At 40.7% G+C, this 71569-nt stretch overlaps 3 protein-coding genes, 1 long non-coding RNA gene and 1 pseudogene across 4 annotated transcripts in view; 3 read left to right on the top strand and 2 right to left on the bottom strand.

Annotated features, from left to right (window-relative positions):
* Positions 1–5733, top strand: part of LOC134481076 (uncharacterized) — an 18727-nt gene extending 12994 nt beyond the window's left edge. The window contains exon 2 of the long non-coding RNA XR_010056292.1: positions 5333–5733. This is a non-coding gene — a long non-coding RNA (uncharacterized LOC134481076). The remainder of the gene's footprint in view (positions 1–5332) is intronic.
* Positions 3726–3826, top strand: LOC120095712 (U6 spliceosomal RNA; annotated as a pseudogene).
* Positions 3889–14894, bottom strand: Csta (cystatin A). The gene is made up of 3 exons (NM_001105876.1): positions 14794–14894; positions 6874–6975; positions 3889–4088 (listed from the first exon to the last, which is right to left on the bottom strand). Exons 1-3 carry the CDS (start codon positions 14857–14859, stop codon positions 3963–3965), a joined length of 294 nt encoding a protein of 97 aa, NP_001099346.1. The 5' UTR covers positions 14860–14894; the 3' UTR covers positions 3889–3962.
* A 4580-nt stretch (positions 14895–19474) lies between these two features.
* On the top strand, positions 19475–26694 carry Stfa3l1 (stefin A3-like 1). Its single transcript, NM_001009177.1, has 3 exons — positions 19475–19600; positions 25541–25642; positions 26584–26694. Exons 1-3 carry the CDS (start codon positions 19475–19477, stop codon positions 26692–26694), a joined length of 339 nt encoding a protein of 112 aa, NP_001009177.1.
* A 15262-nt stretch (positions 26695–41956) lies between these two features.
* Positions 41957–46972, bottom strand: Stfa2l3 (stefin A2-like 3). The gene is made up of 3 exons (NM_001408865.1): positions 46810–46972; positions 43614–43715; positions 41957–42263 (listed from the first exon to the last, which is right to left on the bottom strand). Exons 1-3 carry the CDS (start codon positions 46891–46893, stop codon positions 42138–42140), a joined length of 312 nt encoding a protein of 103 aa, NP_001395794.1. The 5' UTR covers positions 46894–46972; the 3' UTR covers positions 41957–42137.
* Positions 46973–71569: the final 24597 nt, after the last annotated feature.

The following is a 71569-nucleotide window of genomic DNA, read 5'->3' as shown; positions in this document are numbered from 1 at the left end:
GGGCCAAATGGGGATGAAGAGAAGAAGGAGACCAAGCAAGATTCTGTTGTCAAGGTCTCGTTTATTGGGGTGAACGTTACAGCTTTTAAGGCTTTCAGGTAGGGGGAGTGTCCTTTGTGAAACACGAAAGATGGAGGGGCAAGGGTATAGGCAGTGATAGCTGGAGGCAAAGAGGTCAGGTGGTAGACGATGAGGTCAGGCGGTGAAGACACCGGGTGTTGACTCAGGAGATAACTGGTATCTGCTGGAGCTGAGGCATCCCTTGAATGTTACCTTCCTGTGCCGTAAATTCATGGGAGAGGCTTTTGTCCAACAATCTTAAGACTTATGGCAGTCATCTTAGGGGTGAATATCTGTGGCCAAACAGCCCAGAGTCACACCTAGCCACTTTGAGCCATGCAGTCAAAAAGCGGCCAGGCCCAAATCCAATACGGCTCCCTACACACAATTGTCACAAATAATTTAAAATACTTTGGAGCGACTCTACCCAAACAAGTGAAAGGTCTGTATGTCAAGAACTTCAAGCCACTGAAGAAAGAAATTGAAGAAGATCTCAGAAGATGGAAAGACTGCCCATGCTCATGGATTGGCAGGATTGATATAGTAAAAATGGCCATCTTGCCGATAGCAGTTCAGAGATTCAATGCAATCCCTATCAAAATCCCAAGTCAATTCTTCACAAAGTTAGAAAGAGTAATTTGGAAATTCATTTGAAATAACAAAAAAATCCAGGATAGGGAAAACTATCCTCAACAATAAAAGAACTTCTGGGGGAATCACCATCTCTAACCTCAAGATGTATTATAGAGCAATAGTGATAAAAATATGATATTGGTACTGAAAGATAAAAGTTTTAAAGTTGCCCCCCTAGACACAAAGTTTAGAGAAAAAAAAAAAACCAACCAGATTAGGCCCCAGAATTGTATGTTCCAAAAAGTCTCTCCTAGGGTGATAGAATGGATAATTACATTGGCCAGCTCAACAGCTTTCTCCCAGAAACTAGCTGACCATAAATCTTAGAGAACAATCTTGAGAAGCAGGAAACAACTTCTCCTAGGGACTAGCAGACCATGAAGTTAAACAATCTGAGAAGTAGGAGACAGCTTCTCCTAGGAAACAATCTTGGGGGACAGAGAGTTCTTCCTTGTGATTTTTCACTGTTATTCTATACACTTTCCAATGACGCCATCCCTGCCCCCTCAGGTTGTGGTTTCTCCCTTTAAATACCTCTTCTCCCAGCCTCTCGGGGTCGAACTCCACTGCCCCTGCGTGGGATATGAGTCTCAACCCCAGTGCACTGGTTGCTATCGATAAACCTCATGTGATTACAACAAGGACGGTCTTGTGTGAGTTCTTGGGGGGTCGTGTCATCCCGAGACTTGAGTGAGGGTCTCCCCACTCCGGGGGTTTTTAGTACAGAGTCAGGCAGGTAGATCAATGGAATAGAATTGAAGACCCAGAAATGAACCCACACACCTATGGTCACTTGATCTTTGACAAAGAAGCTAGAACCATCCAGTGGAAAAAAGACTGGTGGTCAGCAAATGGTGCTGGTTCAACTGTAGGTCAGCATGTAGAAGAATGCAGATAGATCCATTCTTATCTCCTTGTACAAAGCTCAAGTCCAAGTGGATTAAGGACCTTCATAAAAAACAAAAAACAAACAAACAGATACACTGAAACTAATAGAAGAGTAAGTGGGTAAGAGCCTCCAACACATGGGCATAGGGGAAGATTTCCTGAACAAAACACCAATGGTTTATGCTCTAAGATCAAGAATCAACAAATGGGACCTCATAAAATTATAAAGCTTCTGCAAAGCAAAGGACAGTATCAGAAGGACAAAATGGCAGCCAACAGATTGAGAAAAGATCTTTACCAATCCTACATCCCATAGAGGTCTAATATCCAAAGTATACAAAGAACTCAAGAAGTTAGACTCCAGAGAGCCAAATAACCTTATTTTTAAAAAATGGTGTATAGAGCTAAATAGAGAATTCTCAACTGAGGAAAATCGAATGGCTGAGAAGCACTTAAAGAAATATTCAACATCCTTAGTCATCAAATGCAAATCAAAACAACTTTGAGATTCCGCCTCACACCAATCAGAATGGCTAAGTTAAAAAAACTCAGGTGATGGCAGATGCTGGCAAGGATATGGTGAAAGAGGAACACTCCTATTTTGTTGGTGGGATTGCAAGGTGGTACAACCACTCTGGAAATCCCCAGATGGGCAGTCTCTGAATGGCTTTTTCTTCAGTCTCTGCTCTGAACTTTGTCTTCGTATCTCCTCCTATGAATATTTTTGTTTCTCCTTCTAAGAAGGACTGAAGCATCTGAACTTTGGTCATCCTTCTTTTTGAACTTCATGCAGTCTTTGGATTGTATCTTGGGTAGTCTTGGGTAGCTTTTGGGCTAATATCCACTTGTCAGTGAGTGCATACCATGTGTGTAGTTTTTTTTTTTTTTTTTTTTGTGATTGGGTTACCTCAGTCAGGATGATATTTTCTAGTGAAAGAATAAAAAATGCAGCTAAGAAGTCAGAAGTTTAAAAAAGCCCCAAATACCTCAAATTCCAGACCCTGCCCTCTACCTGTACTAGCCGACCATAAAGTTAGATTAAAATCTTAGAGAATAATCTTGAGAAACAGGGAGCTCCTCCTTGTGATTTTTCACTGGTATTCTCGACACTTTCCAATGATGCTATCCCTGCCCCCTTGGGTTGTGGTTTCTCCCTTTAAATACCCTTTCTCCCAGCCTCTCGGGGTCGAACTCCACTGTCCCTGCGTGGGATATGAGTCTCGACCCCAGTGCACTGGTTCCTATCAATAAACCTCATGTTTATTACAGCAAGGACGGTCTCACGTGAGTTCTTGGGGGATTGCATCATCCCGAGACTTGAGTGAGGGTCTCCCCACTCCGGGGCTCTTTCATTAGTTCCATCCTTTTGCCTATGAAATTTTATGAAATCATTGTTTTTAATAGCTGAGCATACTTTGTTGTGTAGATGTACCACATTTTCTGTATCCATTTTTCTGTTGAGGGACATATGGATTCTTTCCAGCTTCTGGCTATTATAAATAAGGCTGCTATGAGCATAGTGGAGCACGTGTCTTTGTTATATATTGGAGCATCTTTTGGGTATATGCCCAGGAGAGATATAGCTGGGTCCTCAGGTAGTACTGTATCTAATTTTCTGAGAAACCTCCAGACTGATTTCCAGAGTAGTTATTCCAGCTTGCAATCTCACCAACAATGGAGGAGTGTTCCTCCTTCTCTACATCCTTGCCAGCATGTGCTGACAACTGAGTTTTTGATCTTAGCCATTCTGAATGGTGAGAGACGGAATCTCAGGGTTGTTTTGATTTGCATTTCCCTGATGACTAAGGATATTGAACATTTCTTTAGGTGCTTCTCACCCATTCGATATTCCTCAGTTGAGAATTCTTTGTTTAGCTCTGTACCCCATTTTTTAAAAGGGTTATTTGATTCTCTGGGGTCTAACTTCTTGAGTTCTTTGTATATATTGGACAAATTTAATTTTCAAATATGAAGGCAGAGTTAACATTCTGGGCAACTGAAGGGATCAAGGAGTGTGTTTCCCTGACAGTCACCAAAGCACCTACAGCAAGGATAGGGTGGTACAAACCTTTATCCAATTGCAATGAAGGTATAGGTTTTATCACTTACTGCAGAGTTTCTACTCTGAACCACGAACACTGTGCTCTCCTTGGCAGCAGGTCAATTTAACATTGGAAGGATACAGAGGTTACCATGGCCCTTGCTCAATGATGACATGCAAATTCATGAAACATTCCATATTTAAGAACAATGGTCTAGGAAGTAAGGTCAACACAATACTGAGTAATGAGGGAGGAAAACAGTTATTTGAAGAAAGTTTCTTTATTGATGGCCATATCTGTTTACAGTGAGAGGAATCAGGTCACTTTAGAATTTGCTGTTTAGAAGTAGGCCAGTTCATCATTCTTGGTTTTGTTAGTCTGGTAACCAGTCAGTTTCAAATCACTGTTTTCAGAAAGACCCTTGAATACTTTTATGTGGGTGAAACAATCATGTCCCACATCCATCTGAAAGATATAAAAGAAGAAAGAAAGAAAGAAAGAAAGAAGGAAGGAAGGAAGGGAAATTATTCACATGGATCTCCATTGTATGACAAATTTTCTTTCTTGTTAAGATTTAACATGCTAAGGTCTCCTGAAACAACACTTCTGGCCCAGGCCAAGACCCGTGAATTGAACTTCTATCAACTTGTACGTTAAGAAAAAGAGCAGCTAACAGTGTGGCAGAAAACATATTTCCTAGATGTATTTTGAATACCTTTTAGAAAAAGATTTTATTCAATTTATCTGTACTTAAGTGCATCACATGCATGCAATACCTAACGGCATCAGAAGAGGGTGTCAAATCCCTCCAAACTGCAGTCAGAAATAATTGTGAGCTTCTACATGAGTGCTGAGGCTCAAACCCAGGTCCTCTGCAGGAGCCTGTATGCCTACGCACTAATCCATTTCCCCATCTGGGTTTTGTTTATTGTACTTTTCATTAAAACCTTGGCAAAATTACATCCCATTTTATTTTCTTGATGCCTGGAATAAGAACAGAGGGTAGCCTATATCTTTGGTGATTCTGTTTTCTGACCTCTAAGCTGAGTTTTGTTTTATGGATTTTTTTTTTTTTTTTGGTGAGGATTAGGTAAAGAGGGGTGTGGCTTGCTTGTAAAACAGTACTTGGCATATCCTAAGCCCACCTTAGGTTATTATCCTCACTATTCAGAGTAGGGGATTATTAGGCCTAGGGGAGGAGATCCTGGGATCATATTGATTTAGAACAGGTGTGAACAGGTTGAACAAGCAGAACAATGGAACAAGGGTCAATCCCAGGACAACCTAACACGGAAGCCTATGGTCCTCTACTGCTCTCTCAGTGGGGGTTCAAGATAGACAGAACACTCTACTAGTAACAAATGAAATCTAGAGAGTGGCTGAGAGCAATGGGGTTAGCAGCCAACCTGCAGGAGGGAAGGAGGGAACTAAGGCTCAATAGCAGAATAGAGGGTGAGGGTGAGAGCCAGAGGTGGGGGTTGGGGGTTGGGCTAGGGCTTGGGAGCACTCAATCACATTGAAATAGTGTGGTCAGAGGAAGAAATTCCCAAGATCATTTTCTGATGACATTTTTAAAAAGAAATATGTGAGGGAGTTAATATGACATGTTCATATTTGGATAATCAGTTATTAAAATGATCCCAATTTTGGTAAAAAATTTCCTATCTTTCAATATAATCATTTTTTTTCTGAATTTTTTTTTTTGTCAGATGTGAAGAAAGATCACGGAAGGAAGCAATCCCTTCTGAGGACACAGCTGGGGTTCACTCACACGTTTCTTCCGGCCTGGAACACACCAGGAACTCCAATTTGTTTGGACTGAGTTGGTCTAGTCCTAATATACAACCCAGCATTGAGAGTAGCTCATGTCGAGCTGGCTAGCTCTGCTCCTGTCATTAAAAAAACCAACCAACCAACCAACCAACCAACCAACCAACCAACCAACCAAACAAACAAACAAATTAAAACATATAGCTTAAGTTTTAAAAAGAGAAACAAATGTAACTGTGCCTTGATACAATGACAAAGCAGGGCTGGTAAAGGGGCTTGACTGTTCTCTTTTGAGTCAGGATTGACACTGTTTAATAAAAAGAGATAAATACAGCTCCTATTTATTATCCACAGTTGAGTTTTTGAATTGGTTCCCTTGACATTGGTTCACAAGAACATCAAAATGTTTTTTTCATTAGAACCTAATCAGGAAACCATTTAATTTAATTTTTGATATAAAATTTCTTTTAAATTAAAAAAAAAGTGTGTGTATGGGTATGTGTCTGTGTATGGCTATGCACACCTAGGATCAGGTGCCCTTGGAGACCAGAGGTATCAGCTGGAGTTATAAGTGGTTGTGAGCCACCTGATGTGGGTGCCGGACACTGGGTTTCTGCACAACTGCACTCACTCTTAACAGTTCCTAAAATGTATTTTATAAAATATTATGTCTTTATACTGTATTTGGAGTGCCATCAGTTGGACCTGCTTGAATTGTAAAGAGAATTATTTGGGGACTGGAGAGATGGCTCAGCAGTTAAGAGCACTGACTGCTATTCCAGAGGTCCTGAGTTCAAATCCCAGAAACCACATGGTGGCTCACAATCATCTGTAATGAGATCTGATGCCCTCTTCTGGTGTGTCTGAAATACACACATACATGTACTTACATATATGAAATTTAAAAAAATTAAAAAAAAAAGAGTATTGACTGCTCTTCCAGAGGTCCTGAGTTCAATTCCCAGCAGCCACATGCTATTTATAATGGGACCTGTCGCTCCCTTCTGGCATGAAGGCATACATGTAGACGGAACACTCATATGCATAAAAATAATAAAAAGGATTATTTAAATTATATTAATAACTACTCATTTAAAGGATTAAATTGACTTGAATTATTCTTTCAGCTAATGATTGAAGTCCTTTTTAGGTGCATTTCATTTGACACACAGAATTAAGAAGTTATAAGGTGGAAAATATTCTAAGGCACTAGCCAATTCCCATACCCTAAAATGTTCGCCTCCACATCCACCTGACAGAATAAACAACCATGGCTGCAAACCAATGTCTGACCTATGTTACACCGTCTTTTTTCTACAGGGTTTTGCATTCATGAGGAAAAAAAGGTAAACATTCTGCCATCCAATAGATTTGGGAGTCTTCCACTTGCAAGTGTCTTAATTAAAGACCAGTGCCAGAAGCTAGAGTTGGGGCAACAGGAAACAATTGCATCAGTGCTTGAGGGAGGTCTGGGTCTAACCTTAATGAAGTAATTGATTCCAGCGACAACTTGAGTTTTATACTCAACGGCTTCGAATTTTTCATATTTTTTGTTGGTTTGCTCTTCAAGCTGTGCTTTGACCTAATGAGGAGAAAGAAAGAGATGGTGTTAGGGCTGTGTTGACTCAGTTTACATGAGTCACAAATCTGGGGACCTTGTCTTGCTGAGAGTGCTCAGAGATGATGACGAGTCTTGGCTGGCAGCTCAAGCCTCTAATCCTAGAACATGAAAGACTGAGGCAGAAGAATGTCATTCAACAGCAGCTTGAGCTATATAGAAAGTTCTAGGCTACTTGGGACTAAAAATTAAGATCCAAACTAAACTAAAAGTGTTGCAATTTCTTTTTTCCCAATAGAAAAATCTTTACACAGGTTAAAAAGTCAAATTATATTGCATGAGGCTGAATAATATCGTCGCTGCAGTATTACAAAATAGTCATAGTTTAAGGCCAACCCAGTAGCTAAGCAGGTAAAGTCCCTTGCTGTAGGATGATGTCATTATGCAGATGAAGGCAGATACAAGATAGAGCGAGGCCTGTCATTGGACGAGATGGAAGGATGGGCGGGAGAAAAGTTTTAGAGAGGAGGAGGAGACTGGAGCAAGGGAGGGAGAAACAGCTGAGAGAACATTGAAGCTGATGTTAAGATTCCTCTCTGCACATTTACAAGTTGTTATGAATATTCTTAAGGGATGAATGTGTACAGGGCTTTGTATATCTAGGTGGGCAATTATATCTTATCAATTGGATGAGAGGTTATTGTGCTGTGTGTTCTTTCATGTGGTGATTTAATTGAATTCAAGAGAGTGTGGGGTGGTTGGAGACGTTGGGCCGCCACGGAATTAAGATGTGTATGTCTGGCACGGTGGCAACCCACCTTGGGAACTAGATGGGTAGAGAGATTGTTGCCAGGCTCAGAGAGTAGCCATTGGTAGTGTGAGATGGGATAGAGCAAAGCGGGTGAGAGGCTTTGCTGACTGAGATGAAGACATCTAACAGATGTCTTGGGGCACTGGGGTGCTGGATCAAGTGAGGGGTAAAAGATACCTCCTTTATTTTAATTTTATTGCAACAACTTGCCACTAAGAAAGTGTGACAACCTGAATTCCATCACTGGGACTCACATGGTAAAAGGAGAGAATGCATTCTTGAACACACACACACACACACACACACACACACACACACACACACACACACACCCATGGCAGGGCACGGAAGCTTACATGCTCGCATTGCTGAAAGGAGTTAGTCTCACATTCAGTGTGTAAACCTTTCCTGAATGTTATGTATCCACCCTTTCTTCAGGTGCTCAGCTAGACCCTATATGCTAGGATCCGTTATGATCACTAGGCTCAATTTCTGCTAATAGCCAGGCTCCCAGGTTTCCACCAGGGCTGAGAATGGAGAATAGCTCACATCTCAGGATGGAGGATATTGAGTGTAAGGAGGAGGTTGGGGTCTAGCTGTTAGTCATACAGATCCATCAGGTCCCCTGCTCTCTTGACTCAGCCCTCAGAATTTCTGGTGTTGCCAATGCCAGCCATTAATAATCTAATACAGCTGTATTAGAGCTGCTGTTTGAATCTCCTGTGTGAGCTTGGTCGTGTCTTCCACAGCTCAGCCTCGATCTAGACGTCTCTCAGTTTCATCTTCTTACCTCCATTCATAGCCTTCAGGTAGTGTCTACTGATTTCCTGTTGCCTTTCCCATGGGTGTATTTCCCACAATTCTTTCCTACTCCTAGAAGGAAAACCAATTCTGTCTTCAGTATATCTTTGAGGACTCAATATATCCTCTCCATTGGCAAGTTGATGCACTGCTCTCTGATGAAGCATTTGGGTGCTTCTAGCTTCAGTCAGGCCCCCCAGAGAACCCAGAATTTTTTCTAGACCCTCTGAATTCCTCCCCTCAGTGGGGAGATGTTTTTAATCCTTCTTTGCTGGTGCCTCCGTTGACTGTTAAAACTGTTTTCAAATGTGTCTGCAGACTGAGTTCTCAGATTCTGTTAAGTTCCAACAGGCACCACTTATTTGCCCCCAAAGCCTTCAGAATAGGTGGGATGGCAACAGTTGCTTTTTGAATTGGAAAATGAATCTTCAGGTCAGGGAAAAAGGACAGGAAGTGAGAGGGAAAAGACTGGACTGGCAGGAGGCAGGGTGCAGGAGAGGATCCATGGACAGCTGTCCAGAGAGAAGCTGAGCGGGAAGAGGGGTATATCTTAGGCTCTCGCCTCCTGATGCTTTTGAGTGGCCAAAGGAAGGATGCCAGTACTGGGTACCCACTGAGCCAGAAAAGCCTGATCTCTACACTAATCCCCAAACTGATTTATTAAGCATCATTTTACAAGGAAGGAACTTGAAAATCATTGATCATTGTCAGAGCAATTTAAAAACCTTTGTATGATAATAAGTTTCTGAGGTATGATCCTTCGGGTTTTTAGCCTTGGTAATTTTTTAATTTTGTTTTATTTTTCATGTTAATTATGAGTCTGTGTGTGTGTATGCGCACACGTGCATGTAGGTACGCATGGGGTCCAGAAGAGGGCACCAGATCTTCTGCAGCTAGAGTTACAGGCAGTTTTGAGCTGTCTGGCATAGCTCCTGGGAACTGAACTTGGGTCCTCTCAGTATTCATGCACCCTTAACTGCTGAGCCATCTCTTTAGTCTGTCTTTTTTTTTTTTTTAAAGCCATACTGTAAGTGCTGATTTCCATCTCTCCTATTAATAGATCCAAGTTGCATTTTCTTTTTTCTTCTTTTTTTAAATTTGTTTTTTGTTTTGTAGACTTATTTATTTTATGTATGTGAGTACACTGTAGCTGTCTTCACACACCAGAAGAGAGCATCAGATCTCATTACAGATGGTTGTGAGCCACCATGTGGTTGCTGGGATTTGAATTCAGGACCTCTGGAAGAGCAGTCAGTGCTCTTAACCACTAAGCCATCTCTCTAGCCCCAAGTTGCATTTTCTCCATCATACTTGTGTATGTCCAGAATTTTCTGGGGGAGAACTTATTTCAAATGCTTTGTTTTGTATCCTTACAAGCACTTGTACCTGCCTTGTGTCTGGTTCATTGAGGAAGATGCAGCCTCTCTCCCCTGTGTAGTAAGACTGATTTGTGTCCTTTCATCTTGGCGCTGAGTGAATCACCAGGAAGGGTACCAGAAGGTACACGAAGGCATTCATGGAGCCTGGTGTGACAGACAGGACTTGTGTTGTACCCAGTTGCTACTGTCCTTGCAGTGTCTGATGGTGACTGGAGACTACGCCTTTGTTACTTTGTCCTCCCTCAGAGAAAGAGGCACCTGATAAATACATTTACTCCAGAGTTGTTCCGGCTTTTCCAATTGCTGCAAATCTTGCTGAGTTGCTAGTTTTCTAGGATCTGAAGAATGGAGCCATGGAAGCATCAACACCAATGCACTTCCCCAACCTGCAATCATTCATCGGAGCAGAATGGATAGAAGGTACTGGGTGCAAGGTAGATAGACATTATTTAAGGAAATTTCCAGTAAGAAAAGAGAATTCAGAGGGCAGTATGAAAAAAAATGGTAAGGCTAGTGGGACATGTCTTGTGGACACTTGTCAACTGATATGTTTAGAAGGGAATAGAAAGAAGAACACACAGGACACAAGAAAATGAAGTCACTAGACTATGAGCAGAGGGAAAGAGAGCAGCGTAGGACTGAAGGAAATAGTTAGACCTGAAGCAATATGATAAGTTAGGGTGTTCCCTTGTCAGATTCCAGCAATTGTCTAAGCAGAGTAAGAACCTGTGGGGGAGACCTCGGAAGGCAGGGTGGGGGTGGGAGACAAGGGTAGAAGGTATAGACCTCTGGAAAACCAACAGCAAACAGAACTAAAGGGATGCTGTGCTGTCCCCGAGGTCCTGCTGGGACATGGATATTCTTGCAGCACACTGGAACTGTCTGTGGTTCTGTGACCCCCCAGGGCAGAAGTGGAGGAGGAGGGAGGGCAGAGGGAGTGATCTCTAATTGAAGATTGGAATGTAATGGATCACCGGATCACAGGAATCAGAGTGGAGGAGTACAGAAACACATCCATGCTGGACAGGTGACCAAGAGGATCTAGGCATGCTCTGATAAGACTGGAGGGTATGTGCCTTGAGTTTCTGGCATGACTGAGTGGCTTGTTCTCCACGGATGGGACAACAGAATTGACTGACCAGAAAGCTCAGGTTGGAGAGAAAGAAACATAAATCTGTAGATGAGGTCAATGGGAGCCATGACTTGCTAAAGCCCAGGGTGTGCCCAGCTGCACTGAAGTATTTGTGTGGTGTCCTGGCCAATGAAGCTCGTGCTTAGCATGTTCTTCAGGGGTGGTGCTCATCCACAGGTTTCTGAGGTGAAGATGAGCTTGTGCAGTGTGCACATACATTTGCATGTGTAACCACAGCCTGTGCTTCTAAAAATAATCCTTAAAATAACATTTCCTTCCTTCCAATAAACATACTTGGAATTCTCACCCGGTGGCCACTTACATAGACGATAAAAGAGCAACCAGCTGCAATCTGGAGTTGTTATTGCAAGAAGCTGTTCCATTGGCAGGCCACTGGACATGGTTTGGTTTTTCATAGGTGGGAATGTGCGTGCCTCTTTACTTTATGACAATCTTACTTCCCAGTTTACTTTGTAAATTTTCCTGAGGGCAGAGACCATTTGATGTCCTCCTTCCCTGCTAAGCGCCTCAGTGATGTCTAAAAAAGTCAACATTATTTTTTTCTTCTTATTTTTTTCAAGACAGGCTTTCTTTGTATGGCATTGGCTGTTGTACTAGAATTCACTTTGTAGACCAGGCTGGCCTTGGACTCAGAGATCTGCCTGCCTCTGCCTCTGCCTCTTGAGTGCTGCGATTAAAGCTGTGACCACTGCCTGGCAATCATAAACTTCATCATGTGGGTTCAGGCACTGAGACACCTTGACTCCTGATAACCAGTGACTTCTGAAGGACAGACTTTAGAAATACTTGTCTCCTAAAGTCCTAAAGATCTTACATCCTCCCAATCCCAAAGCCTCTGCCTGCCATTCTGTGGGTTTGATACTCAATTCCCAGGGCATGAAAGTTCCACTTCTCTGTGGTCCTTTCCTTCTCTATCTGGGGACCATTCCAAATGCTCCCTTCCTTCCTCCCTGGTGGGGGTCTGCTAACACTCACCAGTTTCTCTTCTAAGACCACATAACAGTGGATTTTTGAAAATAAAAAATGTATCTTAAAATATTAAGGAATAAAAGTACAAAGTAAATGACAGGTAGTGGAGATTTTCTCCGGGCTCCATCAGGTTAATCCCCCATCTAGGGATACAATAACCCCCTCTGGCCTGACACTGTGTGGAGACACAACAGACCAGAATCTTAGAGGCATAGAATGAGTTTCCTGACTTAACCAGGACTTTCCTTAGTGTCTGCACTATGGTTCTCTGTGATTGGGAAAATGCTTCCTAAAAATACAGTTTACTGTCTGTTTCTCCACCTCGATACACTTTAGTGGGAATTGTCCCCTCAGGCTGTCTTCTGCAAGACATCTGGGAGCTGAGCCACCACCCTGTACCTGCTCACCTGACAGTAAAGGGGTTGGCAGTGCCTAATGTCCTATTTGGTCTTAAACCTATGATCATGAAAAAGTGCTTAATTAAGTTTTATTTTAATTTTCCCTAGATTTCTTGATTTCCTCTACATTATTTGCTCTGGGGGACTGAAGGCCATTTCTTTCAGTCCTTTATGTACCTTCTACAGTTTGTATCCTGATGCTCGATACCTTGGAGAGACTCAGGAATTGTCTCTGTGTTATGGTTCTTGACTATGCATCTCACATGGCGATTTAAGCTGAAGGATCTCACTTCTACAGAGACAGGAAGTTTGCTGCATTCCTGCAGAGCTCCCAGTGTGCTGAGACTGTGCACTGGGAAAGGACAGGTTAGTTTCTAATCTGGGTGACTCTTGAGCATCTTGAGTCTTGGGTCCATCATCTAAACGTAGGCTTGATTGCATCCTTGCCTGCCTGGGGGCTTTGAAGATCAGCTGAGAGGTGGGACAGAAATCAAGGCTTTCAAAACAGCAAAGCTCCTTCCCCGTGAGGTGACTTTGTTAATATCTATGTCTCTTTCTGCTTCTCTGAAGCTGCAAGAAGACAATTCTAAATTAATTTTATTACTGAGGATGTGGTCTACAGATGGTGTAATTATCAAGATAAGCCCTTCCGGTAGCTTCTTAACTTAAAAATTATATGACCAAACTACATTTTATGCATGTATGAAATTCTCAGAGAACTAATGAGAATAACATATTCAAAAATGTCCTAACCAGCAGGATGACACACTTCTGTAGTCCCAGATACTTGGGAGGCTGGAAGCAAAAGGATTACTTAAACCTGTGAGGTTTGGACCACTCTGAGAAATAGCAAGATCCGTGTTTCAAAACAACAGTTATTCTAGATAACCAGAAGATCAACTATTAAGAATCACTAAAATCTTTTAATTTCAAATGAAGTATTTCCCTGTCTATCTCCCCAGAGCCCTGGCTCCTGGAACATCTCAGCAGGATTTTTTATTTGAGTCAACATAAAAATCAACTGTTACTCATTATGTATTTGTTTTCAAAATAATTTTTATGCATGTTATTTTAGTTAGCCTTTTAGCTTCCTTCTTACAGGTGACATGGAAACGTTTTCCTTGGCATCCTATATAAGGCCCCATCTCCCCCAAGCCTTCTGGGATGAGAGATATTTCAGGTCCGACACGAAAGTAAAGTCACGGATAGGAGTGCCCACACTCCCAGAGACCTTGGAAGCTCTCTTCAGTCAGATCAGTATTTTATCTAGAGCGACAGGTGACTCATGTGCAAATTTAAGGTTGACAATACCAACTTGATGTGAGTATTCTAATGAAGGTATAAAGATTTAATATGCCTCAAAATAAAATGCTCCAAATATTTATTGAAATAAATCTATGAATGAGAACTATTTAGCCTTAAATATTTAGTCACTGAATTTTAGGCCTGTGACCCATCTAGAATGTTCAGTGTCCTAAGCATAAAGGCTCCCATCTGTTCTACTCACATAAAATGTGATGGCGCCTAGCGTGGTGGCACATGGCTGCAATCCCAGAACGTGAGAAGTTGAGGCAGCAGGCATACCTTGAGTTTGAGGTTACCCTGAGTTACCTGCAGGTTAGACCATCTAACAAGACCATATCTCAAACACACAAACACACATGTACACAAGGAAACAAACACACACACACAAACAAATAAACAAATACCAAACCAAACTGATCTTGTCTGCCAGGAAGACTTGGCTTAAGAGAAGAAAACAATGTGATGTAAGAAAATAAGGTGACACATTCCAAACCTACCTCCGTAATTTGCATACGTTTTACCTTTGTAAAATAAGTAACATGATTCATCTTTCTATGTAGATGATAGTCAAGCAACATGTATGAACTTGCTAGAAACACTGAGTTCCAGTTTGACTGTGATGGTTTGGTGGGTACAGCATCCTGGAATCAGGTCGGCGATTCTTAACAACTTTAGGAGCCTCCATATGTCAGCTTCAACTAGTGCAACTGGAAAATTCCATCAGTAATAAGAGCTCCTGGGATCAGACATGTGAGGCATAGAGACGATCCAGGGTGAATTCACCTTCAACTACTCAGAAACTGAGGCTGCAGCAAAGAGTGTGGCTTGGCCGATTTTATGCTTGGGGTTTTAAAATTTCTCTGCAAGGCTTAATGTTCCACTTTTAGGTGCTATAAAAGTCTGAACAAAATCTGTATTTCTGGTTTCTGAGATATCCCACACTCATAAGGTAGGGCAAAATTATGAATCAAATTCTGGAAATTTGTTGTGTGGATCAAGTGTTTTTCCTGAAGTCCATCGACTCACCTCGTTAGCAATCTCCTGGATTTCTGGGGTAGCAGGTCTGGCCGGTGTCAAGCCTCCAGGCATCATCTTGGTGAGTTACTTCTTTGCTGGGCAGGATGCTGAGAAGAAATGATCTGGCATGCAGGGAGACTTAGGATTTTAAAGGTATCCACAAGCTCCTCCTATGTAATGTATAATCACCACAGAATCTGAGGGAATGGGGAAGTGAGCGTGGCCTCAGGCAAGTCTTACTGAGAGGAAATGCTGAGTGGAGTTGGAGGGATGAGGTGGTGGACATGATCAAAGAGGTGTGCCCAGGACTCAGGAATGGTGAACATGGCTCCTCCCTGCACTCTCTGTGCCAAGAAGGTCATCCTGTTGTGTCAGAAGAGGAAGGACATGTAGAACATGAGTTTTTAAATATGTTAAACCTTGAAAACTTTTTTAAAGACAATACCTAATAATGTCAAGGCTGGTTGCTTCGGATCCACCTAACTTTACAAAGATAATAAAATTGTCTACAGTGAATTTTTACTTGCAGTTTCTAAAATGTTTATCCCCAAACACGAAGAATAAAACCACAAACACCTTCATCTCTTTTGCTACTGTTGACTTTCTTCTTTTTGGTTATCCTTTGATGTTCTTGTTTCGTTTTGTTTCAGACATGTTTTTCTGTGAAACAGCTCCTATCTCTCCTGGAACTCACTCTGTAGACCAAACTCTGGCCTCAAACTCACAGACATCTGCCTTCCTCTGCCTCCCAAGTGCTGGGATTAAAGATATAGCTTGTGTTCTTCTGTAGAAATCCTAGAAATCAAGATAATTATGAAATACACATATCTAAAAATAATCAAAGACCTTCTTACCAGGGGGCTGAGACCCTGTCAAAAAAAAAATCTGCTAAATCACCTTTTGTTAGATGTACAGAACCCAGAGTGTCTGGGAATCTTTATATGACACCAGATTCTTAGACTTCTTTAAGAAAATTCTGTGCATCAACTGAACAGGCTGTAGATTTCTGTGAGGTTTGATTTATAGGAAAAAAAATATGGCCGTCTACAAAGAAGGAAAGGGAATTTGGCTTGAGAGTCCACTGACTGTTGGTATGTTCTGATGCTTTGGAGAAGAAGGAAACAAACCCATGTGCCCCGAATGATGCAGACACATTGCACGCTTCCTTTTCTGCTCTGTGCTTTCCCCTACACAACCTCTTTGTACCCTATGAGTTGACTAAGATGGATCTTTGCAGATGACAGTCCCCCTCTGCTGTCATGTCCCCAAGCAGTGCTCCCTGGGTAAACCTGGACTCCTCCCTACCAGCTGTCATCTCATGAACATTGACCTTTAAGCACTGAGAGATCAGGACTTCAGTAACCATTGGAACTTTGGCTCATGATTCCAGGGTACATTTGTCCAGGTGGAGGAAGTAGGTGACAGGCAACTGGTCTCTTGTGTCTGGTGTCAGGAGGCAGAGAAGGACAAGTGGTGGCTCTCAGCTCATTTCCTCATTTTTGTTCAGCCTCGGACCATGGTATGATGCCACATACATAGGAAATGGGTCTTTCCACCTTAAATGACCCAATATTGAATGTGTTTCAGTGAGGTAGATATTTGTATCCAAAGACATTCTAACTGTATCACACCAAGTTGGAATGATTAATAATCATGATGGTGAACCAGAGTTCGAAGGAATGAATGCATTGGAAACAGACCTATTCTACTATGAGGCACAGGCTTGACTTGAACTCCCTATTTACCCTCTCTTGATTTTGAAGTCATGATCCTCTTGAACCTGCCTCTTAAATTCTGGAATTATAAACATGTGCCTCTGTGCCCAATGCTAAGATCAGTCAATTTTAAATGGCTCACTCTTGAAAATTTCTTGCTGATGTTCAGAATCAATAAATGACACTTTAAGGTTAGGGATGTAGCTCAATGTTAGGGCTCTTTGCCAAGCTTGCTTAAGGCACTAGGTTCAATCCCTAGTGCCACCAAGAAAAAATATTCTTTCCCAAAGCAGATCATAAAACCCTTGAAGACAGCCATAAAACCTAGATTCTGTGTTCAAAACTTCACCTGCCCTTTTATGTAGGAAATGTTCCTGAGCAGGAAGTTTAGCCAGTCTTGCCTGGCAGTAGGTCAGACAATCTCATTCTAGGAGGGATTCTGCCTAGTACCATAGAGACGGACCTCCTCCCAGATAGACCAAGAATCTGAGCAGACCAGCCTTGCTGGTTCTCCCACCCAGTCTTTCAGCAGTAGGCCATAAACCTCTCTGTCCAATCACCTCTGCAATAAGCTGTCTATTTCAGGCCAAATGAAAACATTAAAAATAGGCAGCTGCTGTTCTTTGTTATTTAGGACTCAATTTCCAAAGTGTCCTGTGTCATTTAAAACTTGGATTACATAGACCTGCCCCACTTTTTTTTTTCCTGTGCTATCTGTTGTTATAGGAGTGTGAACCTTAGAAAGAAGAGGATGAGTCTTACCCTCTTGCAGGCCTCTACATGACATTCATTTTCATGATTCATTTTGAAATATGCTTCTTTGACACACCCTTCTTTTAAAATAACTTTTCTTATTTTGAGACAGTGTTTCAGTAAGAAGCTCTGGCTGGTGTGGGATTCACTATGTAGATCAGGGTAACCTTGAGCACACAGAACTCCACATGCCTCTGTCTCTAACATCCTGGGATTAAAGGTGAGCAGGCTGACAACCTTAGAATGTTGGCATGGTTTGACTATTCTCGGCCCAGTGAGTGGCACTATTTGGAGGTGTGGCCTTGTTGGAGTAGGTGTGTCACTCTGGGCACCGGCTTTAAGAACCTTATCCTAGCTGCCTGGAAATAAGTCTTCTATCAGCTTTCAGATGAAGATGTAGAACTCTCAGTTCCTCCTGTACCATGCCTGTCTGGATGCTGCCATGCTCCCACCTTGATGATAATGGACTGAAATGCCAAATCTGTAAGCCAGCCCCAAATATGTGTGGTATATGAGTTGACATGATCATGGTGTCTGCTTACAGCAGTAAAACCCTAAGACAAATGTCAATATCTAGTTCTTTGTAGTTGTCCATACGATAAACACAAGTTCCGAAAGAGCCAAGGCATTTTTTTTTTAAAGAAAGGTGTGTCAAAGAAACATATTTCAAAATTTCACTCAGTGTAAAATGAATCATGACAATGAATGTCATGTAGGGGCATACAAGAGGGTAGGACTCATTCTCTTCTTTCTAATGGTCTTATGTTCTTATGACAACATGCAGCACAGAAAATAAAAAGGTGGAGCAGGTCTGTGTAATCAAAGTTTTAAAGGACACAGGACACTTTGGAAATTGAGTCCTAAATACCCAAGAACAGTTGTCCATCATTAATGTTTTTATTTTTTTAATATTTATTTATTCATTATATATGAGTACACTGTCACTGTCTTCAGACACACCAGAGAGGGCATCAGATCCCATTACAGATGGTTGTGAGCCACCATGTGGTTGCTGGGATTTGAACTCAGGACCTCTGGAAGAGCAGTCGGTGCTCTTAACTGCTGAGCCATCTCTCCAGCCCCCTAATGTTTTTATTTGACCCAAAATGGACAGCTAACTACAGATGTGACTGGACAGGAGGTTTATGGCCTACCTCTGAAAGACTGGGTAGGAGAAACAGCAAGGCTGGTCTGCTCAGATTCTTGGTCTATCTGTGAGGAGGTCCATGGGCAGAACTTCTCTTAGAATGAAGATTGCATGACCAACTATCAGGCAAGGCAGGTTAAACAACTTGCTCAGGGTCATGACCTATACAAAAGTGCACGGGAAGTTTTGAACAGGTTTCTAGGTTTTATGGGAGTCTTCAAGGGAAGGGTTCTATGACTTGCCTTCAGTAATAATATTTTCTTGGTCATACAAAGGTTTGACCTAGTGCCTTGAACAAGGTTGGCAAAGAGTTCCACCACTTAGCTACATCACCAAGTCATTTTCTGGGTCTGAACATCATCAAGCCTTTAAAGTTAGCATATATTAGCACTAGGCACGGAGGCACATGTCTATAATCCCAGAATTTGAGAGACAGACTCAAGATTTGAGAGACAGATTCATGAGTTCAAGATCAAGGTGGACTACTTGAAGAGTTCAAGGGGAGTCTGCGTGTGCTACATAGAAGCAATGTTCTCTCTCCAGTGAAATGAATTAGTAGAACGCTGGTTGAATATCACGTTGGTTAATTCTGTCGACTTGACAGGATTTTGTTAGAAAGGCCTTGGATATAAACTCTGCAACTCACTAAGAATGTTCCACAGCAAAGTTCTCTTTCCTTCTTTTAGGAAGGCCGTATTTCTTTTCTGTGTCAAACCTCATAGAAATCTACAAAGCTGACAGAGTGAGGCTGTGTCAGTTGATGTACAGGATTGAAAGCAGAAGCCTAAGATTCCGATGCTATACAAAGACTACCAGACACTGGGTCCTATAATCTAAAGAAAAGTGAATTAGCAGGTTTTATTTTCCATTGCTGTTGTTTATTAAAGACAGAGTCTTATCCCCCTGGGATAAAGGATTTTGTCTGTTTATAGATATGTGTATTTCACGTGTATCATGATTTCTAGGATTGTTTACAGAAGAACACAATAAAATAATTGACATCTATGTCTCTGTCACTCAGAACTGAACCTGTCTTCACCACTTTTCTCTGGTGGAATATATCCAGTGGGCAGAGATGGGTGAGCAGCAAGCCTCTGTCTCTTTGCTGTGCCAATTCCCTGTTACCTCTAGCATTCCCCTCTTGACAACAGTAATTCTTCTAAGAGTAGTCTTACCTTTTAAATGGTTGGGCTGTTACCTGGTAAGTTACCTACTGACTGTCATCCCATCACTTAGGAAGCAGAGGCAGAAGGATCAGACATTCAAGGCCATGCCCGGAATCCCAGGGCTCTGCAGGTAGAGGCAGAAGAGTAAGAAGTTCAAGGTTCATAATGAGTTCCAGGACAGCCTGGATACAGAGTGAGTCCCAGGCTAGGCTGGGCTATATGCAAGTCCTTCTCAAAGAGAGAGAGAGAGAGAGAGAGAGAGAGAGAGAGAGAGAGAGATTTTATTTAATATTTAACCCCAAATCCGGGTTTTTTTCCTAAGATTGACTGATTGATTGATTGATTGATTTATTATAAGTACACTATAGCTGACTTCAGACACACCAGAAGAGGGCATCAGATCTCAATACAGATGTGGTTGCTGGGATTTGAACTCAGGACCTCTGGAAGAGCAGTCAGTGCTCTTAACCTGACCGTTAATCATGTATTAACCTGATAGAAACTCAATGTTTCTATCAGGTTAATACATCCTGTTTAACTATCATCTAAATAATAAAAATGTATTATGTTATGTCTTTTACAAAGGAGAAATGAGTGCAAATTATGGAGGTAGGTTTGCAGTCTGTCACCTTTTTTCTTACATATTGTTTTCCTCTCTGAATCCAAATCATCCTGGAGGACAAAAATCAGTTTGGTTTGTTGTCTGTCTGTCTGTTTGTTTGTAGGTATGTTTCACACATAGATTTGCTATGTGGTCTATCTTGCAGGTCACTCAGGCTAGCTTCGAACTAAGGCAGTCACACTTGCTTACTTTCCCCACCTCATTTACCCCCCAACTCCACTCAGCCTCTCTTTTTAGGAATGCAGTAAGACTTGCCTGAGGCCACACTCAGTCCCTGAGATATTGTGGAGATAATACATTATAGAGGAGGAGTTCACAGATACCTTTAAAACTCAAATTTTAAGTGCTGAGATTATAGCCATGTGCCACCAATGTAGGCCCATCCGATTTTGTGTGAGTAGAACAGATGGGAGCCTTCATGCTCAGGACACTGAACATTCTAGGGCGGGGTCACAGGCCTAAAATTCAGTGACTAAATAGTGAAGGCTAAATAGTTCTCACTCATAGGTTTATTTCAATAAATAACTTGGAGCATATTATTTTGAGGAATATGAAATCTTTATACCTTCATTAAAATCCTCATATCAAGTTGATCTTCTCAACCTTAAATGTGCACAGCAGTCACCTGTGGCTCTACATAAAATGCAGATCTGACTGAAGAGGGCTAGACCGGCCTGGGTGTCTCCATTTCTTCCGAGGTCTCTGGAAGACCCTGTAGGATCAGATATCAGGCATCCTAGAAGGCTTGGAGGATCTAGGGCCTTACATAGGATGACAAGGAAAAGTCCTCCACTTCACTGTCATAAGAAAGAGCTAAAGGGGCTAACTGAAATACGGGCCATAAAGAATTTTTCAAAAACAAGTAAGCACAGATGAGGCATAGTTGATGTTTATATTGACTGGAATAAAAAAAAAATCCATGGACATATTCCAGGACCCATGGCTATACAGGGGCAGATAGAAAAATACAGTTATTTGAAATAAAGAAATTACTGTAGATTTTCATGATCTTTAAATAGTTGATAATCTAATTATCTAGAATAACTGTTCTTTTGAAATTGCTATTTCTCCAAGTGGTCCAAACCTCTCGGATTAAGATAAACCTTTTGCTTCTAGTCTCCCAAGGAAGAAGGACTATCAAGTGTGTCGCCCTGCTGGCTCGAATAATTTTTGAACATGATATTCTCATTAGTTTTTTGAGGATTTCATACATACATAAAACATACATTGATCATACACATTTTAAGTTAGGAAGCTATTGGAAGGGCTTATCTTGCTAAGGACACCATCTATGAACCGCATCTTCAATAATAGAATGAATTTAGAAATGTTTTCTTGCAGCTCCAGAGAAGCAGAATGAGACACAGATGTTAACAAGACCACTTCACTCGCTAAAGAGCTTTGCTATTTTAAAAGCCTTGATTTCTGTCCCACCTCTCAGTTGATCTGTAAAGCCCGATGCAGGCAAGGATGAAATCCAGCCTATGTTTAGATGATGGACCCAAGACTCAAGATGCTCAAGAGTCACCCAGAAAAGAAACTACCCTGTCCTTTCCCACTGTACAGCTTCAGTCCCCTGGGGAGCCTTGCAGGTATCAGGGGGAGGGGATACAGCAAACTTGCCTACTCTGTAGAAGCCAGGGCTTAAACCCCTGTGAAAGATGCATAGTCATGAACCATTACATAGGGAAAGTTCCTCAGTCTCCTTAGGTTTTGAGCATCAGGCTACAAAGTGTAGAAGCTAAATACAGCACTGAAAGACACCAGCTCTACTCCTCCAAATTAATAGTGTAGAGGAAATCAATATCTATAGAATATTATAAAATAAAACTTATTTAAGCACTCTTTCATGATCACAGGTTTAAGACCAAAAAGGACATTAGGCACTGCTGCCAACCCCTTTACTGGCCAGTGAACAGGTACAGGGTGGCGACTCAGCTCCCAAATGTCACTCATCTGTATTTTCTTCCAGCAGACAGTCTGAGGGGACAACTCTCACTAAACTGTGGAGAGACAGAGAAGCAGGCAGTAAACTGTGTATTTTTAGGAAGCATTTTCTCAATCACAGCAACCATTCCACTTCAAAAAACAACACAGAGCAGATACTACAGAAAGCCCTTGTTAATTCAGGAAATTTGGTCTATTCCTCCAATATTATGGTCTGTTGTGTCCCCACATATTTTCTGGTTCTAGGAGCTTATTGTATTCCTAGAATGATCTAAAGGAGCCCAGAGAAAATCTCCACTATGTGTCGTTACCTTGTATTCATTGATCAAATATAGATGTACCTATTGGGGCCCTTCATTGCAAATCATGAATAAATGTTTTTTTGCTTGTTGTTGCTGTTGTTATTATTATTATTATTATTATTACTATTATTATTAGCTTGTGTGCATGTGCGTGTGTGTGTGTGTGTGTGTGTGTGTGTGTGTGTGTGTATGTGTGTGTGTGTGTTTGTTTTGATTTTTGAGGCCGGATTCAATGGCCCAACTAGCCTGGACATTTCTATATACCCCTGTGGGGCAGTGAAAGACATCCTGGTTTCTGGTTGAGCTGAGGTACGAAACCCCAGTGACCCTGAAAGGGAAGGTATGCATTTCCCTAAGTTCCAAGGAAACCAGTCTAGTCTAGTCACTGGCTTGCAGCCCTCCATAGATTTGTGACCATCAGTCACATAAGGGCAACTTGCGTGTCAAGCTCCTTTGCAGGTAGAGGATGTGAGCACAGGTCACAGAGGGTAAAAACAGATCTCAATTATAATGAGGTGCCTAAAGGCCTGGAGACTTAGTCAACGAAGCTTTTCTTTCCAGAGACTCCTCCTTGCTAAAGATATTTAATCTCAGGCCCACTCTGAGAAGTAGGGGATGGTTTTACTCATCCACTTTCTGCCATGACAACAAATGTCTTGAAACCATGGACTGCCTCTTTTCATCGGATCTGCCATGGGGAGCCATAGACAAGGTCTTTGTCTTGGAATAAGGCTTCCCATTCCAAAAACATCGGGTCAGGCAGGGAAGAACGGCAAATATCTCTCCAATCTTGGGGAGTAGTAATCTTAGGTTGGTAATATGACTCTGTAGGAGAGATTTTGTCCAAGGTGCATGAACCATCTTCCTTCACTGCCTGCCTGAATTCTTTTAAATCTGAGGCTTGCCATGGGTACCCTAGTGGTCTAGTTCAACTGGGATTGATATTAACAGGGGATGCTTGCACACTTTGGGGTTCTAGTTCCATATTAGACTGTGAAGAGGCAGGTTGAAGCTCCTTTATATTTTTAATGGAGCCCTGCCCTTGGGTAGAGAGAGGGGCAGGAGGAGCAGATGGTTTATTTATTGGCTCCTCTGAAGTATAAGGAGGCAGGGATGGGTAGATGGATTTTATTTCCCTTATTAGTTGGGTAAGGGCTGTGAGATCAGAAATAGGGTGTTTCTTAAGACCTTGATCTTTGGGTTCATCTGACTGAGGGGGCTCAGGAGCTGTGTTGCTGTCAGACTGTCCTATTTTAGACGGCCTATGAATTGCCAAATTGCAGCTAAGATCAGCAAAAAAATCACAGGAAGGTATTTTTCCTTCTTGCTTATCTCTGTTTTTAATGAAAGAAGCTACTCAGGCCCATGAGTCTGGGCTATAAATATTGTCATTGGCCATGCATGGCACTCTCTGAAGGACTTCTTCCCAAAACAAGGGGGCTTGGTTTTTTGTTTTGTTTGTTTGTTTGTTTGTTTGTTATTTTGGCTATTTTTATTCTGTGGGATTTTAGTAGGGCACATATCTCTCTAGTATGGGGGAAATTTTTATGTGATGTTGAGTTGCCCATGACAGAAAAGAGGAGAAACGCTTTGTCCAGTTGGAAAGTTCCCTTGTCCTATCAGCTTTGGGGTATTCCACAGAGGTCCAAAGTGCTAAGCCTTCCCGCAGGTTTAAGAAGTGGCAGCTGCCCTGTGGCTTTTAAGTGGCCGTTGCATTACCAGGTTTTCTTTTTGTTTTAAGGAGAAGTTAGATAGTTTTTGCCAACACCCGTTGTGGGCTGTCAGGATTAAGACAGGGGCTAGAGGAACCTTCAGCCAACACCAGAGAGTAGCTCTGGCCAGGAGGCTTCAGTTGCCTCTTCAACTTGTCCAAATCCATGTGATGGGACTGACAAAAAGCACAGCAGAAAAGGACACAGAGTTGGGGTTGGGCCTTACCTTCCCAGAGTATCTGTTCCTGCAGTTGTTTACCTGTTCAAGCCCCACATTGGGCGCCAGTTGTAGGATTAATGGGGGTCTTGTTCTACTCTGCTACAGTGCTCAGCCGCTCAGGGAGGCAGGACACGGAATATTTGACTATGCTTACCCCACGCTGCTTCTGGGTGGGTGTTGGACTGTGAGAAGCCACAGGACACCGCTCTGGGGATGGGGAAGTGCAGTCTGAGCACAGGACACAGCCAGAGCTGGCTCAAGTGTCCCCAGGCCTGCAAGGAAGCTGGAGCCATTGGTTCTCAGGCTCTTGGGCATCCAGGCCCTGCTGGGATACTATGGAGGAGATGAGAATGGAGTGAGGTCCTGGGGGACTGGATATAGCCTGGGGGCAAGGGGCAAAAGAGGGGGGATGCTCTGGCTGGTCCTGCCAGGAGAGTCTTTGGCTGGATGGCAGTGGCAGGCTTGGGATTGGTGGCAGCCACCACTGGAGATGCAGAAAAGCCCTCTTCGGGAGATTAGACAGTGGCTTTGTAGGTGAAAGCCTTCTCTCTGGCTCCCCATGGTGGATCCCATAAAAAGGAGTCAGTCTATGATTTCAAGACATTTATTGTCATGGCAGAAAGTGGATGAGTAAAACCATACTCCACTTCTCAGAGGGGGCCTGAGATTAAATACCTTTGCAGGGAGGAGTGTCTGGGAAGGAAAACTTCATTGGCTAAGCCCCCAGGCCTTTAGGCACCTCATTATAATGGAGATCTGTCTTGAGCCCGTGTGACCTCTGGTCATATACTCTACCTGTGAAGGGGCTTGGGACATTGCCCTTATGTGATTGATGGTCACAAATCTATGGAGGGCTGCAAGTCAATGACTGGCCTGGTTTCCTGGGAACTTAGGGAAATGCATACCTTCCCTTTCAGGGTCACTGGAGTTTTGAACCTCAGCTCAACCAGGAACCAGGCTGTCTTTCACTGCCCCAATGCCCCAAACTGAATAACATTCTTGAACGACATTCTCCTGCCTCAGTCTTCCAAGTTCTGGGATTAAATCTGGATGCTTGAGCAGTCAGCCAAGAGTCATCAGCGTCTCTGAGGACTCTCAGCAGGATAAGGTTGTGACTTAGATAAATTGAGTCAACACAGCCTTAACATCATCTCTTACTTTCTCCTCATAAGGTCAAACCATTGCTTGAAGAGAAAACCAATGAGAAATATGAAAAATTTCAAGCTGTTGATTATAAAGTTCAAGTTGTCGCTGGAAAAAATTACTTCATTAAAGTTAGACACTGACTTTCTTCAAGCACAGATGTGATAGTTTCTTGTTGCTGCAACTGTAGCTTCATTTCTACCACTGGTCTTTAATTAATACATTTGCAAGATGCCCCAAATTCTCATCAGAGTGACATATATAATGGTAAACTTTAATTAGTTTCATTTGAAAATTAAGGTAGGAAGGGATATCAGAACACAGTATCTACTGTAGAACACAAAACCTTTATTGCTTCAATAAAGGAAAAAGTGACAATTCTTATCTAGATGGTCTTTGTCCCAGGTTCATGCCCATCCACCATTGGGAGTTATCACAATGGTACTTAGGATTCATTATTTTTACTTTACAAAGGATGCAGCCTGACGTGCGTTCACAAAGTAGATTGAAACACAGGAGAAATATGGGGCCCATACTGCTCCCATTTTCTAAAGCCAATCTGAGTTTATTTTCCCTTATCAAACTATATACCAAATTTTCTCCCAACTTAGAAGTCAGAAAACAGAATAACCAAAAACTCAGGCTGCCATATGCTCCTGTTCCAGGCACCATGAAAATAAAATGTAACACTGGACTGTAATCTATGCCAAAATTTTAATTCAAAGTACAATAGATTAAATCCAGATGGAGAAATGGATTAGTGGGTAGGAAGGAGCACTGGCTGTTATTGCAGAAGACCTGAATTTGGGTCTCAGCACCCACATGGCAGCTCACAATTTGCCCTCAAATTCCAGTTCTAGGGTATTTAACACCCTCTTCTGAGGTTTTTAGGCATTACATGTGTGAGATGCACTTAAACGCAAGCAGGCAAAACATTTATACAAATAAATTGAATAAAAACTTTCTCTCTCTCTCTCTCTCTCTCTCTCTCTCTCTCTCTCTCTCCTTCTTTCTTCCTTTCTTTGTTTCTTTCTTTCTTTGTTTTTTTTCTTTCTTCTTTTATATCTTTCAGATGGACGTGGGGCACATAAAAGTCTTCCAGGGTCTTTCTGGAGAGGATGATTTGGAACTTAGTGGTTACCATACTAACAAAACCAAGAATGATGAGCTGACCTCCTTCTAAGCAGCAAATTCTAAAGAGATCTGATTCCTCTCCTTGTAAACAGATGCAGCCACCAATAAAGAAGCATTTGTGAAATAACTGTTTTCCTCCCCATTACTCATTATAGTGTTAACCTTTTCTTCCTAGACAATTATTTTTAAATATGTTTCCTTAATTAGTATGTCATCCTTGGGCAAGAGCTATAGTAACCTCTGTATCCTTCCAATGTTAAATATACATGCTGCCAAGGAGAGCGCAGTGTTCATGGTTCAGGGTAGACAGCCCACAGTTAACAATAACAACTGGAAACTTTATGAAACCTATATATGGCTCAGTTGTAATTGAAAAAAGGATTTTACCACCCCATCCACACTGTTGGTGTATTGGTGGCTGTCAGGGGAGCATACTCGTTGATCCCTTTAGTTGGCCAGAACCCAGCATGTCATCTTTGCCTTCATATTTGAAAATTAGTTTGATTTTTTACAAGACATGTTTGGAAACAATCATAACTGATAAAAAAGCTGCCCTCTCTCCCACCCCCATGTTTCTCTTATACTTGAGAGTCAATTGCATTTTTTCCATCACCTACAAATGCTTCCTAGAGCTTTCTAGTGTAAATAGTACTGTACAGTTCCCACGAGGCCATTCTCCTGCACAGCCAAAACCCAACAATCAAGAGCAGGGAATGAACACTGATGGCATCCTGACACCTAGTCTCCAGGTACCACTGAAGCATCTCAAGTTGTTGCAATATTGTCCTTTACCACAGAGGTCCAGTCCAGAGTCATGTATTAATTTCTGCTTTCTTTTAACACACTTATTTGTGTGTGTGTGTGTGTGTGTGTGTGTGTGTGTGTGTGTGTACAATAGAGAACTATATATTGACATTAAAAGGTTGTTATCCAGGTATGGTGGTTCTTGCCTTTAATCACAGCACTTGAGAGACAGAGGCATGTGGGGCTCTGTGAGTTCAAGACTAGACTGAACTAAATAGTGAGTTCAACACCAGCCAGAACTTTTCAGTGATACACTGTCTCAAAAGTGAAAGGAAATCTAAAAGAAAGTATGTCAAGAATAATATTTCAAACTTTGACTCAGTGCAGAATGAATAATTACAGTGAATATTATGTAGGGGCATGCAAGAGGGCAATACATATTCTCTTCTTTCTAAGACTCACACTCCTATGACAAGAGACAGTACAGAAAAAAATAGGATAGGTTTACATCATCAAAATTTTAAATGACACAGGACACTTTGAAAATGGAGTCTCAGATATGCAAGGTCAGCTGTCCTTAAATTATTTAATGTTCAAAAATGGACAGCTTACTGTAGATGTGACTAGACAGGGAGGTTTATGGCCTACTGGTGAAAGACTGGGTAGGAGAACCATCAGGGCTGGTCTGTTTGGATTCTTGGTCTACCTGTGAGGAGGTTCATCTCTAGAGTAGTGGGTAGAACCCCTCCTAGAATGAAGATTGTATGACCTCCTACAAGAAAGGAAGGTCAACTCTTAAACAAAAGGGCAGGAGAAGTTTTGAACAAGGTATATTTAAGTATTATGGCTGTCTTTAAGGGATTAGGTAGGGTTCTATGATCTGCTTTGGTAAAGAATATTTTTTTCTTGGTGGCACTAGGGATTGAACCTAGTGCCTTAAGCAAGTTTGGCAAAGAGCCCTAACATTGAGTTACATCCCTAACCTTAAAGTGTCATTTATTGATTCTGAACATCAGCAAGAACAAGCCATTTAAAGTTGGAAGATTTTAGCACTGAACACAGAGGCACATGCTTGTAGTTCCAGAATTTGAGAGACAGATTCAAGAGGATTTGAGAGCAGATCCATGAGTTCAAGATCAAGATGGACTACATAAGGTGTTGAAGGAAAGCCTGCATGTGCTACAAGAAAAAGACTGTCTTCAATGAAATCAATTATTAGAACTCTGGTTGACCATCATGATAGTTAATCCTGTCAACATATCAGGATTTGGCTAGAAAGACCTTGGATAAAAACCTTTGCACCTCACTGAAGATCGTTTGACAGCAGTCTCTGAAGCAAAATTCCCTTTTCTTCTTTTTAGACAGCCTTATTTCTTTTCTGTAAGTCAAACCTCAAAGAAGTCTACAAATCCTTGACATACAGGATTAAAAGAAGGAGTCTAAGATTCTGATGTTATATACAGATTACCAAACACTCTGTGGGTTCTGTAAATCTAAGGAAAGGTGATTTAGAAGTTTTTTTTTTTTAAGACATAATTTCAGCCCCCTGGTAAGAATAATTTTGGTTGTTTTTTGATATGTGTATTTCATTTTATCTTGTTTTTAGAATTACTTGAACACAGAAGAACATAATAAAATAACTGACACCTATGCCTCTTTCACTCAGAACTCTACACCCCTTCCTCTCGAATGGAATCACCCTAGTGTGCAAGGATGGGTAAACAGCAAGCCTCTGTCCCTTTTCTCTGCCCTATTCCTAGTTATCCCTAGCACTTCCCACTTGATACCTAATATTTCTTCTAAAGAGAAGCTTAAATTTTAAATGGCTGGGCTATTAACTCATCAGTTAGGAATCCCATCACTTGGGAAGCAGTGTCAGAAGGATAAGACTAGTAAGGACATGCCTGTAATACAGGCAGGAAAGTAGGAAGTTCAAGGTTTATAGTGAGTAAACCTGGACTGCAGAGTGAGTTCCAGGTCAACCTGGGCCACATGCAACACCCTCTTTAAAAAAAAAAAAAGAACACTGGACCTGGTGGCACACATCATTAATCCCAGTACTAGGGGGGAGGGAGCAGAGACAGGCAGATATCTGTGAGTTCAAGGCCAGCCTGGTCTACACAATCAGTTCTATCACAGCCAAGGATTGGTACACACGGAAACCATATATCAAAAAAAAAAAAGTAAGTAATAATGATAAAGTAAATATAAAAATGCGAGAAGCATGAATTAACATATCAGAATTACACCAGACTTCTCAACAGAGACTATGAAAGCTAGAAGATCATCAGCAGATGTCATTCAGTCCCTAAGAGAACACAAATGCTAACCCAGGCTATTATATCCAGCAAAACTCTCAATTACAGTAGATGGAGAAACCAAGATATTCCATGACAAAACCAAATTTACACAATATCTTTCCACAAATTCAGCTCTAATATGATAATAGATGGAAAACTCCAACACAAGGAGAGAAACTACACCCTAGAAAAAGCAAGAAATTAATCTTCTTTCAACAAACCTCAAAGAAGATATCCACACATACATCATTCCACCTCTAACAACAAAAATAACAGGAAGCAACAATCAGCATTCCTTAATGTCTCTTAACATCAATGGATTCAATTCCCCAATAAAAAACATAGACTAACAGACTGGATATGTAAACATGATCCAGCATTTGCTGCATACAGGAAACACACCTCAGTGACAAAGACAGGCACTACCTCAGAGTAAAAGGCTGGAAAAATTTTTACAAGCAAATGCTCCCAAGAAACAAGCTGGAGTAGCTATTCTAATAGTGAATAAAATCGACCTTTAACCAAAAGTTATCAAAAAAGATAAGGAAGGACACTTCATACTCATCAAACAAACAAAAAAAAATCCCCAAGATGAACTCTTAATTTTGAGCATCTCTACTCCAAATGTAAAGGCATCCTCATTCATAAAAGAAATATTATTAAACCTCAAGCACCCATATCACCTCACACAATAATAGTGGGAGACCTCAACACCCCACTCTAATCAATGGACAGATGAACTAAACAGAGACACAGTGAAACTAACAGAAGACATGAACCAATGGATTTAACAGATATCTATAGAATGTTTCATCCTAAAACAAAAGAATATAAATTCTTCTCAGCACCCCATAGTACGATTTCCAAAATTGACCATATAATTGGACACAAAACTAGTGTCAACTAATACAAGAAGTTTGAAATAATCCCATGCATCCTATTTGATCACCATGGACTAAGGCTTGTCTTCAATAACAAAAAAACAGCAGAAAGCCTACACACTAATGGAAGCTGAACAATAGTCTACATAATAACTTGTTCAAGGAAAAATAAAGACTTTTTAGAATTTAATGAAAAGGAAGGTACAACAAACCCAAACAATGAAAACTGTGCTAAGAGGAAAACTCATAGATCCGAGTGCCTCCAAAAAGAGACTGGAGAGAGCACACTAACAGTTTGACAGCAAACCTGAAAGGTCTAGAACAAGAAGAAGCAAATACACCTAAGAGTAGTAGATGGCAGGTAATCATGAAACTCAGAGCTGAAAAAAAAAGTAGCAAGTAGAAAAAAAAAGAACTATACAAAGAATCAACAAAACCAGGAACTGGTTCTTTGAGAAAATTTACAAGAAATGTAAACGCTTAGCCAGACTAACCAGATGTCACAGAGACAGTATCCAAATTAACAAAACCAGGAATGTAAAAGGATACATCACAACAGAAACTGAGGAATTTCAAAATATCACTATATTCTACTACAAAAGCCTATACACAACCAAACTGGAAAATCTGGAGGAAATGGACAATTTTCTAGACAGCTAGCAGGAATCAAAGTCAAATCAGGATCAGATAAAGCATCTAAACAGTCCCATAACACCCAAAGAAATAAAATCAGTCATTAAAAGTCTCCCAACCAAAAAAAAGCCCAGGTTGAGATGGGTTAAATACTGAATTCTATCAGACCTTAAAGAAGACCTAATGTCAATACTCTTCAAACTATTCCAGAAAATAGAAACAGAAGGAACACTACCCAAATCTTTCTTTGAAGCCACAGTTATGGTTACACCTAAACCACACTAAGACCCAACAAAGAAAGTGAACCTCAGACCAATTTTACTTATGAATATCGATGCCAAAACACTCAATAAAATTCTCACAAAGTGAATTCTAGAACACATCAAAATGATCATTTACCATGATCAAGTAGGATTCATCCTGGGGATGCTGGAATTGTTCAATATATGCAATCTACTATATAAACAAACTCAAAGGAAAAGAAAGCCACATGATCATCTCATTTGATGTTGAGAAAGCATTTGAGAAAATTCAACACTCCTTCATGATAAAAGTCTTGGAAAGATCAGAAATTCAAGGCCCATACCTAAACATAGTAAAAGCAATATACTGCAAATCAGTATCCAACACCAAACTAAACGGAGAGAAACTTGAAGCAATCCCACTAAAACTAGGGACTAAACCAGTCTCTCCCTACTTGGGCTGGCATGGTAACAACCCAACATTGGAACTTAGTGAATCGAGTGGAGAGTTTTCAGGAGCTCTGGGTTAGAGAGTCTGTTAAGATGAGAACAACCTGCTGGTGCCATATGGTTCAGCTGTGCCCAGCATAGTGCAGGATGGTGTATTTATTTCAGAGTCCATTAGGCTCTGCTGCTAACCTCTTTATCATCAGGTGAGCAGGTACAGGATGGTGGCTCAGCTCCCAGATGTCACTCATCTATCCTGTGTTGCAGGAGACAGCTGTGGGGACACCTCCTACTAAAGTGTTGGGAGGCAGAGAAGCAGACAGTAAACTGTACTTTTAGGAGGCATTTTCTCAATCACAGCACTCATTCTCCCTCCAGAGAACACCATGGTTCAGACACTACTAAGAGTCGTTATTAAATCAGGAATTCAGTCTTTTCTCCAAGATTCTGGTCTGTTGGGTCCTCACACAGTGTCAGGCCAGAGAGGGTTATTGTATCCCTAGAATGATCTGAAGGAGCCCAGAGAAAGTCTCAACTATGTGTCATTTTCTTTGTATTCACTGATCAAATATAGATGTACCTATTAGAACTCTTCATTGCAAATTGTAACCATATTTTTGTTTGCTTTGTTTTTATTTATGTATTTATTTGTGTGTGTGTGTGTGTGTGTGTGTGTGTATGCTTTGATTTTTGAGGCAGGATTTATTTATTTATTTATTTTTTCTTTTCTTTTTTTTTCGGAGCTGGGGACCGAACCCAGGGCCTTGTGCTTGCTAGGCAAGCGCTCTACCACTGAGCTAAATCCCCAACCCCTTGAGGCAGGATTTATTTAGGTAGCCCCAACTAGCCTGGAACTTTCTATATGCCCCAAGGTGAAAAACATACTTGACTAACATTCTCCTGCCTCAACCTTCCATGTTCTGGGATTAGAGGCTTGAGCAGCCAGCCCAGGGTCATCAGCATCTCTGAGGACTCTCAGCAGGATGAGGTTCCCAGACTTGCGACTCAGATAAACTGAGTCAACACATCCCTAACATTATCTCTTAATTTCTCCTCATAAGGACAGACCACTGATTGTACAGAAAACCCAGTGAGAAATATGAAAAATTCACAGCCATCAAGTATAAAGTTCAAGTTGTCTCTGGAAAAGTTTACTTCATTAAGGTTGGTCATGGACCTCCATCAGACACTGCTGCAACTATTACCTGTTGCCCCAACTGTAGCTTCATTTCTACTACTGCTCTTTAATTAGGACACTTGAAAGTGGAAGACCCCCGGAAGTATTGCATGTCAGGATTGTTACTTTGTTTTACCTTGTGAATACCAAAAGCTTTCTTCAGACCTATGTTAAGAAGTCAGTGTGACCACACACACACACACACACACACGAGTGAGAGAGAGAGAGAGAGAGAGAGAGAGAGGTATCTACATGCATTTACATTCCCACAGTACCATATATAATTGTGTACTTTGGTTAGTAGCGTTTGAAGATTGATATCAGAGCACAATGTCTACTGTAGAGCGCAGTAATTGTTCCAGCTAGTCAAAAATTGCCCTGCCATCAGTAGCTGCCCTGTCACCTGGCCTGAGACAAATAGGTCAGCAACAGTTTACAGACTTCCCAAACAACAGTTTCTAATCAATATGCCCCAATAATGGTTCTAAAATATCCCTAGTGATAGATGCAACAGATTAAGATAGAGGTAACCTACACCCAGATTCTCCTAATGTGCTTTAAATCAGGCCTGAGAGCTCCCTTCAGGGTCTTTTTCTTGAGTTGTTGTATGAGTCCCTGACATACGAGACTTCTACAAAATAAAACACTCTTGGCAGCTACATACTATTTATGCCTGGGATATCATTCTTCAGTGAAACATAGACCCTTACAAGACATGTATCCCTTTGAGTAACCTACATTTTCATAATCATTGTATTTGAAAATTATAGCTATATATATTTATTATTGCAGGGCTTTCACGGGAACACATGTTTTATAAAGACATGTAGAAATCTATATAGCTTAAGACAGATGGCCTTTGGCTGAGCCTTAGTCTCTCAGCCTAACCCAACTTCTCTGCCATTGTGTCTATCCACGTGGTTCTCACTGCCTATATCCCAGCTCTGTCCTGTCTCCCTTCCATCTTCCTTTGGGGTCTATCTTGTCTCTCCTGCATCTGTCCACATCTTGGCCTGCCCAAACATTCTGCCCATTCTCCTGCTCCACCTCCAAGCCATCAGCCCTCTATAATGCAAAAAGACATACTCCTTACACTACCATTTGGCTTTGGGGACTTTGTGGCCTTCCTCAGAGCAGCTTGCCTTTCTTTCTAGAGCTGGTGAGGAGGTGACAAACATTTAAATATCCTGATAGCCTGACATTCATTCAATTAACAATTGAAAGCACAGGGACACACTTTCTTTTTTTTTTTTTTTACAATTCAATGTATGTTTTATTCAACAATTCAATCTTCATAACTGTCACAATTATACTTATTTAAGATAATTATTGATTATATCTAATTCTTAAATTAATACAAAATTTTCGTAAGTTCTACATCTTACTGGAATGCTGTTAACAATAACATCAAATATAAAATATAAATTGAAAATGGATTTGTTTATTTGGTATAAATAGAATCACTTTTTAACTTTATAATCAAGAACTAGGAATCATGCATAATACTATTTTTTTAGATATTATAGACATAGATAGCCACAGAGTTTTATTCCTGAGTTTCACAAACTCCAGATAGTAGTCAATCAATGTCTTCTAGGAAATAATATTAAAGAAAAACAATTTAAATCACATTACCTATAGCTAAGTAACAGTATATTAACACTTTCCAAATCATGAAATGAAGCTTAAGTTTTCTAAACTTATGAGGGTAGAAGGATGGCTTAGTGTCTTAAAGCACGTGCTGGTCATTCAGAGGATCAGGGTTCAACTCCCAACACCTATATGGTGGTTCAAAATCATCTATAACTCCAGTTTCAGAAGATCTCACAACCATTTCTAGCCTCCATGAACACCAGGCACATGAATGGTATACATGTATACCTATGGACTAAACTTTGACCATTGCTTATTTTTAAAGGCTCACAATATAGCCAGGTATATCCTTGCAAAATTTCATATTAGACAATAAAATGCTATATGTCTTTTAAATTCATATAACGATTTTTTAAATTTTAGGACTAATATCCTTCAGATCCATGTTCTCTATGCCTTTATTTGGCATATTCTATCGTACATTTCTTTTTTTTTTCAGTTACTACTGTACTTTATTGTGTTCAACCAAATCACCATGTTACAAAAATAGCAAGCTGCCATAATAAAAAATAAGGCTCCTCTATGCAGCACCAGATAGCATCATTTTACTTTCAAGCCTAGAAATTGCACACTTGTATATAAACCAACCGAAGATGAGGATTGAGAGTTCATCTTGGTGGATTTTTCCTTTGATGAATATGAAGTGTCCTTCCTTATCTTTTTTGATGACTTTTAATTGAAAATTGATTTTATTTGATATTAGAATGGCTACTCCAGCTTGCTTCTTCTGACCATTTGCTTGGAAAGTTGTTTTCCAGCCTTTCACTCTGAGGTAGTGTCTGTGTTTGTCTCTGAGGTGTGTTTCCTGTGGGCAGCAGAATGCAGGGTCCTCGTTGCGTATCCAGTTTGTTAATCTATGTCTTTTTATTGGGGAGTTGAGGCCATTGATGTTGAGAGATATTAAGGAATAGTGATTATTGCTTCCTGTTATATTCATATTTGGATGTGAGGTTATGTTTGTGTGCTTTCATTCTCTTTGTTTTGTTGCCAAGACGATTAGTTTCTTGCTTCTTCTAGGGTATAGCTTGCCTCCTTATGTTGGGCTTTACCCTTTATTATCCTTTGTAGTGCTGGATTTGTAGAAAGATATTGTGTAAATTTGGTTTTGTCATGGAATATCTTGGTTTCTCCATCTATGTTAATTGAGAGTTTTGCAGGATACAGTAACCTGGGCTGGCATTTGTGTTCTCTTAGGGTCTGTATGACATCTGTCCAGGATCTTCTGGCCTTCATAGTTTCTGGCGAAAAGTCTGGTGTGATTCTGATAGGTCTGCCTTTATATGTTACTTGACCTTTTTCCCTTACTGCTTTTAATATTCTTTCTTTATTTTGTGCGTTTGGTGTTTTGACAATTATGTGACAGGAGGTGTTTCTTTTCTGGTCCAATCTATTTGGAGTTCTGTAGGCTTCTTGTATGTCTATGGGTATCTCTTTTTTTAGGTTAGGGAAGTTTTCTTCTATGATTTTGTTGAAGATATTTACTGGTCCTTTGAGCTGGGAGTCTTCACTCTCTTCTATACCTATTATCCTTAGGTTTGATCTTCTCATTGAGTCCTGGATTTCCTGTATGTTTTGGACCAGTAGCTTTTTCTGCTTTACATTATCTTTGACAGTTGAGTCAATGATTTCTATGGAATCTTCTGCTCCTGAGATTCTCTCTTCCATCTCTTGTATTCTGTTGGTGAAGCTTGTATTTACAGCTCCTTGTCTCTTCTTTTGGTTTTCTATATCCAGGGTTGTTTCCATGTGTTCTTTCTTGATTGCTTCTATTTCCATTTTTAATTCCTTCAATTGTTTGATTTTGTTTTCCTGGAATTCTTTCAGGGATTCTTGTGATTCCTCTCTGTAGGCTTCTACTTGTTCTCTAAGGGAGTTCTTTATGTCTTTCTTGAAGTCCTCCAGCATCATGATCAAATATGATTTTGAAACTAGATCTTGCTTTTCTGGTGTGTTTGGATATTCCGTGTTTGCTTTGGTGGGAGAATTGGGCTCCGATGATGCCATGTAGTCTTGGTTTCTGTTGCTTGGGTTCCTGCGCTTGCCTCGCGGCATCAGATTATTTTTAATCTTGCCAATTCTCACTTTTCTTCAGAGAATTTAGCTCATTATATTCAAGTTTAAATTTTTTCCTTTGATTGTCAATTCTCAGTTTCTTTCTTTTTGCATTATCTGTGCCCATTTACAAAACATTTCTTTTACTGTTTTGAAACATAAGTTCATTTCAGTAAATAAGCTTCTCTAAACTGTCCTCGGATACTGTCCACTCTGAGTATACATTACTGATTCTGAGGTCTGGGATTTCAGCTACAACTACAGCTGATGCCTTCCTTTCATGCTCCTGTGCCTGGATTCTCTCCTCTGATTCTTGTGTCTAGAATTCATTTTCTTAGTCTGGGTTTCATGCCCTCTATTGTTGTACCTGATATAGCAGGGCTTTTGTGGGATCCTGCTCCAGGTTGAATAAAGATAGGCAGACATCTGCATAAGTTAGAGCTGCTGACCTTTAACCTGGAGCAGTGTCTTAGCTAGCCTCTACCTCAACCCAACTTCTCCACCATTGCATTGCTCCACATGGTTCTCATTGTACATTTCCCAGTCCCGTCTCCTTTCAGTCTTCTGCATCTGCCAGTATCTCTGCCTGAACAGAATTTCTGCCTGTTGTACTGCCTCACCTTAAGATGGCAGCCCTTTATTCTCCAAAGCCATACTCCTCATTCAAACTGTTGGCTATGGAGGCTACATGACATTCCCCACTGCAATTTAACTTTCATTATAAACAAGTGACTAGGGGAAAAACATTTATATATCATAGTAGGCTGACATGAACAGATTTAACAATTGAAAACACAGGGATGCACTCTTTCTTCTGCTTTTAGTTTGGGTCTTTTTCTTTGTGTTTATTTTATTCATTTTTAAATAATAAATATTTTACTTATTTGCATCCCAAATGCTGCTCCTACTTCTTGGTTTCCCTTTGCAGAGTTCTTCCTACCATCTCCCCTTCCCTTCATCTCTGAGAAGGTTCCCCACTTGCTTATCTCCCCATCATGAGGCATCAAGTCTCTACAGGATGAGGCCCATTCTCTCCTACTGTGGCCAGCCAAGGCAATCTATTGCTACACATGAGCCTGGGGCTTTGGACTAGCCCTTGTATGCACTTTGATTGAACCTCAGACTCTGGGACCTTCCAGCGTCTAGGTTAGTTGACACTGTTGGTCTCCCTGTTGGGTTGACATCCCCTTCAGTTGCCTCAATCCTTCCCCAATTCTTCCATAGGGGTCTGTGACCTCCGTCCCATGTTTGCCTCGTTGTATCTATACCTGTCTCAGTCAGCTGCTGGGTAAAGCCTCTCAGTGAACAGCCATGCTAGGCTCCTGTCACTGAATACAACATAGTATGAGTAATAGTGTAAGAGATGGCCTGTAGGATAGATCTCAAGTTGGGCAGTCACTTGTTGGCCATTCCTTCTGTGTCTGCCCCATTTTTGTTCTTGTATATCTTTTAGACAGGAATAATTTTGGGTCAAAAATTCTATAAGTGCATTGATGTCCCCATCCCTACTCTGGGGGTCCTGCCTGGCTAGTAGAGGAGGTCTCTTCAGGTTTCATATACCCACTGTTTGGCATTTTGGCTAGGTCATCTGCACTGAGTCCAGGAAGCCTTCCTGCCTCATCCCAGGTCTCTGGGAATTCCTAGAAATTCCCCAACCTCCACCCCAACCCTTACTTCCTACCCTAACTGCCACCCTCCAAATCCAGTAGCTGTATATTTGTATCCATTTTTCTGGCACTCTGTGCCTTGTTCCTGTCTCTCCCTGTACATAATCTTACTCTCCCTATTACTTTCCCCTCTGCTCTCCCACCAAGATCCTTTCCTTTTTGTTCCTCTCATGACTAATTTTTTTCACCTTCCAAGTAGGAGTGAAACACCTCACTTTGGCCTTTTTTTAGATAAACAAACCTTTAACCAAACAAACAAGAGGGCACAGAGCCAGTATCCAAGTTAACAAAATGAGAAATGAAAAGAGAGACATAACAACAGAAACCGAGAAAATTAAAAAAATAATCAGATCCTACTACTAAAAGTTTATAATCAACAAAACTGGAAAATCAAGATGAAATAAATGATTTTCTAGACAGATACCAGATACCAAAGTTAAATCAGGATCAGATAAACCATCTAAACAGTCCCATAACCCCTAAGGAAATAGAAGCAGTCATTAGAAGTCTCCCAACCAAAGAAAGCCTAAGGCAGATAGTTTTAGTCCATAATTCTTTTGGATCTTCAAAGAAGACTGAATACTAATACTTCTCAAACTATTTCACAAAATAGAAACAGAAGGAACACTACCCAATTCTTTCTATGAAACCACAGTTACCTAAGTGACAAAGAGATCCAAAAAAAAAAAAAAAAAAAAAAACAGAATTCAGACCAGTTTTTCCATATGAATATAGATGCAAAAATACTCAATAAAATTCTTGAAACCGGGGCTGGAGAGATGGCTCAGAGGTTTAGAGCACTGTCTGCTCTTCCAGAGGTCCTGAGTTCAATTCCCAGCAACCACATGGTGGCTCACAACCATCTATAATCAGGTCTGGTGCTGTCTTCTGGCCTGCAGGTGTACATGCAGGCAGAAAGCTGTATGATGTATACATAATAAATAAATGTTTAAAAAAATTCTTGAAACTGAATCCAAGAACACACCACAACAATCAATCACATACTCAAGTAGGCTTCATCCCAGGAATGCAGAGATGGTTCAATATATGGAAATGCATCAATGTAATCCACTATACAAACTATACAAACAAACTCAAAAGAAAAAAAAACAATGATCATCTCATTAGATGCTGAAATAACTTTTGACACAATACAACAGCCCTTCATGTTAAAAGTATTGAAGAGATCAGGAATTCAAGTTCCATACATAAATGTAATAAAAGCAATATACAGCAAACCAATGGTCAATATCAAACTAAAAGGAAGCCAACTCAAAGCAATCCCATTAAAGTCAGGGAGAAGACAAGGCTACTCACTCCCTTCCTACCTAGTCAATAGAGTGCTTGACTTTGGAATCATTACAATTAGACAAAAAAAAAAAAAAAAAAAAGGAGATCAAAGGGATACAAATTTGGAAGGTGGAGGTCAAGATATTACTATTTGCATATGATATGATAATATATGTAAAAGACCCTAAAAATTCTACCAAAGAGCTCCTACAGTTGATAAACAACTTCAGCAAAGTACCTGGATATAAAATTAATTCAAACAAATCAGTAGCCTTCCTCTACTCAAAGTATACATGGGCTAATAAATTAAGGAAACAGCACTCTTCAAAAGAGTCACAAATAATATAAAATATCTTGGTGTGATTCTAAACAAGCAAGCGAAAAATCTATATGACAAGAACTTCAAGTTGCTGAAGAAAGAAATTGAAGAAGCCCCCAGAAGTTGGAAAGACCTCTCATGCTCATGAATTGGCAGGATCAATATAGGATAAATAGCCATCTTGCTGAAAGCAATCTACAGATTCAACGAAATCCCCATCAAAATTCCAACTCAATTCTTCACAGAGTTTGAAAAAGCAATCCTCAAATTCATGTGGAAGAACAAAAACCCAGAATATCAAAAACGATTCTCAACAGTAAAAGAACTTCTGGGAGAATCGCCATCCCTCACCTCATGCTGTACTAGAGAGCAACAGTGATAAAAAGCTGCATGGTATTGGTGCAGAGACAGGTAGGTAGATCAATGTAATAGAATTGAAGACCCAGACAGGAACCTATGCACCTATGGTCACTTGATCTTTGACAAAGGAGCTAAAACCATCCAGTATAAAAAAATCATTTTCATATATAACATAAACAAGGACACTTGCTCTACTATGCCCATAGCAGCTTTATTCATAATAGCCAGAAGCTGGAAAGAACCTAGATGTCCCTCAACAGAGGAATTGGGTACAGAAATTTTGGTACATTTACACAATGTAGTACTATTCAGCTATTAAAAGCAATGACTTCATGAAATTGCAGGCAAGTGGATGGAACTAGAGTGAGATAAACCAGACACAAAAGTACACAAATGGTATGTACTCATTGATATGTGAATATTAGCTCCAAACCTCACATGCCCATGATACAACCCACAGATCATATGAAGTTTAGAAGAAAGGAAGATCAGGGTATGAGTGCCTCAGTACTGCATAGAGGTGGGACATGATGATCGTGGGAGATATAGGGACAGGAGGACAAGGAGGGAGAGAGTAGGGGAAGGAAATAAGGGGGGCAGTATCAGGTGCCAGAGTGGAGAGGAGTGAGATACAGGTGGTCAGGAAATTGTATAAAAATATGTAGAAAAGTGGGGATGAGAAAATGGGGATGGCCACTGGAGGGTCCCAGACACCAGGGAAAGGAAAAGCTCCTAGGACTCAACAGGGATGATTTTAGTTGAAAAGGGGAGATAGAACCTGGACAGATCCCCTCCAGTAGATAGGCATGGCCCCTGGTCAAGGGATGGGACCACACACCCGTCTCAATGTTTTTTAACCCAGAAATGTTCTTGTCCAAAGGAAGAATGGACAAAAAATGGAACAGAGACAGAAGGAATGGCCATCCGGTGACTGCTACCCGAGGTTCTATCCTGTTTGCAGACACCAAACCCAATACTGTTGCCATTACCAAGAGGCACTTGCTGACATGAAACTGGTACGGCTGTCCCTTGGGAGGTTAGTCAGAAACTGATCAATGCAGGTATGAATGCTTGGAGCCAACCATCAGACTGAGCTCAGGGTCTCTGGTGGGGGAGCTGGCAGAAGGACTGGAGGAGCTGAGAGGATTGCAATCCCATAGGAAGAACAATGATCCCAGCGACCAGACCACCAACCAAGGAGTGTACAGGGAGGGATCTGTGGCTCTAGATACATAGATAGCAGAGGGTTGCCTTGTCTGACATTAATGGGAAGGGAGGACCTTGGTCCTGTGGAGGTTTGATGCCCCAGAGTAGGGGAATGCTGGATGGGTTGGGCTGGAGAGGCTGGGTGGGTGGGAGAACATTCCCATAGAGGCAAGTGGAGGAGAGAAAATTTGTGAGATGAGGGGCTTATAGATGGGGAACTGGGAAGTGGGATATCATTTGAGATGTAAAGGAATAGAATAAGTAACAAAGAATAAAAATAAAAATTAATTTTCTAGGAGGTAAGGTGAACACAATACTGAGTAATGAGGGAAGAAAACAGTTATTTGAAGAATGCATCTTTATTTTTTTTTTTTCTGGAGCTGAGGACTGAACCCAGGGCCTTGCACTTGGTAGGCAAGTGCTCTACCACTGAGCTAAATCCCCAATCCCCAGAATGTATCTTTATTGATGACTGCATTTCTTTACAATGAGAGGGATGAGATCATATTGGGATTTGCTGTTTAGAAGCTGGTCAGCTCATCATTCTCGGTTTTGTTAGTCTGGTATCCATGAAGTTCCAAATTATTTTCTCTGGAAATACCACTGAAGACTCGTAGGTGGAGGTAACAACCACACCCTACATCCACCTGAAAGACATAAAAGAAAAAAGAAATGGAAGAAGGGAGGAAGAAAGAAGAAGGAAGGAAAGAAAAAAGAAAAAAAAACAATGGAAGATAGGAAGGAAGATTATTTATGTGGGTCTCAATTGTATGACAGGTCTACTCTCTTGTCAAGACTTGATGTGCCAACCTCTCCTGAAACAACACTTCTGGCCCAAGGCAGTCCCAGGAACTGAACTCCCACCAACCCTTATGTTAGGAGAAAGAGCAGCTAACAATATGGCAGGAAACATATTTCCCAGATATATTTTTAATACCTTTTAGAAAAAGATTTTTTGAATTTAAATGTTTTCTTTGCCTGTATTTAAGTGCATCTTGTGCATGCAATGCCTGAAGTCACCAGAAGTGGGTGCTAAATCCCCTCCAACTGGAGTTTGAAATAGTTGTGAGCTGCAAAGTGGGTGCTGAGACCCAAACCTAGGTCCTCTGCTAGAACAGTCACTGCTTCTACCCACTAATCCATTTCTCCATCTGGATTTAATTTATTCTGCTTCTAATCAAATTCTTGGCACAGATTACATTCCAGAGTTACATTTTATTCTCATGATACATGGAAAGTTGCAGAAGGCAGTCTTTGTTTTTGGTGATTCTGTTTTCTGACTTCTAAGTTGGGAAAAAAACTGGCATACAGTGTGATAAGGGAAAAGACTCTCAGACTGTCTTTGGCACATATGGACTGCATGGTCTCCATGTCTCTGCTGTGTTGCAACCTACTTTGAGAATGCACACCAGGCTGTCTCTTTGTAATGTACAAAGAAAGAAGCTTAGGTTCCGTCAGGGTAACATGACCAATGGTTTTGAGGCATGAACCTGGGACTGAGACCATCTCAATAAGAATTGCAAATTTTCTTATTTCTGGAATAAATGTTTTGATTTCTATAGTAGATATTGAGTTCTGATATCCCTCCTGACTTAATCTTCTAATGCTACTAACTAAAGTTTCCTATTACATATGTCATTCTGATGAGTACCATGCAAGTACAGACCTGTGCATGCGTGTGTGTGTGTGTGTGCATGCATGTGTGTGTGTGTATGTGTGTGTGTATGTGTGTGTGTATCTGTGTGTGTGTATGTGTGTGTGTGTGTGTGTGTGTGTGTGTGTGTGTGTGTGTGTGTGACCACACTGGCTTCTTAACATAGGTCTGAAGAAAGCTTTCTGTATTCCCAAGGTTAAACAAGGTAACTCTCCTGTATCTAATGGGTTTGGGGGTCTTCCACTTACAAGTGTCTTAATTAATGACCACTGGTAGAGATGAAGCTACAGTTGGGGCAACAGGTAACAATTGCAACAGTGTTTGAGAGAGGTTTGTGACCAACCTTAATGAAGTAATTGTTTCCAGCGACAACTTGAACTTTATACTGGACGGCTTCAAATTTTTCATATTTCTCATTGGTTTTCTCTTCAAGCTGGGGTCTGACCTAATGAGGAGAAAGTAAGAGATGATGTTAGGGCTGTGGTGACTCAATTAATCTGACTCACAAATCTGGGAACCTCATCCTGCTGAGAGTCCTCAGAGATGCTGATGACCCAGGGCTGGCAGCTCAAGCCTCTAGTCTCTAATCCTAGAACTAGGAAGACTGAGGCAGGAGAATGCCATTCAAGAATGTTATTCAGCTTGGGGCATGTAGAAAGTTCCAGGCTAGTTGGGGTTACCTGTTTAATCCTGCCTCAAAAATCCCAACACACACACACACACACACACCCCACACACACACAGACACACACACACAGACACACACACACACACACACACACATACACACACAGACACACACACACACACACAGACACACACCCCAAAGGAAAAAAATGATTTACAATGAAGTGCTCCAATAAGTAAGTCTATATTTGATCAGTTTCCAAAGTCAACAACACTTAGTGCAGATTTTCTCTGTGATCCTTCAGATAATTAAAGGGATACAATAACCCTCCTTGGCCTGACAACAACAGACCATAATCTTGGAGGAATAGACGGAAGTTCCTGACTTAACGAGGGTTTTTCTGTAGTTTGTCCTTTGGTGTTCTTTGAAGGTGAATTTTGCTATGATTGAGAAAATGCTTCCGAAGAAATAGACAGTTTACTGCCTGCTTCTTTGCCTGCCAACACTTTAGTGGGTGTTGTCACCTCAGGCTGTCTCCTGCAAGACAGGACAGATGTGTGACATCTGAGAGCTAAGCCACCACCCTGTACCTGCTCATCTGACAGTAAAGGGGTTGGCAGCAGTGCCTAACGTCCTTTTTGGTCTTAAACCTGTGATCATGGGACAGTGTTTAAATAATTTTATTTTGTAATATTCCCTAGATATCTTGATTTCTTCTACACTGTTAATTTGGAGGAGTAGAGCTGGTTCCTTTCAGTGTTGTATTTAGGCTCTACACTTTGTATCCCGGTGCTTGAAACCCAAGGGAGACTGAGGAAATGTTCCTATCTAATAGTTGATGGCTATGGTATTTAAGCCTGAGACCCTGGCTTCCACAGAGTAGGCAAGTTTGCTATATTCCCTCCCTCTGATCCCTGCAAAGCTCCCCAGGGGACTGAAGCTGTGCAGTGGGAAAGGACAGGTTAGTTTCTTATCTGGGTGACTCTTAGGCATCTTAAGTCTTGGTTCCATCATCCAAAGGTAGGCTGGATTGCAACCTTGCCTGCTTGGGGGCTTTGAAGATCAACTGAGAGGTGGGACAGAAGCCAAGGCCTTTAAAACAGGAAAGCTCCTTAGAGGGTGAGGTGTCCCTGTTAATACTTGTGTCTCATTCTGCTTCTCTGGAGCTGCAAGAAAACATTTCTAAATTCATTCTATTATTGAAGATATGGTTCATAGATGGTGTCGTTAGCAAGATAAAACCTTCCAGTAGCTTCCTAATTTAAAATTTGTATGATCAAAGGATGTTTTATGTATGTATGAAACCCTCAAAGAACAAATGAGAATAATATGTTCCAAAAGTATCCTAGTCAGCAGGATGACGCACTTGTTCCCCTTGTTACTTGGGAGGCTAGGAGCAAAAGGCTCATCTGAACCTGAGAGATTTTGACCACTTGAAGAAATAGCAAGACCCGTGTTTCTAAAAGAACAGTTATTCTAGATAATCAAATGATCACCTATTAAGTATCATGAAAATATGCAGTAATTTCTTTATGTCAAATAACTATTTTTCTGTCTGTCCCCGTACAGTCCTGGATCCTGGAATATGTCTGTGGAATTTTTATTTCAGTCACTTTAAACATCAAGTATGCTTTGTCTCTGCTTGTTTGTTTTTGAAAAACATTTTATTCCCAGTATTTCAGTTAGTCCCTTTAGCTCTTTCTTATGACAGTGAAGTGGAGAACTTTTCCTTGTCATCCTATGTAAGGCCCTAGATCCCCTAAGCCTTCTAGGGTGCCTGGTATCTGATCCTACAGGAAAAGTGAAGTCATGGATAGGATTGCCCACACTTCCAGAGACTGTGGAGAAATGGAGACACCCAGGCCCGTCTAGCCCTCTTCAGTCAGATCTGCATTTTATTAGAGCCACAGGTGACTGGTGTGCACATTTAAGGTTGAGAAGATCAACTTGATGTGAGGATTTTAATGAAGGTATAAAGATTTAATATTTCTCAAAAAATAATATGCTTCAAGTTGTTTATTGAAATAAACATATGCATGAGAACTATTTAGCCTTCAATACTTAGTCACTGAATTTTAGGCCTGTGACCCCTTCTAGGATATTTGGTGCCCTAAGCATGAAGGCTCCCATCTGTTCTACTCTCATAAAATCTGATGGTGCGTCGTGTGCTGGCTCACAGCTGCAACCCCAGCACTTGGGAACTTGAAGTAACAGGAATGCCTTGAGTTTGAGGCTAGCCTGAGTTACCTACACACTCCACTATCTAGCAAAACTACATGTGAGACATATATACAAACAAATAAACAGACAGACAGTAAACCAATCTGGTTGTGATCTCTAGGTTGATTTGGTGTCATAAAAGAAAACAGCATGATGTAAGAAAATAAGGTGACAGATTACAAACCTACCTTCAAAATTTCCATGCATTTCTCTTTCGTAAAACACGTAGCATGACATTTTTATTATTTAGATGATTGTTAAACAAGATGTATTAACCTGCTAAAAACATTGAGTTCTATTTTTGACTGTGATGTTTTGGTGGGCATCGAATCCTGAATCAGCTCAGGAATTCTTAATAAACTTAGGTTCTATCACACATGAGCTTCAAGTAGTGGGACTGGAAAATTCCATCAGTGTAGTCACTGGGATGAGACAAGTAATGTCTGGAGACGATGCAGCATGAATTTAGCAGTGGCAGAATTAGCGGGTGTGGTAAAGAGTGCAGCTTCACAGAGATAAGAGTTACTTTGAAAGGCTTAATATTCCTCTTTTGACTCTATCAGGTGTGAACAAAACCCATATATTTCTGGTTTCTGTGATTTCCCACACTCTTACCACAGTGTCAAAATATGAATCAAATTATGAAAGTTTGATTTGGGATCAAGGTTTTTCTTAAAATACATGAACTTACCTTGTCAGCGATCTCCTGGATTTCTGCTGTAGCAGGTCTGGCCTCTGACAGGCCTCCCTTTATTCTTGGGGTGCCTTTGTCCATTGCTGGGCAGGGTGCTGAGAAGGAATGATCCTGCAAGCACTGAGAGTCAGGGTTTTAAATGTATCTGTAAACTCCTCCTCTAGCGTATTATCTCCACAGTATCTGAAGGAATAGGGAAATGAGTGTGGCCTCAGGGAAATGTTACTGCATCCCTGAGAGGAAATGCTGAGTGGAGTTGGGGGGGAAATGAGTTGGGGGAATTGAGCAAACCTGTGGGCCCAGGACTCAGGTGTGGTGAGCACGGCTCCTCCCTGCACTCTCTGTGCCAAAAATGATACTATGTTGTGTCACATGAGGAAGGCCATGTAGAACCAGGGTTTCTAAATATGGTAAACCTTGAAAACTTCTTTTAAGAGAATATTTAATTATGTCAAGGCTGGTAACTTAGGATCCACCCTACTTTTTAAAGATAATAGAACTGTCTTTGGTGGATTTTTACTTGTAGTTTCAAAACTGTTTATCCCCAAACATGAAATATAAAATGGCAAACACCTTCATTTCTTCTAATGCTGTTGATTTTCTTGGGTTTGCTGTCGTTGTTATGTTTTCAGAGTTGGGGTTTCTCTGTTTAACACCCCTTGCTGTCCTGGAACTAACTCTGTAGCCCAGGCTGGCCTGAGACTCCCAGACAGCTGCCTCTGTGTACCTCCCAGGAGCTGGGATTAAAGACAAGAGCCACCATGTCCTGTGTTATCTTTTGTTACTTTTTTTTTTCTTTAAAGGAAGGGCTTGCACTAGCCTACTCTGTACTGGAACTCACTCTGTAGCACAGGCTGTCCTAGAACTGTCTATGAACCTTGAACTTCTCAGTTTTCTACCTTCACTTTAGGGCCCTGGGATTACAGGCATGGCCTTGAATGTCTGATCCTTCTGCCTTTGCTTCCCAAGTAATGGGATTACAGTCAGAAGATAATTTATCAGGTAATATCTCAACCATGTAAAAGGTGGGGATTCTCTTTAGAATTGCTGGGTGAGGGATGATATCATTATGCAGGTGAAGGCAGGTGAAGGCAGGTGAAGGCAGGTGAAGGCAGGTACAAGATAGAATGAGGCCTGTCATTGGACAAGAAGGAAGGATGGGTGGGAGAAAATTTTGAGGGAAGAGGAGGAGACTGGAATGGGAAGGCAGGAGGAAGCCACCGAGAGAACATGGAGGCTGATGTTAAGATTCCACTCTGTACCTTTACAAGTTGTTATGAATGTTCTTAAGGGATGGATGTGTATAGGGCATTGTATGTTTAGGTGGGCAATTATATCTTATCAATTGTTTCAGAGATTATTGTGTTGTGTGTTCTTTCTTGTGGCAAACTAATTTTAAGAGAGTATGTGGCGTCTGGGACACTAAGCCACCATGGAATTGAGATGTATATTTCTGGCATGGTGGCAGCCTGCCTTGGGAACTGGATGGGTAGAGAGATTGTTACAAGGCTCAGAGAGAGGCCATTGGCAGTGAGATATGGGATAGAGCAAAGCGGGTGAGAGGCTTTGCTGACTGAGATTAAGATATCTACCAGATCTTGGGGCACTGCGGTGCTGGACCTAGTGCGGGGTTAAAGACACCATTTTTTATAATTTTACAGAAAGATTTGGGTGTCAAGAGGGTAGTGAAGGGAGAACAGGGAATAGGGCACTGGGTTCAGTTCTGAGTGACAGAGACATTGATGTCTGTCATTTATAGTGTTCTTCTGTACTTTATCTAGAAATCAAGATAAATGTGAAGTACACACACCTATAAACAACTAAATTCCTTCTTTTCATGGGGCCAACAATCTGTCTTTAAAAACAACAACAACAATGGAAAAAAAAACCCCTGTTAAATCACCTTCCTTTTTTAAAAGTCGATATTTTTTATTTATGTTTCAAATGTTATCCCCTTTCCTGGTTTCTCCTCCATAAGCCCCCATCCCATTCCTCTCCCCTTCTACCATAAGGGCGTTCCCCCTCCTCAACCACCTACCCTTCTGGCCTCCCCAACCTGACATTCCCCTAAACTGGGGGCTCCAGCCTTGGCAGCACCAAGGGCTTCCCCTCTCACTGGTGCCCAACAAGGCCATCCTGTGCTACATATGCAGCTGGAGCCATGGGTCTGTCCGTGTGTACTTTTTGGGTAGTGGTTTAGTCCCTGGGAGCTCTGGTTGGTTGGTATTGTTGTTCTTATGTGGTTGCAAGCCCTTCAGCTTCTTCAATTCTTTCTCTAACTCCTCCATTAGGGACCCTGTTCTCAATTCAATAGTTTGCTGCTAGCATTCACCTCTGTATTTGTCATGCTTTGGCTGAGCCTCTCAGGAGACAGCTGTATTAGGCTCCTGTCAGCATGCACTTTTTGGCTTCATCAATAATGTGTAGGTTTGGTGGCATATATCTATCTCTCTATCTATGTCTATATATCTTTCTATCTATCTATCTATCTATCTATCTATCTATCTATCTATCTATCTATCTATCTATCTATCTATCTATCTATAATTTGGGATGGATCTCTAGGTGGGGCAGGCTCTGAATGTCCATTCTTTCAATCTCTGTTCCAAACTTTGTCTCCATAACTGCTCCTATGAATATTTTTTCTTTTCTCTTTTAAAAAGGACTGAAGCATCAGCACTTTGGTTATCCTTATTCTTGAGCTTCTTGAATTGTATCTTGGGTAATTCGAGGTTTTGGGCTAATATCCACTTATCAGTGAGTGCATACCATGTGTGTTTTTTTGTGATTGGGTTACCTCACTCAGGATGATATTTTCTAGTTCCATCCATTTGCCTATGAATTTCATGAAGCCATTGTTTTTGATAGCTGAGTAATATTCCATTGTGTAGATGTACCACATTTTCTGTATCCATTCCTCTGTTGAAGGGCATCTGGGTTCTTTCCACCTTCTGGTTATTATAAATAAGGCTGCTATGAACATAGTGGAGCATGTGTCTTTGTTGTATTTTGGAGCATATTTTGGGTATATGCCCAGGAGAGGTATAGCTGTGTCCTCAGGTAGTGGAATGTCCAATTTTCTGAGGAACCTCCGGACTGATTGCCAGAGTGGTTGTAACAGCTTGCAATCCCACCAAAAATGGAGGAATGTTCCTCTTTCTCCACATCCTCTCTAGCATCTGTTGTCACCTGAGTTTTTGATCTTAGTCATTCTGACTAGTGTAGGTAGAATCTCAGGGTTGTTTTGATTTGCATTTCCTGATGACTAAGGATGTTGACCATTTCTTTAGCTACTTCTCCATCATTCAATATTCCTCAGCTGAGAATGTTTTGTTTAGCTCTGTACCCCATTTTTAATAGAGTTATTTGTCTCTCTGGAGTCTAACATCTTGTGTTCTTTGTATATATTAAATACTAGCCCTCTATCAGATGGAGGATTGGTAAAGATCTTTTCCCAATCTGTTGGTTGCTGTTATGTCCTAATGACAGTGTCCTTTGCCTTACAGAAGCTTTCCAGTTTGATGATGTCCCATTTGTCGACTCTTGATCTTAAAGCATAAGCCATTGGTGTTTCGCTTAGGAAATTTTTCCCAGTGTCCATGTGTTTGATGCTCTTCCCAGTTTTTCTTTTTTTTTAGTTTGAGTGTATCTGGTTTGATGTGGAGGTCCTTGATCCACTTGGATTTAAGCTTTTTACAGGGCGATAAGATTGGGTCGATCTGTATTCTTCTACATGCTGACCTCCAGTTGAACCAGCACCATTTGTTGAAAATGTTATCTTTTCCCCACTGGATGGTTTTAGCTCCTTTGTCGAAGGTCAAGTGACCATAGGTGTGTGGGCTCATTTCTGGGTCTTCAATTCTATTCCACTGATCTACCTGCCTGAGTCCCCATACCATCCACTTTTAAAAACTATTGCTCTGTAATACTGCTTGAGGTCAGGGATGGTGATTCCCCCAGACATTCTTTTATTGTTGAGAATAGTTTTTGATATCCTGGGTTTTTTGTTATTCTAAATGAATTTTCAAATTCCTTTTCCCAACTCTATGAAGAATTGAGTTGGAATTTTTTATTTTTTGGTTCTTTTTTTCGGAGCTGGGGATCGAACCCAGGGCCTTGTGCTTCCTAGGCAAGCGCTCTACCACTGAGCTAAATCCCCAACCCCTTGAGTTGGAATTTTGATGGGGATTGAATTGGAACTGTAGATTGCTTTTGGCAAAATGGCCATTTTTACTACATTAGTCCTGCCAATCCATGAGCATGGGAGGTCTTTCCATCTTCTGAGATCTTCCTCAATTTCCTTCTTAAGAGACTTGAAATTTGTGTCATACAATTTTTTTACTTGCTTGGTTAGAGTCACACTGAGGTATTTTATGTTATTTGTGATATTATAAAAGGTCTCATTTTCCTAACTACTTTCTTAGCCTGTTTATTCTTTGAGTAGAGGAAGGCTACTGGTTTGTTTGAGTTAATTTTATACCCAGCCACTTTGTTGAAGTTGTTTATCAGCTGTAGGAGTCTCTGGTAGAACTTTTGGGGTCACTTATGTATACTATCATGTCATCTGCAAATAGTGATATTTTGACTTCTTCATTTCCAATTTGTATCTCTTTTATCTCCTGTTCTTGTCTGACTAGGGGTTCTAGTACTCTATGGAATATGTAGGGAAAGAGTGGGCAGTCTTGTCTAGTTCCTGATTTTAGTGGGATTGTTTCTCTCCATTTAGTTTAATGTTAGTGACTAGTTTGCTGTATATGGCTTTTACTATGTTTAGTTATGGGCCTTGATTTCCTGATCTTTCCAGGACTTTTATCATGAAGGGGTGTTGAATTTTGTCAATGCTTTCTCAGCATCTAATGCGATGATCATGAGTTTTTTCCTTTGAGTTTGTTTACATCACTGATTACATTGATGGATTTCTGCATATTGAACCATTCCTACATCCCTGAGATGAAGCCTACTTGATCATGATGGATGATCATTTTGATATGTTCTTGGATTCATTTTGTGAGAATTTTATTAGTATTTTTGCATTGATAAGGGAAATTGGTCTGAAGTTCTCTCTTTTTGTCTTTGTGTGGTTTAGGTATAAGTGTAATTGTGGCTTCATAGAAGGAATTGGGTAGTGCTCCTTCTGTTTCTATTTTGTGGAATATTTTGGACAGTACTGGTATGAGGTCTTCTATAAAGGTCTGGCCGGAACCCATTGTGTCATATGTGTCTCCATATTTGAAATTAAATTTGTACTTTACAAGTCATGTTTTGAACCAATCATAATAAGTAAAAAGGTGCCCTCTGCCCTCCCCCCATCCTTCCCTTGCCCATGAAAGTCAATTGCAGAGTTTTTTTCATCACGAATAAATAATTTCTGGTGCTCAGTAGTGTAAATAGCAGTGTATACTTTCAACAAGGCTGTCTTCTTGCATGGCCAAAATCCAACAATGAAGACCAGGAAATGAACTATGATATTGCAGAATAATATCTTGTCCCCAGGTACCACTCAAACTCCTCGTGTTGTTGCAATAATGACCTTTATTACAGAGGTTCTGTCCAGAGTCATGTATTCCATTTAATAGTGTCTTCTTTTAAATTCTTATTTCATTTATGTGTGTGTGTGTATGTATGTGAGTATGTGTGTGTGTGTCTGCGTGCACCACAGTCCACTTGTGGTCAGAAGACAACTTGAGGAAATCTATGTTGTTTCCACTACATGGGTTCAAGGCTAAAACTGACATATTTAGGCTTGGTGGCAAATGCCCTCATCCACTGACACATTGAATGCTTTTATTGATCAACTTATATGCCACAAATACCACTTAGTTCAGATATTTCAAGGGAGGGACTTTCAGTATATTCATAAATGTGTGCAAACCTAACTATATCATTTCATAATATTTTCCTTTCCACACACAAGGAAATGCTGTCAGTCCTCTAACTTCCTTCCTCTCCCCTCACCCCTCACTGCTAAGCAGCTACTACTTCCTTCTGTCTGAATTTGCCAATTCTAGACACTACATATGTATGTATCTGTGGATGCACCCATATGGAATTGTTTCTTTTATCATTTGTAATTGGATTTTTTCTATGAACAATTTTGAATATTCATTAATATAACATCACTTTACACCTTTTTGCACTTAGTAGATCACTTTTGTATTACATACTCTATGAATACATATGCAGTTAATGTATATGTATAATATGTTTGGTTTGGTGTTTGTATGTTTGTTTGAGACAGATGGCTGTTGTGTGCAGCCCAGATTGGCCTTCAATTCAAGATAACTCATGATCTTCCTGTCTCTGCCCTTTGAGCACAAAATTACAGAGTGAGAAGGATAGACTAATTCTACTATAAGGTTGAAATTGTCAGTTCAGGAGACTATGACTAAGACCTGGCAAATTTAGGCAAGCCTAGGCAAGTTAGTTACTCAAACATAACAAAACAATAGAAAACAAAACAAAACAAAACAAGAAAATCCCAAACTTAAGGCAGCTGTTCAGAAAGTGCCCTGCCATCTGCAGCTGCCCAGCCACCTGTCTGAGACAAGGAGAATAGGTCAACAACAGTTTCCAGACTTCCTCAGCAATAGTTTCCAAACTTCCTCAACAAGAGTTTCCAGCCTTCATGCTCTGCTAAGGCTTGTAAAATTTCTCTAGCTATAGACTCCATGGAATTCCTCTAATGTGCTTTCAATCATGCCTGTGAGATCACTTCTGTGTTCTCTCTATCTTGGTAAGGAGAGATACCAAAATGCAGGACTTCTACAAAATAAAGCACTCTTTGCTTTTACATAATAATGGAATCTGGGATATCATTATTCAGTGAATCATGGACCCTTACATTTGGGGGCTAATCCAGGATTTCCTAGAGATCCCCTGACCCATATAGTGGAGTGTTTTTGGATCGGTAAGTCCAGGCACCCAGTTGTCTTTTTTTCTTTTTCATCTTTGTGTTTATGTTTCAAGTTTAATCTGGAGTCTGAGGGGGACAAAGCAGATATGTATTTTATCAACCTTCCATGGGCAACAGAGGACGCTCCTGACTCACTGCCACATGCAGGAGAACTTGCTACTTCTTATCTGAATTCTGAACTGGCTGTGGGTCTATGGGCCTCCCATGGGCAGCAAGGAAGATCATCTAAGACAGTCTTTTAATTTTGTTTTTGTTTCCCTTGGAATATCCTCTGTGTCTATTTATGTATATACTGTTTGTGCATTTTGTCTTATACAAATTTTTATTTGATTCTGAGGATAGGACAGGATTAAAAGTACCCCATTTTACCTGGTCTTGAACCATTTTATGGACTTTCACTGCATCATAGAAGACTCAGGTCTGGTCTTTTGTCTCTGAAAACTAACCATCTTATGTGGGAATGAATGGTCCTGATATGGCCTGAGGAGGGGAATTTCCATCTCCCCATCATTTACAGGGTGAAGGTTTAGTTAATGATGCCTGGAGTCACCCAGACCAAGTGCCATATATTACCATGAGACAATACCTGGTGCAGAAGCCCCTATTTGGATGAGACCTTTTTTGGTAAGGTGTTACCACTCCCCACACTATTTCTTCTAAATGACAGTGAGCCTCAGACCCATGTCTAGCTCCTCCTTTGCTCCTGAGTTGGATCTCTATCATCCTCCTTATGTTTCTGCTCCTGCTGCTGCTGCCCCTGGCCAGACAGCACAGACAGAGGAAGGGGCAGCCTCTGACTCCTCTGACTCACCTGACTCCACGTGGAGTCCACTTCACACTCTTGGCTGTACTGCAAATAGAGCCCACTCTACAAGGCCTTTACCAGACTTCCAGATGCTCAGGGAAGACAGTTCATGGCTACTCAAGTTCAGGTTGGTATTCACACCCTTTCCTTGACTTGACCTGCCTAGAATTTTAACACTGCTAAAAGGAAGGAGAGACAGGTCTACCACCAATTTTGATGTGGGGCCTTCAAAATCTGCTGGACAGCCCACAAATTATTCTTAGGTGAGCCATATGATATAGGAAAAAAAGAGAGCCCTAGGGAATATATAAAAGACTTTTTTAAGCCCATAAGATTTATATAGCTTTTGACCCAGAAGCCAGAGAATACCAGTAAGCTGTGAACATGGCTTTTTTTAACCAAATTTCTCCTGACACCCACTGGAAAGTTCTGCAGCTGAATGGTTTGTGACCTGCTGCTGTCCCCCAAAAGCCAGCTTATATTTGCCTTTGAATGGCAAGACTTGGAGAGAGGTTTCAAAGGCCAAGTGACTTGGACATACCTGTGTCCAGGATTGAAGAACTCACCCATCATTCTTGATGAAAGACTGCATGAGGACTTGGGTGAGTACTGGCCGGCCAACTCTTAGATAACTGCTCCAGTATGTAGATGACATCCTGATTGTGGGTCTTGAATTGGAGCCATGTTAGGAAGCCACACAAGACCTGCTAAAGGAGCTGAATCAACTTGGCTACCAAATGTTTACTAAGAAGCCTCAGAAGTTTTGTCAACTTGAGGTCACCTATCTGGGGTACATTCTCAAGGGAGTCAACACAGACTATCAGACTTCTGGAAGCAAAACATCCTTAACATCCCAGTTCCATCAACCAGAAGATAAGTACTGAAATCTTTGGATTCTTCCAGGTTCTGTAGGCTTTGGGTTTCAGGATTCACTGAGATAGCTAAACTGTTATATGAGGTCACCAGGGCCCAAGAAGACAAAGTTAAATGGACCTCTGAGAATGACATGGCTTTTTAGACTCTAAGAAGGGCTTTATTAAAGGTTCCCGATTTTGCCTTCCCAGACAGTCACAAAACTTTCCAGTAAATATAAACAAGACAAAGGGGGTGCTCACCCAAAATTTGTGACCATATCTGTAAATTATTCATCTAAGAAGCTGGACCCAGTAGCCCAAGGATGGCTAGCCTGTCTCTGATTCATAGCTGCCACTGCCCTCCTAGTCAAGGATGTTGACAAAATAAACATTGGGTAGGACTAGTTATCACCACACCCATTCTATTGAGAGGGCCCTCAAGAATTTACACAGTTGGTGGTTGTCCAACATCAGACTGGTATACTTTCCGGGTCTACTTTTGAATACACCACACAAAAAATATGTTCCAACATTTGACCTAAAGCTAGCCACCCTGCTACTTGAATCATCTTCAGATTTACAACATGATTGCTCTATAGTTCTGGGGCATATCCAGAACATCATGCCGTAGATATGTCATGGCCAGATGCAGAATGTTTCTATTTCACAGATGGGTACAGCATCATCCAGAATAAAAGAAGATATACAGGGGCTGCAGCAATGGATGTGGACTCTGTTATTTGGACAGATGCTTTGCTATGGGGAACTTCAGCCCACAGAGCTGAACTAAAGTCTCTAAACGAGCATTAAAACTAGCAAAAGGAGCCATAGCTAATATTTATACTGACAACAGATGGGATTACTGACTGCAGAAAGAGAAACCATCCAAAATATTAAAAAAAGAATACCTATTTTATCGGAGACATCATGGCTTCTTCTCAAAGTGGCCATAATTCACTGCCCTGGGTACCAGAAAAGGACATCAGAACTAGCCTGAGGGTACAAGCTAGCTGATAAAGCTGAAAAGGAGGCCACCCAAGCTTCCACTCCTGACATTCTGGTAGCATTGTCACAGCCTCTGCACTCCCAGCCATCTATGAATATACTAGTGAAGACAAAGGAGGTCAGGTGAAATACCAAAGAGTTTACAGAAGTTACAGATGCTTGCTGACCTGTGAAGGCTGCTTCATTCTACCTAAGGAGTTTGCTAGACAAGCCATCATTCAGATTGACCAAGTTTTACCCTTGTTCCCTGAAAACTGAAAGAATTGCTGTGAGAGACAAGGTACAAAATATTTGACTTATGACAATTGGTTGATCAGGTAACCTTAGACTGTGCCACCTGACAGGCTATGAACTCCTCGGGTCCCAATCAAGGAGCTGCTTAAGGAACCATAATCAGGGGCTAATGGCCAGGGGTAATTGAAAAACAGATTATAGAAAAAGAAAACCAAGAACATACGGATAGAATTGTTTGTTAGTTTTTATGGATACATTTTTAGGATACATGGACGCCTACCCTACAAAGAAGGAGACTGTCAACTTGGTGGCAAAGCAGCTTGTTGAAGGTGTCCTATGCATATATCATTTGCCTACCCTGTTTGGGTCTGACAGTAGATCAGCATTCATTTTCAGGAACTCAATGTCTACCACAGTTTCTGGAGACCAATTGAAAATTACATTGTACATACAGATCCCAAAGTTCAGGATAACTAGAGGAGATAAATCAGACCCTAAAGAAAGTCTTGACCAAATTAACCCATAATACTGGTGGCGATGGGAGGAGAGATGTCTCCTACTTTAACCTTATATAGAAGTCAGAACACCTCCAATACTTTAGGTCTCACCCCCTTTGACATGCTATATGAGTGACCTCCTCCGGTGCTTCTTTACCTTCAGTCTGATATCTTAACTGAATACGAGAAACCTAAGCTAAGGAGCACTCTTACGTTTAGAAGACCTCAAGAGAAAAGTAGATTAGTGCTATAGAATGACACAGATAAAAGGATTTTTAAAGATATAGCAGTTTATTTAGAGAATCAGGCTTTTACTTAGATGTTTTTATATAGTTAGGAAAATAAAGTTACCTTGCTGAGATAGCAGAATTACAACTCAGTTTACACCTCCAGTGTGTCTACTGGTAGAGATATTAGATAATTTCTGTGGTTATCAGACTATTTAACATTGAATAACCTTATAAGGTCTGAAATAATTTGCTTAACTCTTGAGTAGTTAATCTAATTATGGGCCTGAGCCAATTTGTATATACCAGCAATTTTTGGCAATCATTAAGTGTTTGTAATTAATGTCTTCTGATATGTACTTTTTGTGGCCCGGTTATCTAGAGACCTATCTTATATCCTAGATTGTTTATAGAATCTCCTTTATGTGTTTTTCAGGAGCACTTTTAACTACTCAGTAAGTCAAAATTATCTTTACTTCAAAATCATTTTTGCAAGGTAATTGTATTAGAATTGCCCATCAAGACATGATCCATAAAGTGATAAATTTTAGATTGAAGAGACCTTAAAACTTATTTGTAATGGCTGTTGAACAAAGTAAGGACAGAAAGTGGGGCTGTTTAATATTCCTTGCATCAAGACCTTCCATCTGAATCCCTTTTTTTGGTCAACATTTATTAATTTTATTTGTATGAGTACATTATAGCTGTCTTCATAGACACCAGACAAAGGCATTGGATTCCATTACAGATGTTTGTGTGCTACCATGTGGTTGCCAGAAATTGAATTCATGACTCTGGAAGAGCAGTCAGTACTCCTAACCACTGAGCCATCTTTCCAGAGTATCAATATCTGCCACCTATGGCCTTAATCTTCCCAACTGAACTTCTGGTCCTCTTCATTTAGCCCATTTTAGATTCTGTTTCACCTGTGACATTGTCTTAGAAGCTGGTACATAACTCTTGAATTAGCCAAAGTGGATTACAAAATTTTATGAAATTATTGTTATACCTGCTCCAGTATGCAGTAGACATCCAATGTCAATTCCATCTAAAAGCAATTTCAATTTCAGTCTCTAAACACTGATAGCACTTTGCCAAAATATATGCTTCCTGTACCTCTAAAATCTCTTGTTGTATTTATCAGAGTAGTTAAATATAGAACAGTACTGTCTGTTGTATCAAGCACTAATTTTTCTAGTTGCTCTCTAGAACATGTTTTTATTTTTTTTTTGTTTTTGGCTGGCATGGAACAAATAACTCATGTTGGTTTTTGGTGGGGCCTGAGCAAAGCCCCTTAGACAGAATTTCCTGATTGTAAGTGATTGCCTTGTATACCTCTGCGTGATTGAGGTCTTGTGTCTGCACTTTCCACATCTTTTATTGATCCAGGAAGCTTTCTCTCTGGGTTTCAATCAGAGAAAATGTTATCCTATGGATGTTTGTCTATACTCCACTAAGAAATAACCTGATCTTCCATAGATTCAGAATCAGAAATTCTGAGTTCTCATACATTTAGCAATTGCTTGTTCTATCACAGCATCATTGAATACATTAGATCCAATATCTTCTGTTCTATTATTGCGTTCATGATTAGGTGCAGATCTGATCTTTAAAGGTCAAATGGTTGTTTTGCATTCAGCATTATAGTTGTTTTCATCTAAAGATTCAATTAACCCTGCACTGGCATCTGGATCTGATATTGCTTTATTTGCAGTTGAAGTTAATCATTGTAAAAAAAAATCACTCAAAACTTCATCTGAGCCCTGAGTTATCTTGGTAAATGATTTAGATCGCCTTTACTGTTGTTAATCCTTGTTGGAAGCATTTAAAGCTACTCTAAGGTGACTTATTAAAACACAATCTGTATTTGTCCCTCATCATATTCACCTTCACCTAGCAAATGATCCTTGGAAATATTAACCCTTCCAGTCATGTAGTGGCCCTAGCCAAAGCCTCCTCTCTCCACCATGTCAGCTACTGAAGTTGAAGGCCAGCTTGTAAGATGGCTGTTTTAAAATCTTTCCAATCTTTTGGAATTATACAATTTTGCATGGAGTAATTATTTGGTAACTGTTTCATATATGGTGAGTGCATGCTATATAGCATTATTATGAACTGCTATCCTAATTTGTTATAACCATTGGGTTACTCTTCTGGAGGTAATTGTTTTATGTAGCTGGAATAATTAATATACCTTTTCGCCTTGTCTTATATAAGGTTCATTTTAAAAGTTGTTTACTTTTCCTCTAGCCTGGCTATCGTCTAATGAGTGAGACTAACACTAATGTCAGGGATAAGGGCAAGGAGATTTTTTTTCCTTCTTTATTGTGCTGTTTCTTAGAAAGTACAGAGAAAACTGTGATCAATATAATTAGTTCTATGATGATAATTAAAATGAAACTATACAGGGTACAAATACCCTCTGACAAAGTGTTTTCCACTTTTAAGACAGAAATTATTTTCAGTTTTTAATCTTGCACATTCTTTTATTCCTTTGGAGAATTTACCTCATTTTCAATTTAAATTTTTTTAATACTGTCAATACTCAGTTTCTTTCCTTTTGCAACATCAAAGAACATTTATGAAACCTTTTTTCTTATTTTTCTTTTACTGCTTCAAAACATAATATTTATTTCCATATGTAAGGTTTTCTAAACTGTCCTCTGTGTACTGCCAACTCTGAGAATACATTACTGACTCTGAGGTTTGGAATTTCAGCTCATCTGGCCCCAGATGATGCTTTCATATCAGGCTCCTGCCTGTGCCTAGATTCTCTCCTTTGGGTGTTGCATCTAGAATTCATGTTCTTAGTCTGGACCTCATGCCCTACATTGTTGTGCCTGATATTGGAGGGCTTTTGTGGGATGCTGTTTGAGGTTTAATAAAGACAGGGAGACATCTACATTGTTTAAGGCTGTTGGCCCTTTGCTGGGGCAGTCTTTGACCTACCCTCTACTTTACCCCAACCTCCCTACTACTGCATCTCTCCCTGTGTTTCTCATTGTATATTTCCCAGCTTTGTCCTCTCTCCTTTAAGTCTTCCTTCTGCCTGTCCAATATTTCTGCCTGTTCTACTGACCCAGTATAAGTTGCCAGCCCTTTATTATGCAAAATGCCACACTCCTTACTCAACCAGTTGGCTATGAAGGCTACATGATCTTCCCCACTCCAGGTTCCCTTTCATTTTTGAACAATTGAGAAAGTGAAAAAGATTTATGTATCCTACTAGGCTGCCTTCAAAGAAATTAACAATTGAAAACAAAGGAACACACTCTTTTTTCTTTCATTCTTCTTCCATCCTTCCTTTCTTTCTGTCTGTCCCTTTCTTTGGTTTGAAATTTTTTGTTTCTATTTTTATTCGTTATTACTTAATAAACTATTGTATTTATTTGCATTGTAATTGGTTTCCCCATTTCCTGGTCACGCTTCCAGAATTCTTATTACATCTCATATCCCTTTCACCTCTACGAAGGTGGTCCTTCCTTGGCATTTGCCTACCATGAAGAATCAAATCTCTATAGGATGAGGACCATCTTCTCCTACTGAGGCCAGACAATGTTACATATGTGCTTGTGGCCTTGTACCAACTCTCATACACTCTTTTTTTTTTATTTTTTATTTTTTATTTTTATTTTTATATTTATTTATTTATTTAGTTTTTATTAACTTGAGTATTTCTTATTTACATTTCGAGTGTTATTCCCTTTCTCGGTTTCCGGGCCAACATCCCCCTAACCCCTCTCCCTCCCCTTCTTTATGGGTGTTCCCCTTCCCATCCTCCCCCCATTGCCGCCCTCCCCCCAACAATCACATTCACTGGGGGTTCAGTCTTAGCAGGACCCAGGGCTTCCCCTTACACTGGTGATCTTACTAGGATATCCAATGCTACCTATAAGGTCAGAGTCCAGGGTCAGTCCATGTATAGTCTTTAGGTAGTGGCTTAGTCCCTGGAAGCTCTGGTTGGTTGGCATTGTTGTTCATATGGGGTCTCGAGCCCCTTCAAGCTCTTCCAGTTCAGTGGTCCTGTTCTCAGTTCAGTGGTTTGCTGCTGGCATTCACCTCTGTATTTGCTGTATTCTGGCTGTGTCTCTCAGGAGACATCTACATCCGGCTCCTATCTGCCTGCACTTCTTTGCTTCATCCATCTTGTCTAATTGGGTGGCTGTATATGTATGCGCCACATGTGGGGCAGGCTCTGAATGGGTGTTCCTTCTGTGTCTGTTTTAATCTTTGCCTCTCTATTCCCTGCCAAGGGTATTCTTGTTCCCCTTTTAAAGAAGGAGTGAAGCATTCACATTTTGATCATCCGTCTTGAGTTTCATGTGTTCTAGGCATCTAGGGTAATTCAAGCATTTGGGCTAATAGCCACTTATCAGTGAGTGCATACCATGTGTGTTTTTCTGTGATTGGGTTACCTCACTCAGGATGATATTTTCCAGTTCCAACCATTTGTCTACGAATTTCATAAAGGCGTTGTTTTTGATAGCTGAGTAATATTCCATTGTGTAGATGTACCACATTTTCTGTATCCATTCCTCAGTTGAAGGGCATCTGGGTTCTTTCCAGCTTCTGGCTATTATAAATAAGGCTGCGATGAACATAGTGGAGCACGTGTCTTTTTTATGTGTTGGGGCATATTTTGGGTATATGCCCGAGAGAGGTATAGCTGGATCCTCAGGCAGTTCAATGTCCAATTTTCTGAGGAACCTCCAGACTGATTTCCAGAATGGTTGTACCAGTCTGCAATCCCACCAACAATGAAGGAGTGTTCCTCTTTCTTCACATCCTCGCCAGCATTTGCTGTCACCTGAGTTTTTGATCTTAGCCATTCTCACTGGTGTGAGGTGAAATCTCAGGGTTGTTTTGATTTGCATTTCCCTTATGACTAAAGATGTTGAACATTTCTTTAGGTGTTTCTCAACCATTCGGCATTCCTCAGCTATGAATTCTTTGTTTAGCTCTGAACCCCATTTTTTAATAGGGTTATTTGTCTCCCTGTGGTCTAACTTCTTGAGTTCTTTGTATATTTTGGATATAAGGCCTCTATCTGTTGTAGGATTGGTAAAGATCTTTTCCCAATCTGTTGGTTGCCGTTTTGTCCTAACCACAGTGTCCTTCGCCTTACAGAAGCTTTGCAGTTTTACTCTCATACACTCTTTTGTTGAGACTTAGACTCTAGGAGCACCTAGGGCCCAGGTTACTTGACACTGCTAGTCTTCTTGTGGTGTTGGCATCCCTTCAGTTCCTTCAATTCTTCCCCCAACTTTTTAATAGGGGTCCCTGACCTCTGTCCCATGTTTGCCCTTTTGTTTCAGCACCTGTTCAGTCAGCTGCTGGGTAAAGCATCTCAGGGGGCAAACATGCTAGCGTCTTGTCTGCAAGTACAACATAGCATCAGTAATAGTAGTAGAGACTGTCCATGAGATAGATCTCAAGTAGGTCACTCACTGGTTGGCCATTCATTCTTTCATAGTCTGCTCCATTTTTTCTACTTTATTTCTTTTAAACAGGATGAGTTTTGGACCAAAAATTTTGTAGGTATGTTGGTGTCCCTCCACTGGGGATCTTGTCTGGCTAGTAGAGGTATTCTTTTCAGGTTTCATATATTCACTGTTTGGCATTTTGACTAAGATTACCTCTATTATTCATGGTTACTTGCTTGCCTCATCCCAATTCTCTCGGACGTCCTAAAGATTTCTCCACCCCAACACACCAACCTAAACCCCAAGCCCCAACAGAAGCAAAACACATTTCTCTTCATTATTCTGGCCTTCTCTGCCTTGCTCCCGTATCTCCCCATCCTACCTTCACTTTCCTTTCTCCTTTATTCTCCCACAAAGTTCCTTCCCCACTTGTGTCTCCTATGACCAATTTGTTCTGCCTTGTAAATGGGACTTATGCATCCTCAACTTGGACTTCCTTCTTGTTTTCTGTCTTTGTGTCTGTAGGGTGTATCATGGGTATTCTGTACTTTCAGTCTAATATCCACTTATCAGTGAGTACATACCCTCTGTGTATTCTTGGGTCTGGTTTACCTCACTCAGAATGATATTTTCTAGTTCCATCCATTTAACTGCAAAATTCATGATATCCTTGTTTTAAAATAGCTGAATAGCGTTCTACTGTGTAAATGAATCACTTTTTCTGCATCCCTTTTTTGAGGGTTGTTTCCAGTTTCTGGTTATTATGAATAAAGCTGTTAAGACATTGTGGAGTAAAAGCAACATACTTATTCATAGTCAATGAATACAATATCTGTGTATCATCCCAACAATTTATGTAATAGAAATTGATTTTCAGGTTCTGAATACTTTGTGCAATAATTAAATCCACCAAGTTAATCCTCCATCCCTTTTTATATTCAACATTTGTAATAAGAGGATGAATAAAAACCCAAGAAGGAAGTTTTCTGTTTTGAAGTGTCAAGTGCACAGACTGTGGATGGAGAAGAGCCTAGTGTATCTCACTAGAACTGTATGAAAACAGCATCTACATCTAGCATGCAGAAACAGGGGAACTACATTGAGATGAGGTTATGCAAAGGCTGAGCACTGAGTCTTAATTGTACAAGGTTGGATTTTGGGTTCTCTCTCTCTCTCTCTCTCTCTCTCTCTCTCTCTCTCTCTCTCGTGTGTGTGTGTGTGTGTGTGTGTGTCTGTTTGTCTGTCCACCACATTTCTCTTCTTAAACCAGTGAAAATAACATCATCTAGTTTCTGTTTATAAAAGGTCACCCTGACTACCATGAGAAGAAAATAGGACACATGATTCTTTTTAAGAAGAAAGGACAATTGCATCTGATGGATCATATTGAGAAATAAGAATGTAAAGTACGACCCTCAGTCTTTGGCATTGAACAGCTAGCTGGATGGCTGCCAGTGCACTTAACCAGATAGGAAGATACTCCAGTGGGGAGTGCGTATGAGTCAGAATTTTCAAGAGGAAAGAACCTGTAGGATGCAAATAACCATAGTAAAGACTTGGTTGAGTCACCTTTATTAAAACTGCAATATCAGCTGAATCACATCTGAGAGCCTGAGAGCTTAGAAACAAGTGGATGCCTGCTTCTTGAAGTTGGCAAACTACAGAAGAAATTATTTTGACATTCAAAGGTTGTCAGCCAAGTATGGTGGCCCTGACCTTTAATCTCAGCACTTACGTGGAGCTCTGTGAGATCAAGGCTAGCCTGATCTACATAGTGAGTTCCACACCAGCCATAGCTATTCAGTCACAACTCTCACAAACACTCACACAAGCTAAGTACAGGTGTGACTCTATAGGGTGGTTTATGGCCTAGTGTTGAAAGACTGGGTATGAGAAACAGCAAGACTGGGCTGTTCAGAACTTTGATCTATCTGTGAGGAGGTCCATCTCTATGGTACTGGGCAGAACCCATCCTAGAATGAAGATTTTATGACTTACTACCAGACAAGGTCAAGCAACCTGCTCAGGGTCAAGACCTACTTGAAAGGGCATGGAAGTTTTGAACAAGATTTTTTGCTTTTATGGCTGTCTTCAAGAGAAGAGTTCTTTGGGAAGAATATATTTTTCTTGGTGGTACTAGGGATTGAACTTACTGTCTTGAGAAGTGTGACAAGGAACTCTACCACTGACACACTCTACCACATACTTAACCTTACTGTGATATTTACTATGTCTCATCATCAGGAAAATAATTTTACAAGTACAAATCATTTAAAATTGGCAGATGTTAGCACTGGGTTCAAAGGCACATGTGTATAACCCCAGAAATTGAGAGGCAGGTTCAAGAGGATCTTGAGTTCAAAATCAAGAGGGGGTACATGGGGAGCTCAAGTCAATCCTGTGCCTCATAATAGCACAAGTCTGCTGTCACTTTGCTCTGCCCTATGCCCTGGTGTCCCTAGCACTACCTTCTTGACATCTTACAATTATTCAAAAGAGTAGCCTTTCCTCTCAAATTGTTGGGCTATTACCTGATAAGTTACCTATGGTCTGTGAGTTTGAAGTCAGGCTGGAGAGAATATGAATTCTAGGATAGCCAGGTGGTGTTTCCCAGAGAAACTGAGTCTCAAAACTAAACAAAACAAAAACATAAACCAAGAGAATGAACAGCAGCAGAAGAAATAAAGGTCTTTGCCATTTCATTCTTCATATATATTTGAAACTACAAGTAAAAATCCACTGTAGACAGTTTTGTTATCTTTATAAAGTTGGGTAGATCCTAAGCAACCAGCCTTGGCATTATTAAGTATTCTCTTTAAAGAATACTTCAAGGTTTAACATATTTAGAAAATCTGGTTACATATGTCTTTCCTCAGATGACACAACAGGATGACATTATGACACATGCTTTCTTACATCCCCTCCCACATTTCCCCCCAAGTCCGCTCAGCATTTCCTCTCAGGGATGCTGTAAGACTTCCTGAGGCCACACTCCTTTCCCCAGTTCCTCCTATTCTGTGGTGATAATACATTAGAGGAGGAGTTTACAGATACCTTTCAAACCCTGACTCTTACTGCTGGCTGGATCATTTCTTCTATGTGTCCTGCTCAGTAAAGGAGCAACTAACCAGAATGATGCCCAGAGGCTTGTCATGGGCTCGACCTGCCACACCAGAAATCTAGGAGATTGCTGACAAGGTGAATCAATGTACTTCATGAAGAAGCTTGATTCCAAACCAAACTTCCAAAATTTGATTCATAAATTGGCCCCACATTAAAAGTTTGGATAATGAAAGCAACCAGAAATATATGTTTTTTTTTTTCATACTTTTACCCAGATAAAAGCAGAGTACTAAGTCTTTCAGAAAAGTTTTAACAGCCGAAGGGTAAAATTGACCAAGCCACACTCGTGACAGCAGCCTCAGTTTCCCCAGTAGCTGAAGATAAATCCATGCTAGATCATATCTACGCCTCGTGTATCTGATCCTAGGAACTCTAATTACTGATGGAAGTTTCCAGTCCTAACAGTTTAACATGATGTGTGGAGGCACCTAAGTTTATTAAGGATACTGAGCTGATTCCTTGATGCTATGATCATCAAATCATCACAGTAAAAGTATTACTCATTACCCACATCTCAGTGGGGAGAGAGCTGAACTTTCAGAAGTTCAGACAATCCTGAGGGCTCATGGGAGACCACCACTTCTGTCAGAGCCTCCTGGGTCCCCTGCAGTGTTTCACCCCCCTTGTCAGACCCTTCTGGGTCCCTTGCAGGGTTTGACCCCTGCTGAGCCCTGTTGATGCATGTGGAAGCCTTTTGTTCCTAACAAAGGAGCAGCCTGGCCTGGTTATGACACACCTGGCCCAAGGTCAATTTGTTCCTGTCTTTTGTCTTCCCAGTCTTTTGTTTTTGAGATTTAGGCATTTCTCCTGGATTTCTCCCCAGTAAATTGTGGGCACATATTTGGTCTTTTGTTACCGAAGTCTTGAGCTGGGCTTCTCCACTGTGCTTCCTAGATTTTTTCACCTGGTCAACTTGGGGTATATATTCAGAAAATAAAGGTACAGAATGGGCATTCTTTCTTAACACAAATAACCCGCATGTGTGTGTGTGTGTGTTTTTTTTTTAATCCCACAGGCTTACGCCCGGTTCTCAGTGCCATGTCGGTGTGGGCATCAACAAATGGAGGTTTCACAGAGATCGGGAAAGAGAAGGTCTCCTGACCGGATGTCCCGGGTAGCTGGCCAGTGAAGAAGCAGGGACATATTGGGGTAAGATGGGCTAGAAAAGGCTTTGGTGATTTGGGCTAGCATGAGTAAAACTTGCAATAAAAAAGGGACAAGGTAATGGTAAAGTATTTTTGCATGTGTGTTCCTTTAGAGTTATGTTTTACTCTTTGGCTCCTGACTAGAGATAGTTTACACCCTAGACATGAGAAAGAATGGGTTTGGGAAAAACAGTCCTCCCGGACTCTCCTCAGATTCTTTGGAGAAAAAGAAGGATACCTTTTCAGAGCTCTCCTAGGAACAGAAAGAATGCAGGAGACATCCTATCTCTCTGTTGGCTCCTATTGGAGAAATGCTTATTTCTGGTTCTGGGTTCTGAAAGACCCTCGCTCAAGTCGCGGGATGGCACACCCCAGAAACACAAGAGACTGGTCTTGATGTAAAAGCAAGAGGCCGTTTAATAACAACGAAGCTTCGGGCCGACATGTATCTCACGCAGGAGACAGGGGAGTCGACCCTGAAACTCAAAAGTCAGGGGTTTATATAGGAAAAGCTAGGGGGTTTTGGCGCGGTTACACACAATTGGCTCATTTAAACATAGCAGCGAGGTTATAAAGAAGAAGAAGAGTACGTGCTAAAAGTCAGGGGCTTATCAGGGTCCGGAGGACATCTAGTTAAAGTATGACCCTGAGTAAACTGGGGAGGGGGGGGATGTCTTCTTGCCGGATGGCCCATGAATCAGTCCCCATATCCTGGGCTGGTTCCTGCATTCCTTTTCTTTATCTTTATGGCCTGCTATTCCTGGCGGCAGGGCTTAGCCCTGAGTCTGTGGCTTTTGGGGCTTACTCTTTTAATTTTGTATTTTTAAACCTTAAATTCATGTAATTTTCCTTTCAGGTTCCATAGGTAGGATATCTGGGTCCCTTTGGTGGGACACCATCTAGTTTTTTCCCTCTATGTCTGTTGTCTGTCCTTGGTGCACCAAGCTGTCCATGTCTGTCAGTTTATGTCTGTGGTTTTTGTTTCTCATTGCTCAAATGTTTTATGTTTCATGTTCAAAGAAAAAATGGTAAAAACTTTATCTGCCGGTAGTTCACACCTTGATTTGGTTTTAACTCATTTCAAAAAAGGAACAAATGAATAAAAAGCAGTTTCAATCGGCCTTTGGAACCCTGCACCTGTAGCTAGGAGTCTAGGTCAGCTGGAGAAGCTGCCCAGAGGCTGAGCGTCTGCACCAGCTGATCTTAAAGGCACCAGCAGCTCCTCAGCTTCTATGGTAAGGGAACTGATGGCTGTTTCTCTTAGAAAAATCCCTGACTTATTACTGGACTTAGCAGGTGACAAGGTGCTTCTCTTAAAATTACAGCTAGAAAAAGTAAAAATGGTGTTTGGTCCAAATATTAAAGATATGTGTAGCCACTTCAATTTTATTTCTGATTGGTTTTAAATGTATAAATATGCTCTACATGCCTTGGTTATGGACTATTGGCTTTTAACTTATTGGATATGGTTAAAAAATTGTAACATTGGTAACAGAAAGTTGGCTTAAAACTGGTAATTTGGATGGAGTCATTCTAGACAACGTGTGGCATGAGCCAATCTAGGGAAACAGGTCTAAATTGAGATAGTACTTTTATGGAATTCTTATCCTAGAAACCAGGTTTCTAAAAGAATTTAGGGCAATGTCTCTTTGTTGAGGTATTGGAGACTGCACCATTGTGCATTCATATGTAGGAATTGGCAGTCAAATTTTGTAGCATGAGGGATAGACTCGGTGTTTTGGAGACTGGATTTTGGAGGCTAGATTGTTTGTTGGAGGTTGAGTTTTGCTTTCCGAAGTTGTGGTTGTGCTCTGGTGTTACCAGGAGAACTTAAAGATTGTGGTTAAGGATTGAATTCGCTAACTCAAACTTATTTGTAATTAAGAAAAAAATCAAACAGAGATCGTTGCAGGATTTATGAAGGATTGATGAGGTTTTGGAACTTGCGAGAGCATCACAGCCTGCTTGTTTACTCCAACTGCCATTTCAAAATAGATTTAGAGGATTGTTTTTATGCAGTTTGTTTATGTCCTGGCGATTGTGAGGAGTTTTCAATTCATGAGCTTGCTTATAATTTTAGAGAGCCCATGAAGTGCTATCATTAAAAAATTTTACGGGCTGGGGATTTAGCTCAGTGGTAGAGCGCTTGCCTAGCAAGAGCAAGGTCCTGGGTTCGGTCCCCAGCTCCGAAAAATAGAAAAGTAAAAAAAAAAAACAAAAAAACAAAACAAATTTTACAAAAGAATGGCTAATAACCCTACATTGTGTAATTTTGTTGCTACTTCAGTGTAAGAAGTTAGAACCTTAAATCTTTCAGTGTATATGGAAATTTTTACTACAAACCTTTACTCTCACAATGAGCTTTAATATTTGGGGAGTAGCTGTTGCTCCAGAGAAGCTTCAATATTCTTTTTTAATATTTGAAACTAATTTTAAGCTTCTAAGGATATGATAATTGGCTAAGTACCTCACTTTACCAGAGGACTTAAGCCTTTGTTTGGTATCCTCATTGGAGATAAAACTTTTGTTGTGTTAATACAGAATTGTAGGCTAGAGTCATAGAAGTATTTTAAAAAGAAACCTGGTGAAACATACCTTATTCCAAACAGCAATTAAATTGGTTATTACAAAATACTGATGTTTGACCTATTACATATACAAAATTTTCAGGCAAAATTGATAATTTTACTCTTTGCATGCTTTTGTATTTCCTGTAAATTTGTGCATGCAACCCATAGAAAATGCACTTACTGTATTTACAGGTGGTTCATCTAATGAAAAGACTACATATATGATTGGATCACTTGTTTATTCTCTTGAGTTTCCCCTTGCTTCAGCACAGACTATTGAATTATGAGCTGTAGCCGCTGTTTTTTAAATGTTAGAAAATCAAGCCTTCAATTCATATACTGATAGCCAAAGTGTGGCTTTTGGTTTATGATTGATTAAAAATTTTTCCTTTTTTAGATAGCTGTAACCCTCAAATTTTACAATTACTTAATGCTTTATCGGAGGCAAGTTTTTTACACGAAATCAGTGAGTGATGATTTCAGTGTGAATGTCTGACAACTCGCTGTCCTTTCAGTGCTCTGGCTCAGACAACTAAACAAAACTATAGACTCATACCTAGCTCTTTGGAAATGGTAATGGAGTTGAAAGCACACCCTCACGAAAAGAGGAAAACTCCATTTGCTTACTCTCAACTCCCAGCCTTGCCCTGCCAGCTCAAGGATTTCTAAATCTAAGACAAAATCCGGAGGATATTTACAAGATTTGGCATTTCTAACTAATGCTTATGTTTTGGTAGATAAAGCTTGTGAGGGGCTAGAGAGATGGCTTAGTGGTTAAGAGCTCTAAGTACTGTTCCTTTGTAGGCCATTTTAGAACTCAAACTGGATTGCCTGGATCCTCTATCGAGGGCAATACCACAATAAATTTATTACCAGGCAGATTATAGGCCTTACATAGAAACAATTAACCAAACAATCTCATTCTTTATATCACCAGAACAATAATGCTGGAGACATTATTTGGTATACAAGTTAAATTATAAATACAAGTCCTCAGTGTCCTCAATTTCTTCCTGTATCACATAATAGTGTTAATCCTTGAGGACTTATCTTAGTAAATAATATCTTAACAATATCTTAATAAATAAAAAGGGGGAGTTATATCCCTGTATGCTATACAATTATTTAAATAATGCTTTTTTTATTTCAATTTTACAATTTGGATGCCAAGGAACTCTGAGTGTTTATGGCACCCTACAACTAGGCATACTTCTGCCTAGGTGAAATAGAAAGATTCACGCATTGGCATGATCCTATTCAAGTATTTTATATGGGGAAGAGGGGATGTTTGTCTTTTTCCTACAGCATGCTACCGGAGTGTGCTAGCTGCCAGAGTGGCTGGGGAGACATGCTGATCCTGGGAGCATGAAGATTCAGCTCTCGTGGTTCCGGTCCCTAGAGTCATTCCTGTGCCCTTATAGGAATGTCATCTTTTGTCATCACAGAGATTTTGGCATTGCTGCAGTCATTGTTACTGCTGTATGTGTCCCGTTCCACCACGGCCTCCACCCCGACCCTCTGTGCACTGCTACTTGCCAGAGAAGACCAGACTCCAGCCGTTACCCTTGCCTCTCCTCATTCCCCTGGCAGTTTTGCCCCTGTGACTGGTGTTGCCATTTTGCAGTCCATGGCTTCACAGGAATGCCATCTGTGTAAAGCTGCTGGAGACCGGGGAACTCTGTCCTGGTTATTCGGATCTCAGACATGGTTCCATTGCCTGTCAGTTGTTCCAGAGAAGGATGGCTGAACCTGAACTGTCTTGAGAAAGTCTTTGGCATCTCCACCGCTGCTGTAGCAGCCATTGCTGCTACAGCTACTGGGTCTGCAGTGTCTGGAGTTAACCTCCCCCAATCTATTGTTAGGCAAGCACAGTGGGTTAACTTTCTGGAGTAGTTGCTGACAATTGGGAATTCTAAATTTTAATACAGGAACAGCTTGACAATGGCCCTTCCTGTTTTGGC

This window comes from Rattus norvegicus, chromosome 11 (genome assembly GCF_036323735.1).
Source record: "Rattus norvegicus strain BN/NHsdMcwi chromosome 11, GRCr8, whole genome shotgun sequence".
NCBI lineage: Eukaryota > Metazoa > Chordata > Mammalia > Rodentia > Muridae > Rattus > Rattus norvegicus.
This window is presented reverse-complemented; position numbering and strand designations above follow the sequence as displayed.

What these genes read in the sequence shown, in the direction of transcription:
- Csta (NM_001105876.1), bottom strand. Translation starts at nt 14,859, where the DNA reads ATGATGCCTGGAGGCTTGACACCGGCCAGACCTGCTACCCCAGAAATC. An exon ending in TCCAGGAGATTGCTAACGAG is followed by an intron (nt 6,976 to 14,793) that starts GTGAGTCGATGG and finishes TCTCCTCATTAG; the next exon opens with GTCAAAGCACAGCTTGAAGA. An exon ending in GAATCAATTACTTCATTAAG is followed by an intron (nt 4,089 to 6,873) that starts GTTAGACCCAGA and finishes TATATCTTTCAG; the next exon opens with ATGGATGTGGGACATGATTG.
- Stfa3l1 (NM_001009177.1), top strand. Translation starts at nt 19,475, where the DNA reads ATGGGTGAGCAGCAAGCCTCTGTCTCTTTGCTGTGCCAATTCCCTGTT. An exon ending in AATGGTTGGGCTGTTACCTG is followed by an intron (nt 19,601 to 25,540) that starts GTAAGTTACCTA and finishes TCTCCTCATAAG; the next exon opens with GTCAAACCATTGCTTGAAGA. An exon ending in GAAAAAATTACTTCATTAAA is followed by an intron (nt 25,643 to 26,583) that starts GTTAGACACTGA and finishes TATATCTTTCAG; the next exon opens with ATGGACGTGGGGCACATAAA.
- Stfa2l3 (NM_001408865.1), bottom strand. Translation starts at nt 46,893, where the DNA reads ATGGACAAAGGCACCCCAAGAATAAAGGGAGGCCTGTCAGAGGCCAGA. An exon ending in TCCAGGAGATCGCTGACAAG is followed by an intron (nt 43,716 to 46,809) that starts GTAAGTTCATGT and finishes TCTCCTCATTAG; the next exon opens with GTCAGACCCCAGCTTGAAGA. An exon ending in GAAACAATTACTTCATTAAG is followed by an intron (nt 42,264 to 43,613) that starts GTTGGTCACAAA and finishes TATGTCTTTCAG; the next exon opens with GTGGATGTAGGGTGTGGTTG.